General features: G+C 35.3%; 2 protein-coding genes across 2 annotated transcripts; one reads left to right on the forward strand and one right to left on the reverse strand.

Annotated features, from left to right (window-relative positions):
* The first annotated feature begins 1,816 nt into the window (after window positions 1-1,816).
* On the forward strand, window positions 1,817-20,746 carry LOC110451225 (COP9 signalosome complex subunit 6-like). Its single transcript, XM_021499176.1, has 10 exons — window positions 1,817-2,060; window positions 5,092-5,223; window positions 7,274-7,362; window positions 12,183-12,245; window positions 13,063-13,110; window positions 13,866-13,980; window positions 15,089-15,181; window positions 17,062-17,162; window positions 18,747-18,815; window positions 19,367-20,746. The coding sequence occupies exons 1-10, from the start codon at window positions 1,904-1,906 to the stop codon at window positions 19,436-19,438; spliced, it is 939 nt and encodes a 312-aa protein (XP_021354851.1). The 5' UTR covers window positions 1,817-1,903; the 3' UTR covers window positions 19,439-20,746.
* Window positions 20,747-42,849: 22,103 nt separating this feature from the next.
* LOC110450978 lies at window positions 42,850-48,587 on the reverse strand. Its single transcript, XM_021498834.1, has 3 exons — window positions 48,361-48,587; window positions 45,500-45,649; window positions 42,850-44,294 (listed from the first exon to the last, which is right to left on the reverse strand). Exons 1-3 carry the CDS (start codon window positions 48,422-48,424, stop codon window positions 43,600-43,602), a joined length of 909 nt encoding a protein of 302 aa, XP_021354509.1. The 5' UTR covers window positions 48,425-48,587; the 3' UTR covers window positions 42,850-43,599.
* Between the last annotated feature and the right edge of the window lie 23,139 nt (window positions 48,588-71,726).

The following is a 71,726-nucleotide window of genomic DNA, read 5'->3' on the forward strand; positions in this document are numbered from 1 at the left end:
TCACTAACATCTAACAGCGCACACACCACCACTCATACATTTCAAACTTGCTCAAATTTCTCACCTTCCCATACCTACATCCTGAATTTTCACATAAACCATTCCGTCAATTCATTATGAAGTTCATAAATTCTGATAAAGAAGGTATACATTTCTCAATTAAAAACAAAAACCATGTGTACTGTCGGTGCGACTATCGCGACAGTCACGCATACCACACACCCAGCACGTGCGATACCTGACTTCAATGCCCTCTATCAGAAGGTATGACACTGAAGGGAAAACAATTTTCGGCTTATTCTGTTCCATCAAACTCCGAAAATTATATTCCTCGACACCCAAGGGGTTATATGCTCACTTTCACTCTCTGCATCCCTGGATTATGCCATGCCGGCAAAATCGAAGGTTCAGTGTGCACAGCCTTGTGGATGAGACGAGTAGACTAGTTTTATCCTCTAATATAGGCCTACATGAAAAGAATATCTCGGTCGTGAAACGGTAAACTTTGACTGACTTTGAAATCGGGTGTCGTTCCTCTGTAATCTTCAAAGGGCATATGTCTCATCCTCGTGATTGGTCAGGTTTTGTAAACCGGCCGAGACCAATCAAATACTTTGCCACGTGCCTTCAATTTTGCTATTTATCATATTATGGATCTCTGTCCCAATATGGCATATTCCAGGGCAATTCATCTCTACCCAGAGTTGTCGTTCCTTTTCAATCATTAAAGGGAGTGCAAGGACCGTAACTCTGCGTGGAGATTAATTCCAGGGGTGCAGAGAGCGAAAGTGAACGCAACCCCTAATCGTAACTCTTCGGTCTTTTCTACGTAAAAAACTTTTCGGTTACGGAAATGGCCGAGTGGTTACGATTGTGCAACCCCTAGGCCTGGGTTATCAATGATGGCGTTTTGCAAATAGACAGACCAGCAAAGTTACCCCCACTATCATCTTTTCACACACCATAACTTGTCTCTTTTGATAAATATCACAATGTTCAATTTAGAGCACTACCGCTTCAATCAATGCCTCCTACTTTATGTTGATCGAGTTTGACTATTTCGGGTTTCCAAGTGAGACCCTAACCCTGAACGTTCATTACCAGAATAGCCTCCAGATTCAGCTCTCTATTTCTGACACGTGTATACGGTGTCATATATCTTGAAAATGATCAGCTACTTCCAGTGGTTTACCTACGATCTTTAAATAGTTTCAGACTAATGCGTAAATAAGTATTTCCCTTCTGATGATCTCCTCATTTCTGTTGATGTCATAACCATACACAATGCAAAATTGTGTTGTAAAAGATAAGTCACCAATTGGTTTAATATCTAAAAAAGTGAATAAATTATAAATGTTTCCAATACAACCACTGCAGAATATAACTATCTAGCTGTGTGTCAATTTTCATCAATATATAACGAGAAATGAATTAAAGTAATTTAAGGTAAATTTATTTAAAGACTATATGAAAGAGAAGTAAATAAGTTAAAACAAAACGATAAAACTGCATAATATTCAATGAGAAAAAAAAAATTTGATAGAAAAATGATAGAATGTATGGCACGTCAACATATATATATATATATATATATATAGGTTTGTTTAAGATTTTATAATTGAACATCAAATAAAATCAGTAAGCACATTTTGCATAATTGGTTTAAAGAGCGCAGAAGCATAATAATTACAAATTAAGTTGTGAAAAAAGTTATTACAATTTTTTTATTCATTCAGAACGCCAAAGTTCTGAACGAAAGAAGCTCATAAAGTTACCTAGCTGTTGGTTGAGAAATGGTGGAATGACACCTGCTTTTCATCACTCTCGGAGTTATTGCCCTTTGACTTCCTGTTTAAGTTGGTTTTCCGATTCCCAAACTTATATTATCACACTTACCGGCGCGATGGCAACAAAAATGGATGTGGATACGCCTGGCTCAAGTGTCATAGCGTCCGCTGGAACGACAGGAAGCGTATCAGTATCCCTTCATCCTTTGGTGATCATGAATATATCTGAACACTGGACTAGAGTTCGGGCACAGGAGGGCAAACCAACACAAGGTCTATACAAACTGCTGGCTTAATTAAATTCCAATTTGTACTTCGAGTTTCATCGCGAACGTAATAATGTTTGTTTAATATTCTAGGAATGCGTTATATGATTTTAAGTGTATGCATTAACTCATTTAAAGATTATACATGTGATGACACAAGACGACGAAAGAGGATTTCGTTGTAAAGTGTACAATTGCAAGAACGACCCACAGGGGCACGTTACAAATGTCTGAAATACACACATATGCTATACTGATATGGGTCACAACACACATAAACATACACAAGGGAAGAAGCTTCGTCAGAGCACTACCGGTACCGCCAAATTTCAAATGAAGATTTTCAACACTTACTTTTGTTATTTTTTCCAGCGATCTGCGGCGATAGCTTCGGTTTGAATTGTAATAAAGTAATCCATCATGATCAATTGTGTAATCATTCGTCTAATACATCCAATCAAGCACTTTTTCGGGGAATTTGCAGTTTTACCGCCATGATTAACTTGAACCTGACCCGGAAATGACGAGGGCTTTTCGACATGTCTTTATAGCATACTGCCAAATACTACGGAAAGTCCCAAGGCCCCCCGAGTAGAGTCTAGTCCCGCAGCAAATAATTTTTGGCGCAATGTTTAAAACATCATGTCTCGCATCGTGTCCTGGTATGTATTTCACATTTACATAGTCCAATATTTTTGATACGGTAACTTTTAAACGTAAAATGCAAAATAAGTACCAGGAAACGATGCGAGACATGATGTTTTATACATTGCGCCAAAAAGTATTTGCTGCGGGACTAGACTCTACTCGGGGGGCCTTGGGACTTTCCGTAGTATTTGGCAGTATGCTATAAAGACATGTCGAAAAGCCCTCGTCATTTCCGGGTCAGGTTCAAGTTAATCATGGCGGTAAAACTGCAAATTCCCCGAAAAAGTGCTTGATTGGATGTATTAGACGAATGATTACACAATTGATCATGATGGATTACTTTATTACAATTCAAACCGAAGCTATCGCCGCAGATCGCTGGAAAAAATAACAAAAGTAAGTGTTGAAAATCTTCATTTGAAATTTGGCGGTACCGGTAGTGCTCTGACGAAGCTTCTTCCCTTGTGTATGTTTATGTGTGTTGTGACCCATATCAGTATAGCATATGTGTGTATTTCAGACATTTGTAACGTGCCCCTGTGAACGACCTAAAGAACACAATTTTACTCTATTGTGAGTACCTATGCACTAGCAACTAGTATACGTATTAACTAGACAGAACATGTATCTGGTTAATATCATTAAAATACTATCCATGATAGACTGTAAAACAGACAGCCAAATAATTTGATTATCGTGGCAGATTTTAATTATTATTTCAACCTAGGATTACGATCGCCTTCTTACTAGAGGGAATTTTCATTTAATTAGTTCAGTGATACAGAAGAGCAACTGACTAGGAAGTCTGGGATTGCAGGTTAGATCCCCGGTGGAATGTATTATATTAATCACACTATTCGAATTATCTTTCCTGCTACAAATGCATGGTTTCTGTGCTCGTGGCCCTCCCTGTGGTGGTAGGGAGTTAGAACCTGGGTTTTTGTGTTGTTTGAGGGCAAATACATTTTAAAAAAAAAAGGGGGGGGAATTTTAATTGTACATAGGAATACGGTCGTCTTCTAGCTTTGACCTAGAGGAAATTTCTCTTAATTTGATCCTTTGATATACATGAAAAAAATATATCACGGTCACGTAAGGGTAAACAAGTGACTGGCTTTAAAGTCTGGTATTGCTCCTCTGTAATCTTCAAGGGACAGGTCTCAGCCTAGCAATTTTCCAGGTTTGTTTACCTGAGACGAATCAAACAGTTATCTTCATGCCTTCAATTTTATATTCCAAGGGTGGAGGGAGCAAAAAGTGAGCCTAACCACTGGAATATCGAGGATGTCCTTCAACTGTATTAGTCTTGTGCTTTAAATTTGTAATCCTGATATTGCTAGTATTAAACTCTACCTCACAGTGACACTTAGGGCCGAGTACTATGAATAACTATACATTGAATATATAAAAGAATTCAAAATGACTGTCTGAAATCAAGATATTCAAAAGCATTTGCAATAGCTTTAGTAGTTCTCAGAAAAGATGTCCTTGCATAAATTTGAGTTTACTTACTATTATAATTGCAATTTAATGCAAATCAGGCTAGCTTTGAAGAACTGAGACCCAAATGAGATTTGCACCCATTCATTGATGTGTGAATCATGATCATAGTTATGGTATAGTGATGTTTGTTCAATACAAAGGCTATTTATTATGATCTCATCATGAGTTATTTTGTTTTTTAGATTGAACTGTATTTTGATTGTGAAAGACCATGGTAATACCACTAACCGGAATTGTACTTCAATTAAATATGATCATGAGCAGCGTATATACATATTCTTCATTAACTCATTCACCCCTGAAATTTTATAATGAACTATTCCAACCTGTGAATTGGAAGAGTTCAAATGAGTCTTCAGGGTGACATGCTTTTGAGTGAGGTTGTAACCTAACCCTCCTCCTAATAATCCAAGGACTCTTGCAATTGAAACACATATTTTATGTTCCATGCACCCCTGGGATACATCATGACAATACTGAAGGCTTGGGGCAAAGTATTTAATTAATTTCAAGTATAAAAAACCCTCATAAATTGCTAGGCTAATGTACATAATCCTCTGAAGATTACATAATATAAGCAAACCCCAACTTTGGAGCCTGTTTGATTTTACCGTTAGCTGCCGTGTGAATCCTATGATCTTCAATTTGATTTTGGCAAGACCTATTCCAGCGATGCATAAAAGATTACATACATGTATATATATATGTAAACAGGAGAAAATCCTTGGATTTTTATATGGCCGTAACCAAAAGACAGTTCAATAGCATTTGTGCACTATCTGTACACCTGCTATAAAGTTTAAAGTATTTTCATGCATGTCTACTCTTGTACTGAAAGATAGTATGTATTTGCTGATTACAAGTTTTCTTCTTCTTTATATTTACAGTTATAGGGGCGTTGATTGGTAAACAGAAAGGCAGGAATATTGAGGTGATGAATTCCTTTGAACTTGTGTTTGACTTAATTGAAGATTCTATCATAATTAACATGGATTACTACAACACCAAAGAAGAGCAATGTAAGTGTGAACTTTTATTTGACCACAATTACATACCTTCAATCATAGCATTCAATTTACTCTTGGTTAAGTTTCTTGGTTTGCAGTCAGGGACAAATTTGTTGGGATTGAATTTCGAGGGAATCATCATTTTTGAAATAGAATTTCTACACATTGATAATCTGCATGGTCAGTAAAAATCTTTAACTGACAGACATAAGGCAAAATGCATGGAAATATGTAAAGGTAAGTTCAGGTGGGATGTACATGTGTTCACTTGATAGCTATTCCGTCTTTGCATATTGCAGAGTTATCTTCTCTTGTGAGCAGGTATTGATTGTTACGTCATTGGTTTGTGTGAGAAAATTTCGTTGTTTTCTCAAACATTGATGACATTACTCTCACAAACAAATGACGTAACAATCAATACCTGCTCAAAAGAGCAGATAACTCTGCAATATGCAAATAAGAAATAGAGATCCATCAAATCCATATAATGCTTGAATGGTTAGATACAACTATACCACTTACACCAAATGTAGACTCGCAGACACTTACCGGTATGTACATGTACCCTGGCAGTAATTCTGACGATAGCAGATGAGAAAGATGTCTTTACTGAAATGATGAAAATCACCCAAAGTGACCATCTAAGTTTTATTGATGGCTTCAAATTCAGATCTAGACTATAGCCAGGATTGCCGAGGTCTGTAAACATTAGGGTTTATTGACAATTGCGACCAATGTCCTGTAAATGAATGACAGGTATATAAATACCTACTGCCGCACAATTAACTGTCTCCTTTATCATAGTAACTTACCTTTATTTGTTCAAATGCTTGGATTGCCCTGAACAGAAGTATTTTTATATGAACGTGTACATACATGTGCAACAAATTCCAAATACATATATATTTTCGTAACAAATTGATTAGATTTTTTTTCAAATATTCATGTGGTCTTTATTTCGTGTAGTTAATTTAGTTTGGGATTATATTTTGTGGTTTCTCTAAAACAACAAAATGAACAAAATCAAATCCTCAATGAAATTTTATGCCAAAACAGTATGTTAACTTTATAAATTGAAGTGAATTTTTACTTAGTTTTAATGATTTTTACTGTTAGATGGGAAAAAAACAAGATTAAATATTTTTCATAAAGAATTTTGAAAAAGTATATATACTTAAATAAATGTTTTGATTATGAAATTTCCCAAACCTTTATGCTAACTAGTTAATAACTTTTGAGGCACAGTTAGCTATGAATTGCCAATAATCAACATTATTAGACCATTCAATAAGCACACTGTGATTAACTATGTCAGCTTATATATTTAACTGTACATAGGAATGTGTTTACATGTATCAAAAATGGGATAAATCCCACATAAGTCTGGATCATTATGAAAGTATGTTTGTAGGATACAAGATGCATGAAATAGGTATTATACTATATAGGTTGGGGACGTTATTGCATCGGTATAGACAATACACGGTTGTCAAATTTTTAGTCAATTTGCTCCTTCATCAGAACACATTAATGGGAGAACACATCACATTACATTAAACAAAAACAAAATTGAAATATAATGCACATATATTAACCTCGGTATGCATGTAGATTATTTTTGATAATTATGTAGCTGCATATAGATAAATCAATGAGAAACATCTTTTGAGGAAAAAAAATGATATTTACATACATGTACCTGAAGCTTATAGTTTGAATTCTCACCTATGTTCCCTAATTTTGAATGTCAAAAGCATTGTAAATCAACTTTGAGAAATAAAAAACAATATATTATTTAACTTAAATACAATGGGAGAAAATTTATAATTTTATCCAATAAAAGTCCAACTTCTGGTCAATGCGCTCAAGCAAATTATATTATGATAAGCTGATTATAGATTGAATATGTTAAAGTGAATTCATTACCACATGAAATGTTATATATATTATTTTAGAAGTTAATGGATTTCTGGAATTTTTACTTTCAAATATCTATATCTTAGGCCATACATATACCCATACAGTTTAATAGTTTCTTAAACATGGATATTTTTCTTTGCAGTTAAACAAGTATTTAGTGACATGGACTTCCTGGGATGGTACACAACTGGAGATGGCCCCACTCAATCTGATATCAGCGTTCATAAACAGGTAATTATTGATTGGTTAGGGATAACTTGTGACACAGACGGGAGGTGACGAACCATTGATCAGTTACAATGTATGGAATGAGAACAGTCTCTCACAACGACTGTCTGCATAGGGAAAGACCATCCACATGATTATCATAGAGTATATTCTACATCAGCATTATATAATGCAGTTTATTTATGTACAATCTTAATTACTTATATACATTATATACTTTTCTTGAAAAGTCTCTAAATCATTCTTCAGCCATAAAGTGTACTAATGATGACGCAACAGAAGGAATTGTCTTGACCACAATGTATGGAATTTCTGAATATAACATATTTTGAAGATATACCATATTTTGTAAATGTACCATATTTTACACTGCATTTCCCCAACTCTCTACTAACTTCCCCTGTAAGTTATCCCTATATTCACGTCACTATCCCTAAGCTATAGTTGTTTATGTTGGTTACGATGAAAGGTAACAGATTTATATAAGTGTATTAGCACTTATTTCTGTCTCCAATTCATTTATGTTCAATCGTTTATGTTTGTTATATGTATTACATATGTTATGTGAATTAAACGAAGTTTAAACTAGACTTTTGCATTTGGTACGTCTATCACAAATTGGCCCTTGCTTGGGTTAAAACGACCTCTGCTGTATTATTACATTTTTCTGAATTCAGGTTAGTGCTAGATTAAATTTGAACTGCTTACAGAGCAAATAATAATAATTTCACAAGGTTCTTATAAATTATACATTTACTATGAGCCTTCAAATTTTATATTACTCTCAGTAAATTGATTGCAATAAAACCAAATTAGAAATTTTCAGAACCCTTAGAACTTGCATGTACTGTACAAACGGTCAGATTCAGGTATAAGCTTGACCCGCATTTTACCCCTGTCTCAGGACTGAGAACCCCTTGCTTATGAGTGCTAATTACATAAAATGTTGTATTAAGTGTCACAATACATGTAGCTATATGCCTTTTTAGCTAGATAATTCATATAATACTGTGTCTTTTCTTTCTGGTCTTGCTTGTGGACACCATATTGGAGTGGAATTGAGACAATGAGTATCCATAGCAAGTTCCTTTATTCTTCCCAGAATAACAGATTATATAACAAAATGATGCCATCCAAAAACATAATCTATGATTATTGCTTACTTTTAACATTATTTCTTGAAATGAAAAGTGTATCTATTTCTTCGTAATCTCCCAGCTTCCTGCGCAGGCGACACATCCACTTCCGTGGAATTCTTGTCTTGTTTTGTGTTGCATTTTTAGCTCACCTAGCATAAAGTGCCAGTTGAGCATCTGGTATGGTATGTTGTCCGCTGTCCATCCGTCATGAATTGTATAGAGTGTACACAAATAAATAACCTTGACCTACTTTCAAGATCACATGGGTCAAATGTGTTCAAAACTGTTAAACATCTTCTGAATAACCAATTGCAAGAGGCCTAAAGCAATGAAATTTGGCCAGTAGCTATAGGTAACTGGGACAGAGTGCAATGAAGTTTATTGAAATAGATGACCTTGACCCACTTTCAATGTCACAGGGGTGAAATATGTAAAAAAAAAAAAAACACACATTCTTCAGAATATCCAAAAAGCCCAGAGTAATACAATTTGGCCAGTAGGTACCAGCTGGGATAGAATGTTTTAGACTTCCCTCAAATAAACAACCTTGACCTACAATGTACCTTGTAGGTCACAGGGGTCAAAAATGTAAAAACATATTAACAACTTCTTCTGAATGACCAAGAGGTACAGAGTAATGTTACTTGACCAGTAAGTACCTGGCATGAAGTGCTATAAGCTTTCCTAAAAATAAATTACCTTGATCTACTTTCAAGATCACAAGGGTCAAATTAAAAAAAAAAACTTTAAAAAAATTCTTCAGAATAACTAGGAGGCCCAGAGTAAGGATATTTGACCAGCAGGTATGTATACCTGGGACAGTGTGCTATACATTTCCTCAAATAAGTTACCTCTATCTACTTTCAAGATTGCAAGGTCAACTGTGTTAAAAACCTTCAACCAACCTCTTTTGAATAACCAGGAGTCCAAGGGCAATGATATTTGGCCAGTAGGTACATGTACCTACTTTCTAGGTCACAGGGGTCAAATATGTATATATCCTTAACCAACTTCTTCTGCAATACAAGGAGGCCCTGGGTGATGATATTTGACCAGTAGCATGTTTGGATACTATAAAGTTTCAATTAGTCAGGACATTCTTAAGCCAATTAAGGAGACTCAATATATTGAAATATTTGCAAAACACTTTTATTGAGAATATTTCCCCATGATTGCTCAAATATATAGGTGAGCGATTCCTGCCCTCTGGGCCTCTTGTTAAAAGTTTGATCCCAAGCAGGCAGCAATGTTGATGTCAACTTCGATTTCTAAACAGAATAAATAGAATTGACCCACTTTCAAGATTTGGAGATTCATATATGTATTTGTGATAAAATTTTGAAATGACTTCCTCTGCAGAACTAGGATGAGTTTAATGGCATAAGGGTCAAGTGTGTTGATATCTGAAAACAAATTACTGAATCAACAGGATATGTAAAAGATAATGGTGTTTTGCCTGTACAGCTTGCTGGGTGAAAGGCTGTCAAAGTAGGCCTAGGCTAGCTAGGTATCATGACCCGCATCCAAGGTCTATAGGGTTCAAATTATATGTGATGAAATGTAAAACAGCTTCTGAAGAATTGAACTTTCTATAACATTTATCAATATTTGCCCTCTTGGTTAAAATTATGATAAAAATCCATTATTACCTCAGTCTATAATCTCTTGATTAGTCAGGTTTACATGTAGTTTTTTCACTCAAACAACATTAATGTTATTTTTCCATTTAACAATTATAAATATCAGATATGTGATACAAGCCTTTTAGACCTCTTGTTTAGTAAATATCTTGCTTTGGTTGACTGTGTATTGCCACATGTCTACTTATAGCTGACTAAAGTGTTTTTTTTAAATCAATAGTTCCAAAGGTGTAAAATTTTGTATTAGGAATACTAGCCTCCAGGTAGATTTGAACAATTTAATAGCTCTACCTAAATATTCATGTAAAATAAATATTAGCCTGACATGAAATCAGTTTGTAAAATCCTGTGACATCTGCTAAGAGAATGAAAAATTAAATATGTTTTGCTTCACTGGCTGATTTCGATATGGAACTGTTAGCAATCAATGTTCCAGTCGATGCAACATGACACACAAGTACTGTGTACTAACTAATGGATTATAACCTTGAATGGTTAGAAGTGTGACTGAATGGATAAAGAACATGATTACCAAAGCATGGAGCTAAGGAATTTTAACATGCGGTCATGCTAGAATCAACTTGAGGATTATCTGATTCTTTTAATTATCATACCATACCTGCTAATCTCTGAATCTTCCATCAAGGTCATGACACACAATGTACTGTATATACATAATACATAAATAATGGAGCCTTCGGGTGATTTTCTACGAAAATAAATGTCCAGCAAAGTAATTGTATATTCTTTTGATATCTGTTAGAAACTTGTGTGAAATCTATAAATGAATACGGTATATATATAAATATATATATATCATCACTCCTGTGTGATGCAGACAGAGAAATGTCAGCCAGATCTGGGTAAGATTTTGAAGTTATGCACAAGACTTTGTAGAGTGCTAAACTTAAAAATCTTATCCCAAGGGTTGCACTAGCCTTCCCGGTTCCCCCACTGGGTTATGGGTTTGAGGCTTACATGGGGCAGTTGCCAGGTACTGGCCATTTAGCTATAGGTAGATGGGTTTTCTCCAGATGCTTCGGTTTTCCTCGTACCACCAAAACCTGGCTCATCTTTAAATGGCAATAGCTGTTAATAGGGCATAAATGATAAACAGACCAAAGGGTTAAGATTTCTCTGTCTGCATCACTCAGGGGTATTTGTAACATGTTCTTACCATAAAAAAACAATTATGAACCAAATAACCTGCATCATCATCAAGGGTGCATGAAGTGTGGTACAAAATTGAAGATGCTACCCTGGTTATACTCTTAAGGGATGACACGATATGATGACATTTAATTTGGTGTAGTTGTGTGTGTAAAATGTCTTTTCCTTGGTAAGGTAAAGATGGGCTCTCATTTTTGTCTAGCAAAAAAAGGGAATGCATGCACACCAGCTGTGAAGTTTGGGAGAAATACAATGTACATTGTAACTGTAACTTGTCATAAATGTATGAAGCCAATCCCCTTCCTTGAGTCAGAGATTACATGATGTGGAGATGTAATTATATAATTGATAAAATCTTCATTTGAATATTGTAGACCTGTAGTGGTGTAAGTTGGTAGAATTTTTTATAATCAGTTCAATCATTGGTTACTGTAACCTTATATTACCAATTAATCAATTAGTAATTGTTTTAAAGATATACGTCATGAAATCCTTGCAAATAAATAATGATACCAATAGCATGTAAGAAATTCCTTCCTTCAAATACTGAATCTGTAATTTGCGGTGCTAAGCGACCATGCACAGATCAAGACTACAGGGAAAATACTGGAATTTGAGAGCAGTGTGCCATTTTCAGCCATTTTTAGTCAATATCAAAATTAAGACGGGCCATTCTATGTAAAATTAAAAGAATTTCAGTTTTGAGGGGTCGATGGCCCCATGCCCCCCCTAAGTCTGGTGTCAGGGCCAGAGGAAACTCGGGCCATGAGCAGACTTGAAAGAAAAAGCAAGTTATCAGTGATTGTGCCTGCGAATTTTGCAGAATAACTATAGTATTATAATCTGTAACCATTGTCTATGTTTTATGTTTCAGGTGTGTCAGATCAATGAGAGTCCTATATTAATGAAGATGAATCCTCTCTCCAGACAAACTGATGTAAGTTATAAACCACTAAAGTTTCTACATATCTTCCAACAGAGCTTGTGCAGGTTGATTTAGGAAAATATCACCCTCAAAAACACAAGATTTTGGAAAAATGAAGTTGTTTTTGCAATTATTTTTTGGAAAAAAAACCAGCAGAAATTATTCAGGAAAAGGGGCCTTTTTAAGGTCCCAAACTGTCCTTAGAAAATCAATGTAGACATATATACAACTAACGTACGGAGAATTTAAACATTGTTGTACATGTATTTCACAAATTAACTTAAGCTTGCAAAGGTTGCTAATAATGATTGGTTTGGTTTAATTATTTTTAACGTCCTATTAACAGCTAAGGTCATTTAAGGACGTGCCTCTATGTGTTTAAGTGTATGCATGCTTGTGTGTACGTATGCAGGAGACAGGGTATGTTGGTGTTCTTGCCTCCTTGTGATAGTGCAGATTTGATGCCGACTTTAAAGTGCTATCTCACTGAAATACCGTTATGAAACAATACATATACTGGTACAGTAAAATCATGATATAATTGTTTCATTTGACATCTCTTTTACTGCCGACTTATTTAAAGGTCTCTTTAACCTTTTTCTTAACAATTTCTTTATACATATGTATGTCTCCTTGGTATATTGTCAAACATCTGTATAATGTGAAATGTTTGCAAGAAAAATTATGGCAAAAAACATGATTGGCCTGTACATGAACTAACAATTAACCATGAAATGTGCCCTGCAATCGATAATATACATGTACAATACAAAAAATGCATTATTATATGTTACTTACACAAACAACTTTTTTTTCTTTTTTTTTCTAGCTGCCTGTCTGCATTTATGAATCTGTGATAGATCTTATCAACAATGAGGTAAGTAAAAACCTTCTGAAAGATCTTGGCAGGTTGAAACGTCAAGGTTGAAATATATATGATTCCGATCAACCCTCATGAAATATTCATATGAAAAAGCAATACTCATGACTGAAACACCTGGCCAGGATATATATAAATATTTATATACAGTTTTTGACACCCAGTTGTAAAAGTTATGTAGAAAGGTCTTCCTTATATTAATTTGATTGAATCATTTGTGCTCGGAGTTCAGGTAGAGAGATGACATATTTCTGATTTTGATTACCAACAGTTGCGAGCACATAACCTATAGTTCTATACAAAACATTTAACAATGCTATAGTCATGTTGATAAAATCTGTTTCCAGTGTTTTAGTTTTGCAGTATTATATGTTCTTGAATATTTTTTGAAATACTGGTTTGTATTTCTGTGTTCATTTTGTATTATCATGATAAAAATAGGATGCCATGATTTTAAAAAAAATTGGGATAGCAAAATAAATTTAGATTAGATGATATCCAAGGGAAATTTCTTATAAGGCAAAGAAATGCACAAAGTTTTGGTTATAGGATGGTAATTCATTTGTGTTTCATATTTTTGAAACTTGTCACAGTTTTCATTGCAGTTAGCTAAAAGTTTGCTTAATTAATATAAAACTGTGTTAAATTGATCATGTAATGAAAAATCATTTAATATCTTCTATTATAGAGCATGCTGTAAAAATCTGTACAATACCTCAGTACCCTATTATCTTATTTCTCTTTCATTTCAGGCAACAATGCTCCTCGTTGAATTACAGTACACACTTGCTACAGAGGAAGCTGAGAGAATAGGTGTTGATCACGTTGCCAGGGTAACAGCAATGGATGCTGGCGACAGCTCAAATGGTATTTAAAATTAATAATGTATTCTGCTTTATGTAAGTCAGGGAGCTTAATCATTGGAAAGGAGGTAGGCTGAGTTAAGAGCTTCACAGTTAACTGGAGGGAGAAATAGATTTGCAACTGTCTGCCAGTCTGTCAGTTGCTGTCATTTTACAATTTCTAATGAAGATTATTTGGGTACAAGTTTGTGAAAAATTGCAAATACTTGAAATATAAAAAATCACAGTTGAAAGTAATTAATTTGAAACTGTCTGGTCATAGAATATTTAAATAAAATTCAAACAGACAGAAAAGCGAAAAATAAAAAATAATCTGACTTACCTCCCTTTACAGTTTTAACTCTTTGAACGAAACTTGACTTTTAGATATATTTTATTCTGGATAAAAGATCTTTTGCTCTTTTCCGAGATAAACATTTTCAAGTTATCCAAATTAATCAATTTTTACTGAGCTTTCGGTTCAGCTGGTTGTTGGAAACATCAGTTTGTGGCACAGATTTTTCTACTTTTATTTTACAAGTTTCGCTTATTTTTACAAAATGTGGAAAAAAAATGGCCAAAATCCTTTCAGCATTGGTTAGGAGGTATGCTGAGTTAAGTATTTCTCAGTTTACTGGAAGGCACTATAGATTTGCAACTGTCTGTCAGTCTGTCAGTCGCTGTAATTGTGCATGTTTGCTAAGGCAGATTATTTGAGGACAAGTTTGTGAAAATTGCAAATATTTGCAATATTGGAGATATCAGTCTAAAGTAAGTAAGTAATTTGAAACTGTCTTGCCATAAAATATTTAAAATAAATTCAAACAGAACAACAGAAATTAAAAAAACCCTGACTTAATCTGACGATTGACTGTGTGAATAGTATGAACCAATAAGAGTATTTTGAATCAAAATCTTCTGATTTGGCAAAAATAAACTTATATGTAAGTGTGTGTGTGTGTGTGTCATCTCTAATTGCAAGCTGTTGCTAGGACATGCTGTTATAGCCTTATATAGAATTGGCTTTTTACATGAGTAAAATAAACTCTTAGTAGAACTGTTCTCCACAAGTAGAACTGATGGAGTGGTATCCTTTATGAAAACTGATTGTGTAAATGTTTCTACATCAACAGTGGCAGAATACCTGGTAGCCCAGCACAGTTCCATTAAGATGTTGCACAGTCGTGTTAAGCTGATCCTTGAGTACATTAAAGCTGTACAGGCAGGTGAGTCGCACAGGATGGTACAACACAGCTTGAGTACATTAAAGCTGTACAGGCAGGTGAGTCTCACAAAATAGTACAACAATCCTTGAGTACATTAAAGCTGTACAGGCAGGTGAGTCTCACAGGATATAGTACAACAGTGTTTTATCCTTGGTATCAGGTGAGTCTCACAGGATAGTACAAAAGTGTTTTATCCTTGGTATCAGGTGTGTATAATTCCCATTGCCTGCTGCTCAAGGCTAAAAGATTTTGCGTTAGAGCCAGTGGAAATTTTTAAGGATTCGTGTACCACTGCCAAAAATAGTAACAGTGCATTGGAAATTTCCGCCATGATTATATAATAATAATAATTTGAGGTTCTTATATACCGCTTTATCACAAACTAGTTTTTAGGGGGTCTCAAAGCGGTTCACAAATTATTATCCGTAGTTGTAGGGCCTTTGCAACCAGCCAATATCTTTCTTAACTCCCTGGGGAGCATACAGCCAGTGCTGCTTTTTCAGCGCTCACAGCTAGCATTCTAAAATTCAAACACTGCCCAACCACATACTCATTTACAGCTAAGTAGACTGGAACAAGCAGAGTAAAGTATCTTGCTCAAAGATGCAACAACAGTGCAGGCCGTGACGCAAACCCACAACCCTTCAGTCACGAGCGCGGTGTCCTACCACTAGACCACCGTGTCTCCTGGGTTATAACCTTATAGGGTTGATATATCATTTTGAAAGAAAATATACCTGGCATAGCTTTAAGAAAATAAAATATTGAAAATCAATGAGCAACAAAAATCACCAACAGTGCTTTGAGTGGGACATTCTAAATATTTACAAAGTGAAAAGTTTGATAAAATACTTCAAGGATCCCCATATCACTACCAAAATCTGTAAGTATTGGAACTGCTTTTTCCAGCATGTCTATAGCTTTCATATATCATTTCGGGAAAAAACCCCATATCGTGCAAGACTTTTATGAAAAATAATAAAGATGAAATAAACAAAATATAATCAAGAAGAGTGTTTCGAGTGTAAAAAATTCCAACGGGACTAGACTTGGGGTAAAAGGACACAATTTGTATAAACTGAGGTTATGCCCCCCCCCCCCCCCCCCCCCCCCCCTCTCCCTTTTGGCAGAAGGGTGTATATGAGGCCAAATAGGGGGAAAAGAGGAACAAATTTAAAATCTTTCTCCTTTTTACCAGTGAAGGGATAAGAGGATTCAATTTTGTATAAAGTTTTATACAGAGTGTGTGCTCCCCCTTGGGTTGGGACCAGAGGGATGGGGCCCGATAGGAGAAATAAAGAGAAATCTTTTAAAAACTTTACGTTTCTGTGTGAATAGAGGGATTAACACCAAATTTGTTACAGATCATCTATAGGCAAATGGACTAAATTTTGTATAAATGGAGGGTGTGACCCCGTTGGGGCTGAGGCCTACGACCCAATAGGGGAAATAGATTTACATGTAGTTCTTTTTGCTACTTGTACTTCTTGTACTCCTTTGATAAACCTGTATGGTACTCAGCAGGTTTTAAATTGAAAAAAATATTCCAGGTGAGCTATTAAGGCTCCTGGGCCTCTTGTTCATTAATCTTACAATGTCCAGGGTTCACTTCTTTACGTTGATGAAGGGAGTTACAAGAAAGTTTTGTTTAGGCACAGAGTACATGCTTGAGCATGACAATGATATTTCACCCTCCCACATGAATAATCATGTAACAATATGTAAACGATAAAAATAAAGAAATTGAAATTATTTAATTATTTAGAATGTAGTAAATTGGACACCAACAACAAATAGGGTCTGACAATACATGTATTATGCAATTCTTCTTGTTTCTTATAATTGATGTTTTTAAACATTGGATATTTCAAACTTTTCAGGAGAAGTTCCAAAGAACCATGACATACTGAGAGATGCGTACAGTTTGTGTTATAGACTTCCTGTACTTAACACTGATCGATTCAAGGCAGACTTCTACAATGTAAGTAAGACTTGGAAGAATCTTAGCTATGAATCGCTAACAGATTTATGTTCGAAAGGTCTGTCAGTTCTGAAATAGATTAATAGAATCTCTAAACTCCTTTGGGGTAGGATAGGGGAATTACATACATAGGACGAAGATTCTTAATTTTCCAAAACACAAGGCTTTGAAAAGAAAACAGTTTAACAACTAGTTCCTGTCCACAATATCTGTATGCACTGATTCCTGTCCATAATCTTGATTGAATGAATTAGGTTTTACCTTCTCTTAGAAAATGCTGAATTCCTCTTCATGCTTCTTGGTAAGGACAGTTTGGCTGCTGGCAATCAGAAATTTCGCTTGTTCTTTCTTTTTTACATAATAATATTTCAGTAATTAGGTAAATTGTCAACCTAACTTTGAATGTACATGTCAAACACAGCAGTATGAAGTGTTTGTCTTGCCTGCAACGGATGTTGCTGAGGCGAGACATAGGTGGCACTTTACTGGTGGCGACGTCAGTGTAAAGTTTTTTGCGTTTAGCTCTGTTTCGACTAAAGTGTAATAGCTACACGATACAAACCTGGACCATAGTTTCTTTACAACTTCTTCATTGTATTCCATTCAACATTTAGTGTATCCCAATATTTCCTGGCCCATTGGTTGTAAGTCAAAATGGCGGCTTTTTACATTTCAAGGTTGCGTGAAAGTTGTCGATTTACACGAATAAATGCCACAAATCTTCATTGTGTAATAAAAAGGATCTTACACTCGTTTTCATTTCATATGAAATTCATGAAACTCGTCACAAATTTTTCATTTTAGTTCGCAAGAGGCTTGTTAAATTGAAAAATTCTTATACTTGTTTCATAAATCTCATATGAAATGGAAACTCATGTAAGATCCTATAGAACTAAAAAGTTAATAAATAAGTCCTATACCTGTCCAACTGACACCATAGATATTCTTTTAGGTTGTTTGCTTGGGATTTCTTGGTTTAGTTTCTTTTTCACCAACCTCATCTTTTTAAGTTGTTCTTTATTTATGGTTTAGCTAAGTTTTTCAAAAACTGCAAGTTTTACACCAACTACCCTGTAGTGCTCCTCAGTACCTGCTTCGAATCGAAGCTGCATATGATCTGAGAATTTTTGTCTAAAGTCTAAATCAAAACCAAATCATTTAAACTTTCCAATATTTTAACCCAGTCTTATCAACTATGAACTAATTCCAATTTCAATTTGATTTGAGTTTGATCATAAGGAAACACTAGTAATGTTAGGTCATCACAAATGTTAAGTTTCTGTATTTTGCTCTCATTCCAAAACTAATTACTGTTAATTATAATGGTCAATGCGCGGGCAGGCAAGAAATATAATTCTGTGGAATTCTTGTCATGAAAAATTACCACTTGGTGCATGTATAACTGTTGACAATTCAACAGATCAGAGTAAAGAAGACAAAAAAAATTCAAACTTAAGTTGAACTAATAATCTAACTATGGTAGTCCCTAGGCTCCCTCTGGGAATTCCCCTTGTGATTATATACCGGCATTAGGTAGTTGTGATAGCTACATAGATATTAAATTATGTCTATTATACCTTTCAGCAATGTAACGATGTTTGTCTGATGGCCTACCTTGGGACAATTACAAAAGGATGCAATACCATCAACCAGGTAATTAGGAGGACCTCTACTGCACACTATTGATAATATCATATTCCGTCTTTGCGTATTGCAGAGTTATCTTCCCTTCAGAGAAGGTATTATGTCATTTGTTTGTGAGAGTAACGCCATCAATTTTTGGGAAACGACGTAATTTTCTCACACAAAACCAATGACGTAACAATCAATACCTGCTCTCAAGAGAAGATACCTCTGCAATACGCAAAGACGTAATAAAAGTGTAACACAGATTATTGCAGTAATGTTATTTAGTACTTTTCACACTCTAAGCCATGGAAAAAATTATGATTGTGATAATTAAAGTTTTTGTATATTGTCAATGGGCCTTAGTGCTGCATTAACTGTATATACATTAAATGTAATTTTACCCTTTCAACACTGTAGACCGTAATGGACTAGTCCAGATCAATTTATGGTAGAGGGTATTTTAGTTATATAGGGGTGAAAGAGTTTAAGCAGACAGTATTTATTCATAGTTAAATGTATGATCACGGATCATAGATCGAGTGAATTATTTCATATTTTGATATCTCTATTTTCAGTTTGTGAACAAATTCAACGTGATGTATGACCGACAAGGAATGGGTCGCAGAATGAGAGGACTCTTCTTCTGATTCTGAGAACAGCAAGCATCTGATAGTAACATCATGTGTCTGGAAATCTAAGACTGATGTTTTGCTATACTCTGTGCCGTGTGTGATATAATGACATTATAGAGGGATCAGAATATTTGAAAATTGTGGAAAGGTTTCCCGATCGCGTAAGCCACAGGAATGCTGAATTGAATGGCGAAATTCCTGACGTGCATTTCAACGTCAATAATGTCATAGCTCATTCAGCGTCATATAACAGTGTGATGACAACGACGTGTGCATGGATGATGAAGAGTTTTTTTCAATCCAACCAACCGTTCACCTTTAACCCATTCACCCCTAAAGTCACATTTGAACCTTACCAAATCAAAGACAGGGCAAGTCCAGTTTAAATATGTAGGGGGTGAATGAGTTAAAGGAAAAAGGTCTTGGACAAGAGATGAAAATAAAACATTTATACACACACTTTCAAATACTTGTGTACACAGAGCTTAAGCTAAACTTATAGACTTAATGCAAGATAGTGCTATTAAAAGATTTCATTATCTGTTAAGATCATGTCGGTTTCAAGATTTTTTAACCTTTCCACCACTGTAGACCATGATGGACTCATCCAGATCAATGCATGGTAGAGTCTACTAAAGTTGCATAGGGGTTAAGATAAAAACTGAAACATACGCGTACTAGAATTTACTTAAGTTATGTTCTTTTCATGATTGTAGATATATATTTAATGTAATGTAACTTAGCAGAAACAAAATGTGTTGTTTAACGGGAGTCTACCGCTGTAAGATGTTATTTCAAAGACTGCAGACATCTTGAAATTTAATATTTGAAACAGATGCTAGATAACATATTAATACATTATTTGTTTCATGTGATATTATGCCGTTAACATATCTACATCTACAGACGCCCACGGAAAATTTCTCTTCGCAAGCACCTCATTCATTATACATGTAGCGTGCAAAAAAACCAGTCATGTGTTTCTTGAGGTTTGCCCTGCTTAAATACATAAATTGGATCAAAGAGTTAACTTGTTTCTACAACCTCTGTGTATGCAAGATATGTGGAACACCAATATGGGGGTGAGATAGTGGAATCTCAATCTAAGGGGGAAGATTTTTAAGTTGCCAAACACATTGCTTTGCCGAGTGTACTCAATGATCTCAATTTAATATGGAACTTTATCTTTCTCTAAACCTTTTTGTAGGGAGTGCACAAGAATATACAGAGGCATTTTTGTTCAAAAGGTTCAATATGATATAACGCGTATCTGCTGACCTTCTGAAACGTGACATATTTTAAGATGATAGTGAGATAATTAAATTGACACGGAAGTTGGTCAATGACAGAATATCTACCACCAAAACTCAGTTAGCATCTGACATCCTTCATGGAATTCAAAAAATAAAAAATATTTTTTTCAAAACCCTTTTAGTTTTAAAGTAATCATACCATACTTTTTCCTGCTCTTTCCAAATTTGTTGTTGATAAATTTGTATGGTATCTAGAAAATTAACTCTATCAATTGTTGCATTTACAATGTCATTGAAATACTGAATTCATGAGTAGGAGAACGGAGAATAGGGATAAGGAAATTCAAACCCTCAGATGTGGAATTTAGGTTTTGGAACTATTTAAAAGCTGTGACCTAAATTCAACATCCAGGGATAGACAGGTAGGGTCCCAATAGGTCCTCCATTATTTTTCTCAATCAAGTTTGGTCCGACTGTTGCATTACTAATTACACGGAACGCTTGTATTTAGTGATAGTATCACAGACTAGCCTAAGACAAATTGGAACATTTCATTGTTAAATCAGTATGTTGCACCTATATTTGTAGGTTTGTGATAAACTTGACTTTATGTTTTGATATTTGTAACGTTGTAAAATAAATACAACACAAATACAAGGAATGTTTGAATTGGTGTTTTTTTTAAATTTTAAATATTAATATGGCCCAACTTAAATGAAATATGGCTGACCAGGGTTTAGAATGACAATTAGGAAGTTTAATGATATTGGAGGAGGAGGAATGGTTCCGTACGTATGGCATTAATTAATCGTCATCTCACCACCAAAATATAAGAAATATATACATATGAAACAGAAATTTGCAAAGAGTCAACACACAAGGAAAAGACATCAAGCTCGGCTTCACAACTCTCTGCTGTTATTATTTTCTTTAATTCCTAATTAAAATGTACTATAGCTATTTTTAAATACAGTCATTCCAAACACATAATATTAAAACATGTAAATACCAAGATTGTTAGCAAAGAAATACAAAAATACACCAGTTATTTCTTTCATTTATTTTAAACATTTCCATCACAAGCAAATGATACAAAATTTGAATTAAGATGACCTTCGAATAACTGTTCATTCGGGTTGTTCCGTTTCTTTTCATAGGTAGGGTCAAGCGGGACATGTGGTAACTGGCGATCAAAATATTATCAATAATGTACATGTAACTAGCTACGAGCGTTTTTCATGAAGGGTCCAAAGGAACAAGATATTCTACTATCGAATATAATTTGAATTTCAAGACCTTGAAGGATTCCTTCGAAGACCACGGCATGCAATGGACAAAACGTAGAGAATGCTGAATTGGATTTCAGAGTGCTTAAAATATATTTGGTCCATCATAATGATGGAATTAGTAGCTTGAAATCGAAAACAAATAGAAACAAGTCCGTATTCATTGACCTAATTCATAAACTAAACACACGTAACTTATCTGGAGGATAAATACTAGTTTTGTATTTATGCGTTCCTTGTATTTGAGCACTTAACTACATGACATTTGCATTTCTACTTGATTACAAACATAGCTCTACTGATATATTATCCGTTTTTTCTCAATGCTAACTACTAGCTAGCCATGCCAAATGTTATGAATACTAATTAATAATACGATGAGAATGCGAATCAGACTCGCTTGTATTGGTTTTCAAAACAGGAAACCTTGCAAACAAGTTTTGTCGCTGGCTATGCTGGTAGCTCATCCAAGCCATTTTCCACACCACCATTCTCTGTATCCTGACACCGTATACATAAAAAACGGCATTAATTGAATGTGGATTTTAAAGGACTCAAACGATCTTTGATCAACCTTTTCCACACAGCCTTTCTTACCGCTTTTGATATGTTGTTCGATAAACACAGCCTTATATGAAAACAAGTCGGTCAAGAGAGATGAACAGTTGGTCCTAATATGTCTGCTCCGAACTCAATAAAGACAGTAGTCGACCACAAATTTAGTCATGCTTATGATTCCATCCACAGTGTCTTTTGTCCTTGCCGTTGTCGAACTGTTCGCGATTGATTTTCGTAAGAAGTTCACAACTATTCTATAACATCGATCGCCTTTTTTTGTTTTGGAAAAGAACCCTATATAATAAGAGAGCAGAGGCGTTTGTTAATTTCTGAGATGTGATAGTATGCAGACTCGAAAAGTAAACTATTATGATATGAGGCAATTTTTTCAGCAAAAGATGTTCAAAATTAAAGGAAAATGCGTCTGAGTTATCAAAGACCCACATTCAACTAACACCATATCTGAAGTAAGCATGTAATACTTTGTTAGCAGGTAGATTACGGTTGTACCACCAGGTCGATTTTATTTTAACTGCTCTGACCACATTTCGCTTCTTCTTTTATTTCCTGTCTAATTTAGATAATGAACATTTGTCTGTTGTTCTTTTCTGTTTACTCTTATTGCGGTTGTTATTTACTCAAAGGTAACTTAAGGTAAAAGGGCACTACTGCATCAGTTAAATCGAAAACTAATGTTCAACTTAGTTTGTGTTGACATGGAATAATCTCCCTTCTATACAGAGAATGAAGCCGCCAAAAGGAGTTTTCATTGGGTATCTTTCATTTTTATTGTTTTTCATAGGCCTATAGTCTGTACAGCCAATAAATGAAACACCATTATGATGCTGTGCATTGATATTCCTGGATGGCAATATCGGTAAACGTCCTTTAGTTTATATAAATCTGTAATTATTAAGAAACCCCGTACTAAAGACTAGTGTTTCGTGGATTGAATGCATCTAGGTCTTACTGGGTTTCGAACCCTGAACCCCCGATAGCATTAGGATCGTTTTAACAAAATTTACTACCTAATCACCAAACATATTTGACCAAATCCCTTAGATCCCTCCCCCAACCCGGCGATGACTGGTGTGTGTGTGTGAAAAGCACCTGCACTGCGACAGAATCATTAATTATGAAACACTAATACTTAGATAGCACATAGTGATAATCCGCCTGTATATTGATTAATCTGTACATATCTATCAAAGAGTTGTGTTCTCCATAATCGCGTTAGTACGGTGCACATAATAAATAAATAAATAACGGAATAAAGATTATTGGATGCTACTCATAACTCTAGCTTCATTTTGTATTCCAAGCTTTAAGCTGGGATGTTGTCCTGTTTTGTACTTTGTTCTGTTTAGAACTTTTAGAATGTGCAAATCACATGAGTGGCAATCCTCGATACTCCAGGGTTTAAGCTCACTAATGCTCTCTGCACCCTTGTAATATGTCGCAGCGAAATCGAAGGCACGCGACTAGGTATTTTATTGGTCTCGGGTAAAACAATCTGACCAATATCTAGGCTGATACATGTCCTTTGAGGACTACAGATAAGCGACACCCAACTTCAAAGAAGGTCAATTTTAGGTTAACACGACCGACCGCGAGATTCTTTTGATGTACATTGAAAGGGTCAAAATAGTCTTCTTGTCTAATAAACAAGGTGGCGCACTCCGCGCCTTCGATTTTGCCATGGTATATTCCAGGATGCCGAGAGCGTAAGTGAACTTAACCCATGGAGTACCAATGATGATGATAGGCTTGCGTTAGTAATTGCACAGTTGTCACTCTGACCTGATTATCTATTTTGGTCGGATTTGTGTCCCCATTAAGAGGGTACTAAAGCAAATCCCCAATTCTACAGGGGTTTCCTACATTAGTTGACTCTTACTACAAGAAAAATTTATTAGGAAAGGTTGTTAGAAGGTAGAGAGAAAATATAAAGATCTCAAATCTTGCAGGCGGTGCAACAGAGTTGTTCGGTCGGATGTGTGTCCCCAAGAAGAGAATACTAAAGCAAATCCCCAATTCTACAGGGGTTTCCTACATTAGTTGACTCTTACTACAAGAAAAATGTATTAGGAAAGGTTGTTAGAAGGTAGAGAGAAAATATAAAGATCTCAAATCTTGCAGGCGGTGCAGCAGAGTTGTTCGGTCGGATGTGTGTCCCCAAGAAGAAAATACTAACGCAAATCCAAAATTGTGTTATATATATATATAGAGAGAGAGAGAGAGAGAGAGAGAGAGAGAGAGAGAGAGAGAGAGAGAGAGAGAGAGAGAGAGTGTATAAATATCTCAAATCTTGCAGTGGTTGCAGCAGAGTTGTTTGGTCGCGTTTGTAGTGGTTGCAGCAGAGTTGTTTGGTCGCGTTTGTGTCCCCTAGTAGCAAATACTTTAGCAAATCTCAAAAATCTCCAGGGGTTCCCACACTAGTTGACACTTACAACACAATACATGTAAAAGATGGTTTATTTGTTTTCTCAATCCCCGAGCAGCTGAGACTGGTCATTTATTTGTACAAGTTTTCTCTTACGAACTACCTTATACTGCCTTCGGTTTGCTCTTGATTTTTTGTCATGTCTTACTTTTTTATTTCGATAGTTTTTTTGTTTTTCTTTCGTTGTCTTTTCATACCAACCGATATTTAAAGTTTTATCCTTATGCATATTTTTGTAATCTTACTTTATTTAGATCATATTTATAACGTATTATTCTGTCGAAAGAGCAATAAATAATGGCAAAAACAACAAAAATTATATGTCACAGCTTTACGTTAATACCATTGAAAATTGAAAAATCTTTTATTCATAACTCGGGTTAGATATTATGGAAAATCGGCTTGACGACTGAGAAAAAAATGCAGTGGCTACTTGACACTCGGGGCATTTAAGTAGAAAGAAAATGGTATGTAGGGTACCTAAATCCAGAAAGATTGTATGTGCCGATAGTGAGTCTGAGTAGGTGGTTTTGCATATCCAGATTATTTTTTTATCCAATATCCAAAACTCTGAATAATTTATATATCGCATTTGTGGCAACGGTGTCAAAATGAGTAATTCATTAATATTTAATAGTTCGGCTTTTAAGATAATGGATTTGAATTGCCTTTTGCAAGTACCGTGAATAAATGGGCATTCATTTTTAATAAGTAAAATGTTCGACAATAAATGATAGTCAACCATCTATCTTTTCAGAATGCAAATAACAAACAAATAAATCATCAGACACTTTGGCGATAAAATTATCGTCATCACTTAAATCATTATTGTTACAGGAATGAACATAGATTTAGGGCAAAATTAACATATATTTCTAGTTTGCCTGGAAATCTAATAAATATTCATCGTACGTACGAGCAATTTATTAAACAAACATAACAATTTTAAAACATGTTTTCGTTAAAAATACCTGTCGTTTGATAATTTGAGGCAGATAAGAAGAGGTTAATATTCAGAATAATGTTAAGTATCCTTATCGCGCTGCTGGCAAAACACTAGAAATTCCCACGTTAGCCTTTTTTTCCCTTAGTACAATAACTGCTGCTCAATTTTTCTTTTGGATATAAATGTACATATATTTAGCGCGAACGGGCCAGAGATTCTAGCATCGACAAAGTAGCTCGGGTTGTTAGAGCGATGTTATAAGGATCATAGGTCTAGGATTTAAATCCTGGTCTGTTTTTGTTTTGTTTTGCAATTTCACACTCAGAACACTGGGTGAAATTTTTGTTCTGTTTATTTATTATTTTTCCATATAAAACCACAAGACATGACGTTTTGTTTGTATGTGCTTTACGTCTTATTAACAGCTATGATCATTTAAGAACGTGCCAGGTTTTGGTTGTGGTGGAAAACCTGAGAGCCCGAAGAAAACCCAACTACTTGCGGACAGTACCTGGCGACTGCCGCACACAGGGCTCGGACCTGCGACCAAGCGGTGGAGGGCTAGTGATCGTATACGGTTATACGGCTTAACCACTGGGCTACCGAAGCAAGGTGTTCTTTTCAGAAATAATTTATTATGGATGTAATCATGACAGAAATACTCTCCGTCTGCATCCTCATGTCAACAACGTCTGAACTAAAGTTCAAGATCCCTGTCACATTAAAAGCAAATTATTTTAAAGATCCCACTTTGGTTTGTCGTAGATACAGTATGCTTCACTTAAGTTTGATTTGGATATAACTGTATGTACATGTAGCTTTACTGGAACACATTTCTGCCGTTGACTAAAATGCATGTACATAACCCAGTAGGTTAGAGTAACATTTAATAGTTTGAATCTAGGGATCGAATACTGGTCTGGCCCTGTCTACACTCAGAGTACTGCTATCGATTGGATTATATCTTTATTTCATGCTTATTATTTATTCCTTTAAGGCATGTTTTTTTCTTCTTTTCAGAACGGATTTATCAAATGTATAGTCATGCCGACGAAATAATACGTTTCCAATGCACAATTTGAAGATTTAGGCAGTGGTGCGGTGATCTTTAAGGGTTTCGTCCGGGTTAATATCTAGAACACGGACCTTAATCATCCAAATCAATCAATGTATCAATGTCTTTTCTTAAAATAAACGATGTCCTCGACTTGGCGGTTGTTGTACTATTGTCTTTGATCTGGTCCCAATTATTCTGTTCATCGAACCATAAACGTTAAGGAGTGTTGTAAAGGGAACAGATGACGTGGTATACAACTATTTTACGTTTGGATAAACCTTGCCTGGTGTTCTATTTAAAGGGAAAGGTTAAATAAAAGATAAGAACATGTTAAAGAAATATATTGGATTTTTTCTCTGAACCGAACAAAGGTGTAGAATTTATATACCTTTTTTTGTGATTAAAACAGTATGGAGTTTTTTTTAAAGCGCCTCATTACAACATGCATGCTTTTGCCTTTAAACATTTAATTATGACTTCGTCTTTATTTTTTTCTGTCGTTGTCTACAACATAAAGGATACGAATAATGATGTTGAAGAAAAACAAAACAAACACGAAATAACACTAGGTCGACTTTACTCACCTTTCCCTGAGCATACATTTTTTGAATGTAAGGTAAAGGGTACTGACACGTTAAACTATAGTAATACCATTGTTACCTATGTGAACTATTTGTTTTAGCTGGAATTTTTAAATTGATGATTAAGGGTTTTTATGCACCTGCCATTCTGTTCAAACAGTAGTTAAGACCAGTTGGATTTTCAACATTTTGGCTTTTAGCATCTCCGATGGGTGCTAGAGGGACAAAACAGCTGTAGGACGCGGTATAATTAATGTTTGGGTTGCTATTTCTATTACCAAATTTTAAAGGCGCAATTACCTGTGTATTTGTGTGTGTGTGGGTGTGTTCGGTTTTGAATGTTTGGACTCAAATTATTGATATTGCAAAGCCTGCGCTTTATTGATGTTGCTATTCAGCATCAAAATGAGAGTTCTTTGTTTGTGCCTCAAAAATTGAAAGAATACATTATTTGACACCATAAATTACTCTTAGCACGGACTTAGATAACAATCTAATTCCGTGCTCTAAGCTAGGAAAATTCCTTTAGTTGCTTCATATTAAGGGAGAATACTCCAAGCCAATATGCTCCAAGCTGAACTCTTCTTTGCGATAATAAATGTTGCAATGGTACCCTTAACTTTAAACATAATATGCAAAAGTATGCTCAAACATTAAAGGACGTAGGCAAATTAATTAGTTTGTGTTGCATTGACTGGGAATGAGATTCATCAATTTGGTATGAATACATGTCATTAGCATTCTTTGACTGACAAAGGAAGATCTAGAGCCGTTTCCGAAAGCTCGCAAAGTAAATTTTCAATTACTGTTGGCGTTCAAAGAAACTTATCATATATATGTAAAAGAATATTTTACGTGATTACTTTGTCTCTATGATACATTATAATCATGTGCGTAATCCGCGATCTGCAATGAATATCAAATTTTCTGCATCATGACTACATTATTTCCTATCGTTTGAAATCAATATCTGCAATCAATCAACGTTTGTTTGATCTGATATAAATCAATGTTGAGACATTTGCCTTATTGCATACTACATCATAATTGCATGGGTGCTGTGAATAAACCGTTACGCTAAGTTGAAAGCTCAAAGATTCTTGCAAAGTTCTAGATTTATTGAGTGATTTATTTAGAAGTGATGAATTAACTAAATACTGATATATCATTTCATTAGAAAATTATGTGAACCACATAGATCAGAATACATCGCAATGCAGATTTTCGTTAAAAGAAAATCTACATGTAGATTTCAGTACTGGTGGCTGTCTGCTATTGTATTTTAGTGATTATGCATTTATATTCAAGTATGAAATCGTACCCCTGTTGATGAAGAGGTAAACATTCAAAATAACCTAACAGGCTATATTGCCGGGAAAATGTCATTATAACCCGTGGATGTATGAAAACTTGGTTGTGATTTTCGGGTGAGCCTGGTTTCATCAGCCACCTGTTTTAAGCGACTAATTTCTGCCGGTCCGTTGGGTGGCCTCTTAATACAGGGTTGACTGTATATGTGTATAAATTTACAGTCTGAATATACATACAAACGAAGAGTCAACAAATTGTGTTATTTTTAAACACGAAATGTACAATACAAAACTAGTCTAGTGGTCCGCTAGGGTTCCTATATAAATGTCAGTAAATGAGGACACCAACACAACCAAGAGGATAAGTGTTGATAAAACTGTTATCCGCCATGCTAACTGTTTAGTATCACGAAATATCACGTCCTCACATCAGGATTGCGGGTAGTGACAACAACATCACAATGAACACTTTATCCTATGAGATGAAGATGGTGACCATCAGAACTCAATGTTGATTCGACAATACAATAACATGAATCGAAGAGACATCAAAACTAAAAAAGAAGTCAGCATAAACCGCCATTAAAATACTCACTGAGCGAATGCTTCGGTATGGTAAAGGCTTCTGAACCAAATTTATAACCATTCACGGTGTGTCGAATCAAATTTAGGACAAACATATGAAACAAACTCTCAAAGGCATCATGTACACGCCTTAAGTCTAGATAGACACTTGCATCTCATAGTTGGAAATCGGGAAATAATTACGACGATACAGTGTAGATTAAAACCTTTCCGGTAGTAAGCCCTGGATAGGACTGCATACTGTTTTATATTTCCGGCAGTGTTAAGTTTATGCCTATTGCAGAAGGGTTCAGTCGCTAATTCAACAATGCACAACATTTTCAGTACTATGCGTAAGTTTAAAATCTAGTTAATATTTGATTGAATTAGACAAATCACTTGACGTCATGATAAAACATCTTGTTTCCCTGATGTGCTCAAATGTCTCCTGTTGTGTTGTTCCCAATCTGAAATTAACAAAACATCAAGGTTGTTCTGATCAAATCGTCTGTGAAACAAGATACGTGTCCGGATCGTGTTCGGCTTTGTTTGTTTATAGCTGTATCTCGGATATATTCTCGGTAAATTTAAGTTGTTTTGATTTATTAGTTTTGTTCACCAAAGGCAAATTATGGCATAGGAAAAGTCTTGGTTCAAGGAGAACAAATGCTTGTACGGTGGTAAAGTCTTCAAAACATTGAAGAACAAATCAATATGTGTTTACCTCTCGTTTAATCCGCTGGCAAGTATACTATTCAATTATAGCCTTTGGCTGAGGTCGGTACCTGGATTTATCAACCCGAGTAAAGATATATTGACCGAGGCCGCAGTCCGAGGTCAATATTTCTTTTCTCGGGTCGATAAATCCAGGAATTGACCGAAGTTAAAGGCTACAATTGTTTTATTATTTTACAAAACAGTAATGTAAGCAATCTGAAAAAATACCATAACAAAAAAGCTTCGAAAGTGGGACGGTGCATTGTTTGGAGACACGTCATAATTCTATTTTTAGAAACACCCAGTCCTTCAACAAAAAGCACGCGCTCCAAGTCATTATCGGTTTTTATCGGTGGACACGTGATGCACTCCTGGCCAATCTCTTGTCGGGAATAATATAAACATATAATAATGATCAATATACACAATCTATAATATATAATATCAATGCAATACGCATTGATGTTTTTTTAATTACAATTGAACGTTTTCCGTTATTATTGATTAATGACTTATACGTGTTGTTTTCCGAACAAAATAGAAAAAAAAACTAGTATCATATCTGGTTCATTTGTTTTCAATTTGTTAAGAAAATAAATAATATTTGAAATTGATTAAACAGTGCTAGATTACGTTTTCAATTATGATTTTTAAAGAACTATTTTTCGAGCGCGTAGTCGTGCAATCGTACATTAGTAGTAGTGCTAAGACTATGTTTTCATACACTGCAGATGTCAGTTGCAGTTTGTCCCTTTGTATAACTGATTCTGCAGAGGATATTGAACCTGTTGACTCTGAGAAATAAATTCTCCGGTTCATGTTACACGGTTTTGCAGCTAATAACGATTCAATTTACACTCCATTTGTACACCAGACGTCCCTGAATGATCTTTCATACATAATTTATTTTAGTGAATTAGTCTCTGCAAAAAATGTGTACAACGCTAAATTGTTAAAAATCGAGAGTAGAATGGCTGGATAATCAAGAATTGAAACACGTGGGCTGTCCTGATAACAAATAATGTGTAGTATTCCCGTTTCACAGCATGTACCACAGAGCGTGCTTAGCACCCGTCATATATGTGCTGCCCTTTTATGAAAGAAAACATCTAAAGTATATATCGCTTAATCATTTAAGGTTATCTCTACGGTATCTTGTATAACTATCTTTGAATTTCGTGCACGATCGACTGTGATAATTGTTTAAGGGTTTGATGTCACCGATATTGCCAATTCATTATTAAGCTCCCTGTGGCAGGGAATAATCGGCTGGTTGAGTACTTAATTACTCGCAGGAATATATTATACTTGGGAACAGCGTTTATAGTTTGACGATTAATTATGTATGTATTTTCATCGATGCCGTTCCAAGATAATCTCTACTCATGATTTGTTATCAATAAAGCTGTATGGTTTGTATTAAAGTATTTTATGGACATTACTCTACACAATATTTCATATGGTGCTTGTGTCGTTTTGTTGGAAGATTGCTAGACGGAATAGGTGTTTGACTCTGCTGGAAGTATATCAGTCTGTGAGATTCGTAAAAACTTTGTAGTTTGATATGATTCTGGTAGTTAACATGGGTACGCGTAAAAAATAAGCAGTTGTAGCACACTGCTGTGAAGGACGTGGGGCATTATGGGTAATTTTTGGCCTCATCAAAAATGAAAATACTTACTTGAATGTATTACCAATTTCTGCTATAAACATCATGTCGGTAAATTTAGGCTATCTCTCTTGGTGCAGATTTTGTTCAACGCGCATGCGTAGATGCTCTGTCATAGCAACAAGATGGTGTTGCTATGCAGACATAGCCAAAATGTGGTGTTTTCGGAAATTCCTTTCTACGAATGAACACTTGTATGACAATGTTTAAGCTTGTCAAACATTTATTTGGTTGGTGCATGCGGAGGCTTTTCATTTTAGTATGAAAATGCGGGTTTAAGTCTCTCTTTGTAATGCCATATGTCCTAAACCAGTTGTTGAATAATCTAAAATTCCATAATTATGTACTTTATTTATTCCAGATTAAAACTATTTTTAAATCCCCGATGAGGCCGTAAATGACCCTTAATGCTTCTAGTCCTTTTCACCATTTAAAAGGGCTTTATAATCCCCCTTTTCCGCTTAACTGAATTTCTTTCTTGTTTTATTACTGGCCCCTCTAGTTGTCATATCAGTTCATAGAGTCTTACTACCCTTCTTATTTTCATTAAATCATGTCGTATTTAGGTCGTATTGTGACGCTCTATACTCATGAGGTTGAACTACTGGAATGAGGAATTTTAAGTATTCAAAAGATCTTTTGATCAATCTTGAACATCTTTTCCTCCAAAAGGTTTCTTTTATCAGACGTTTTTTGTTCTTTGTTATGGCAGCTTTCTTTCCCACGAAAGGCGAGCGGCGATAAAATATGGTTATTAATAATTTTGGAACATACTTTATGAAAAACACATCAAAAACCAAAAGAAAATATAATGAGAATGGAATTGTGAGAATGAGTGAGTCCCGGGTAAACAACTGCTTGGTTTAGTTATCTGGCAAGATTTTCCAACAGACAGTAGGTATTACATATTACAAAAACTGTAATTATCATTGTGGTATTTTTTTTATTTATTTTTTAAATCAAAAAAATCTGGGCTTGGATAGACGCCATCTTTGTTTTACCGTCAATTTTTGCCCCATATATCTAAACCATCTCGGTATCCTCTCTCGGCTTTTGTTCATTCTTGCTTATATAAACGCGATCTACTGCTCGTAAAACATGATTGTTTTTCTTCTGGAAAGTTAATATATCAAAAAAAAATAATTAAGGACAAATTTTGTGCACAGTCATATTTTGATTTGTAAGAGACATCTCGTCACAAATGTGTCATCTCCCGTTAATTTAAGAGGCACAAATTAAAAGTGGGACCACCAGCAGGCCTGCAGCATAAATGCAAATAATTTATAGTACTTAAGATCAATATCAGTATTATATTTTGAATTAATGATTCTTGATAACAGTTCAGAATAGTAACGTTATTACTCTAAGATCTGACTAAAATTTTCTGATGCCGTTTGTAGTAATTTTCTGATGCCATTTGCAATTTGAGTAAGTCCTCTTTCAGTATCGGCAACAGAATCAGAAATTTGGTAGATATGTTCTTGACATTTTGTACTGTTGTACTACAATTTGTGTTTGTTCTTGTTTTCGTTTATGTTGTAAATACTAGAGACTGTACATTCATGTATGTTTAAATATAGTAGATCTGTTCTCCTAACACTTAGACCAGTGAGTCATAATATTACAACACATCTTTTAGAGGATTTCAAGGACTCAAATTGGGAGAAAAACTTGCGCACTAGACGTGGGACACGGGCAGGAAAGGGTGCTGTTAGGCGAATACCAAGTGTTCTCGGTGTTAAATCAAACGGAACCAGTGGTTTTACCCACTCGGGCTTGAACACTGATAACCTCATCCATTTGGTCACTACACATTTTCTGTCTGTCTCGCACTCTTTCTTGCAGGGCCACACTGCACCTACAGAAGTATCGGGCATCGACACTATTGTGCATTCTCGTAACGATACTTCCACATGGATTCCGACATCATCAGTATCGTTCGAGAATTTACATGTCATCAAGCCAACAACAGCTGGTCACTGTAAGTCAGTTATTCCTCTTAATTTAGTGTCCTTAAACTGTCGCTCAGTGAAGAATAAGTCATTGTCCATCGGGGATTTTGTAACATCTCAGGACATTGACATTCTTGCATTGACAGAAACCTGGTTAGGTTCAGATATCGATGACCAGATCCTAGCTGAGCTAATACCAACAGGCTATGAATTCCACCACAATGCTAGACTCGGCAAACGTGGTAGTAGGGTGGCTTTTCTGTTTAAGAAAGGCCCAAGTGTGAGACATCTCTCTTCCAGCCATGATGATGTATACATAACACTTTTAACACATGACTTGTTCTGTCATTGCTGGTGATAAACAATTTAGATTGTGTATCATTTACAGGCCTCCTCCATCTAAACAGAATGCTTTCCGAAATACAGTGTTTGTTGATGAATGGTCTACCTTTTTAGACCACCAAGTTGTTGTACCACAAGAGATTATTATCACGGGTGATCTAAATTTCCACTTAGACGATCTATCTAATGTTGATGCTCGCCAGTTCTCTGGTCTACTAGATCCCAGGGGTCTGATTCAGCATGTGCACACACCCATGGCCACACACTGGATGTGGTCATAACGAGGGAAGTTAACTCAGTCATTCATGGAGCTATTTTAGTGATTGATCCATGTCTAAGTGATGTAAAGGGGAACCAATCCGGTGATCATCTTGCTGTCCACACAACACTGAATTGTAGTAAGCCAGCTCGTGCAAGGAAAGAGGTGAACTTCCGGAAATTCCGCGAAATTTCAATACCAGATTTCAGCAATGACATTCACCCTTTTCCGCCCTTCAATCTACTGAAGGCGAGGTTGATGATCTTGTTGAAGCATACACATCTGGTATAGAAGCCCTTATAGAGAAACACGCACCTCTGCAAACTAAGGTGATAACTGTGAGACCAAATGCCCGTGGTATAATGAAAATCTACGCGTAGAAAAACAGAACCGTAGAAAAGCAGAGAGACAGTGGCAACGGACCAAATTAACCGTTCACCAACAGATGTATAGAGCAATGTCGGCTAGTTGGTTCACTACTCTTTCAGTCAAAGAAGGCTTATTATTCGGAAAGAATCAAAGAATGGGGCAAGGATAATAGACAGCTTTATAGACTCACCAAAAACCTAATGGGACAGAAAGATGAAATTATCCTACCAAGCTGTAATTCTGAAAAAGACTTAGCAAGCAAGTTCAGTGATTACTTTCTGAATAACACCAGCTAAATCAGGAAAAATATTACCGAAGTTAACACCTCTGCTGACATTGACATCTCTGTCATGACTGCTGACATTGCATTTGATGGGGAACCATTGGCAAAGCTCTCACCAACAACCCAGGACGAGTTGCGCAACATTATCATGACCTCGCAATCAAAGTCCTGTGAGCTTGATCCACTGCCTACAGACCTATTAAAGCAATGTATTAGCACTGCTTCCTTTGATTACCTCAATCATGAACAAATCATTGGCTGAGTCAAAGGTTCTATCATGTTTCAAGAAGGCACATGTCAGACCATTGTTAAAGAAGCCTAGAATGGACAAGGAGGAGTTGAAAAACTACCGCTCAGTTTAAAATCTGCCTTTTCTGTCTAAGATCTTGGAGAAGGCTGTGTCCCGGCGTTTAGAGGTTCATCTCCATGCAAATAGTCTCCATGACTGTCGGCTTCACCTCCTTGATAGTAACATCCCTACTTCCCCTAGCTTCGGTGTTTATGTGTTGCGGTTGATTCAGAATGTAAGAGCTTGCTCAGAATATTTTATTTCCATGATAGGTATCGACTGTTGGATAAACTTAAAACAGAGGGTTTTAAAGATGCAGAATGGAATTTGTGTTTGATTTAGATATATTTTGACTTGTCACAATATTCATATACTAGTACTTGTTCAGCGAGGTTACTAGTTCAAAATGTTTATTAATCAGGAGATCAAGCAAACCGTTTATGCATAAATAGGAGTATATTTGCTTTGACTATCTCTTTGCCCTATGTTTCTTAGAATGTCAACGTTCTCAGGATAAGAAGTTAGAAAATCCAATTATACATTCGATTGGTTATTTTAAAGAATATATTTTCAATTTTACTCCTTGCTGTCATAAAAGAGTAAACGTTTTCGCCAAACTATATCAAATGCAATATCAAAATATACAAAGCAAGCAAACTCTTTTCATTTCTAATATATAAATGCTTTGTACGGGAGAGCCTTCGAGAGAAATTTTGGCTGAATAGTTTGTTCTCCATGCGATTGGTTTAATGGAGTTTAATATCCTATCAACCAATGACGTCGACCAGAAGATTAAAAAGAATATTCCGCAGTTGTTGTCACTATATTTACAGAACACATATTCGTACACAGTATAAATAAAACTGTGTTGCTCCTTTGCGAAAAAAAAACGTGAAGTTGAGACAAGGCCACACCAATGGGATAGTCACTGCATTGTCCTACGTGCAGCGTGTTAAATAACAGGGATTTGAAATTTTGTCTGCGATCGTGTGTCATCATTTGTTTGTAGAAAATTGCAGTCATACCGAACAAAACATAATTCTAATTTCTGTGTTATAAAAGCTATGACTTGAACGTCATATATAGGAATATATTTCATTAGGGAGCGATCCATTTCTTTGTACTGGTGATTACCTATTAATCATTTATGTACATTTATTAATATCGCTCGTAGTCGTTGGTAACTATTGATATGTTACTAGTATTGTGAAGGGTTCAATCAAATTAATTTCGCTCTTGGATGACCCAAAATGTACATTAAGCGTATATACAATGAATAAAATTGATTAAAAAAAGAATTCATCGCTTGTTCCAGCAGAATACCAGGTACCAATATTAATTTTGTTCTGGTTCCCCTGGGATGCAACTCACACAATTATATCTACAAATTATCAGAGATAAGTACCAAACTGATCTGGTTTGTACATAATTCATGTCAGGTTGGTACACGACATGGTTTACAGTCAATACTGGACACAACAAACGGACACGCAAAGATAAAAAAAAAAATAGAGCTGAAAAAAGACGAAACAATGTGTTCTTGAAACCCACATGAGTCCTACACCACAGACGGTATCTAACACGATATGACGTCATCCATCCAATTCAGGAGTTAATACAGATCACCAAAGAAATGAAGGAATATTAAAGCGCTATGAAACGTAAAGATAATAAAAGTTGTGTAAGTTTGGAATGTTTGGCATGTGGAAATGTTCGCGTTTTGACTCTTTAGATTTGTCTCAATGTAGAAATGTTCACGTTTTGACTCTTTAGATTTGTCTCAGTGTAGAAATGTTCACGTTTTGACTCTTTAGATTTGTCTCAGTGTAGAAAAGTTCACGTTTTGACTCTTTAGATTTGTCTCAGTGTAGAAATGTTCACGTTTTGACTCTTTAGATTTGTCTCAGTGTAGAAATGTTCACGTTTTGACTCTTTAGATTTGTCTCAGTGTAGAAATGTTCACGTTTTGACTCTTTAGATTTGTCTCAGTGTAGAAATGTTCACGTTTTGACTCTTTAGATTTGTCTCAGTGTAGAAATGTTCACGTTTTGACTCTTTAGATTTGTCTCAGTGTAGAAATGTTCACGTTTTGACTCTTTAGATTTGTCTCAGTGTAGAAATGTTCACGTTTTGACTCTTTAGATTTGTCTCAGTGTAGAAATGTTCACGTTTTGACTCTTTAGATTTGTCTCAGTGTAGAAATGTTCACGTTTTGACTCTTTAGATTTGTCTCAGTGTAGAAATGTTCACGTTTTGACTCTTTAGATTTGTCTCAGTGTAGAAATGTTCACGTTTTGACTCTTTAGATTTGTCTCAGTGTAGAAATGTTCACGTTTTGACTCTTTAGATTTGTCTCAGTGTAGAAATGTTCACGTTTTGACTCTTTAGATTTGTCTCAGTGTAGAAATGTTCACGTTTTGACTCTTTAGATTTGTCTCAGTGTAGAAATGTTCACGTTTTGACTCTTTAGATTTGTCTCAGTGTAGAAATGTTCACGTTTTGACTCTTTAGATTTGTCTCAGTGTAGAAATGTTCACGTTTTGACTCTTTAGATTTGTCTCAGTGTAGAAATGTTCACGTTTTGACTCTTTAGATTTGTCTCAGTGTAGAAATGTTCACGTTTTGACTCTTTAGATTTGTCTCAGTGTAGAAATGTTCACGTTTTGACTCTTTAGATTTGTCTCAGTGTAGAAATGTTCACGTTTTGACTCTTTAGATTTGTCTCAGTGTAGAAATGTTCACGTTTTGACTCTTTAGATTTGTCTCAGTGTAGAAATGTTCACGTTTTGACTCTTTGGATTTGTCTCAGTGTAGAAATGTTCGCGTTTTGACTCTTTGATTTGTCTCAGTGTAGAATGTTCGCGTTTTGACTCTTTGGATTTGTCTCAGTGTAGAAATGTTCGCGTTTTGTCTCTTTGATTTGTCTCAGTGTAGAATGTTCGCGTTTTGACTCTTTAGATTTGTCTCAGTGTAGAAATGTTCGCGTTTTTGACTCTTTAGATTTTTCGCAGTGTAGCAATGTTCACGTTGGGAATGATTCTAAAACTATACATTGTATATATCTATATAAAATATAATTAATAAGTACTCATGGGTGGATATGTTCGCTCTGATTGACTCAATGTGATAAAATAAGTGCATTTCCACACCGCGAAGAGTTGGACTGTTAAAGTATTGTAGCCCAACCTGCTCCAATAACAGACAGTACCAGCTTTGCATAAAATGCTCCGAGAACTCTAACAGACAAATATAGCATTAATGATTATCGATCAGTTATTTAATTATATTTACATTTGCATGACATTGTCACTATATAGCCTCTTTGAAAGCTGTGTCGTTGATGGGATTTTAATTACCATGCATCACGAGACATAATTCTTAGCGTATTAATACAAAACTGACCGGAACTACAATATCCAATATAAATAAACATGACGGCTGCTGAAATATCGCTGGGCATTGTGAGATTTGACAATGTCATTGTAAATTTATGTGCGAAAAAAAATAAAATAAAAAACACTTTTGTTACAACGAAAACAAGACCAAGGTCTGCAATATCGTACAAAATGGACATCGGTTGAAATCACCAATGCTGGGAATGGAAACAATTTTAACGCTCATGCAATTTATCAGAAATATCGTCTGTTACACTGCACTGATCAACAGGGGTTCGTTACAAATGTCTGAAATACACATATTCTATAGACCTACTGACACATATGATACAGACCTACCGATATGAGTCACAGCACACATACACATTTCAGACATTTGTAACGAACCTGTGCTCCGTCGCAAGATCACTCACGCTATCAGTTTCACGCGTCTCGCATCCACTGTTTCCTCAGTTTCTGACGACATGTCAAAAAACGAGTCTGTTATAGAATCTACCGACTGTTGTCAGGTCCCCATATAATCAACAAATAAATTCACGCATGGTTTCTTCACAAAATGAGCAAAGAGAAAAGTTCGAAATAACTTCCAAAAATAACTCCATCGTGGAGGGCAAGGTCGGATTTACGGTGTTCACTGTATTTATTAATGCTCGAAATTTGTTCCGGGGGAAAATTGAAACAATTTCAAATCTAAATTTCAGCTCAGAGTTCTATTGCTAAACTTAAATCACCCTATAGACATATCATACGCAATTGTATTGATACTGAATTGTGGGCGCATTATGTTCTTTGCTTGCAAAGTTGTGTCATTCAAATCGATCATACATACCATACAAAATCAGTTCAATGCTTAAGTAATAGCAAACTGAACACCACATCATGTCGATTATGTGTTAAATGTCACTTGTCATGATATATGGCTGTCTGAAATATCTTTGTTTTAATATTGAAGTGGAATACTGTTCTGCCTGTGATAGTTAAAACTGTTTGTACGTTGAACCGTGTATTTTTTGTTCGTTTTTGTTTTATTACTTGTTACCGATTGTTGAATTCATATTTAATAACCATGCCTAAATGTACAATCAATATCATAAATTAGGAGACAAGTATTGATTACATCGAGGAAATGATCATAGTAGCACTGTTGTAACAAAATAATTGTCATTGGCAGTCTGGAGCTTATCTAATTTAATTTCCTATACATCCAATATCACAGCCGGATGCATATATATTCATATGATCGATGGAGCCACTCTAAGTGCTAAACAATCTGTTATAAATAGAGATCTGTTAATAGGAGAGGTTCATTTATGTTTCCCGTTTTTTATGATTTATTTAAAGCAGAATGTCTGCTACAATTGCTAATGAAATAAAATGTGATCCATTGTAAATAAAAGATGATACTTTTCCGAAAAACGATATCTGATACAATACGATATCAATACAATGACGAACAACATATACATCCCTACGTCATGGCAAACACATTGACAATAATTAAGTGTCAAAGGCAACGGTGGAAAACAATGCAAAGGGAAATTACATAGTAAAGCATCAATAAGCAAATACATAATACACTAGTGTCAATATAAACTGATAAATATGTGTTGTACCAGAAGCTAAAAAAACACAAGGACAAAATGAAATAAAGCGTCAATACGAAAATTAATGAAATATATATTCAGAAGCGACAATATGAAAGGACAAAATACATTTGTGCCGATGTAGAGGGGTAAAATGTGAATTGTACCAAAGTTAAACCGACAGGGACAAATATAACAGAGTCAATACACAAATGAACGAAAAATATGTGAGTCAATACAAAAATGAACAAACCATATGTGAGTCAATACACAAATAAACAAATCATATGTGAGTCAATACACGAATGATCAAACCATATGTGACTCAATACACAAATAAACAAACCATATATGACTCAATACACATATGAACAAAGCATATGTGAGTCAATACACAAATAAACGAACCATATGTGACTCAATACACAAATGAACAAAACCATATGTGACTCAATACACAAATGAACAAAACCATATGTGAGTCAATTCACTCATGAACAAAACCATATGTGAGTCAATACACAAATAAACAAACCCTTTATACAACAGCGTCAATATGAAGGACAAAATACACTAGTGCCAATATATTTAGGTGTATATGAATTGCACCAGAGCTAAAACGACAAGAAATAAATATTATATAGATTCAATACAATACACAAACGGTACAACAGTGTTGATACTGAAGTACAAGTAAACTAGTGTCAGCATAGAAGGATAGAAATTAAATGTACCAAATACAATACGCAAGGACAAAATATGCAACTGTGTCAATATGCGGGGAAAAAATTTGACACAGCGTTTATGCACATGGACAAAACATACCACAGCATCAACGCTCAGTCCAACCTTTATGCCAATGCGAAAAGACAATAACAAGAAATTTATGAAAGTTTAAAAATGTATTATCAGAATAATAGAAAAAGACCAGTTTCATACATAGTTCAGGCCAATAATAAATAGACGATACAAATATTACTGTCATGCTAAAATTGGACTAAATCATCTAAACGGAATAAATGTTTTGGTTTGTATATAAAAACACGTGAAAAAAAGCAATGCAAAATCTAATTATTCTTGATTTGATAGAAGACACTTTCTATAGCACATATAGAAAACAAATGAGTTCCAGCCAAATACAACATCTTGCGTAAGCACCATATGAAATACAAGTATAATGAGTATAATGTTGAGACAACAATACTTTATTCATGAAATACATGAAATGGAAATATGAAGACCAATTGAATTGATATTTTGGTAAAGCTTTATATTCAATTAACAAAATGATGTTTTCTGTACGTACACAGTAAACACAAACACAATAAATATTGACGGTATTGGTTTTTTCTCTCACGTATGTGGTGTCGTAAGATGATTTCCATTAACCTAATATGCCCTTTTTCGCCTTGAATAAAAGAGAAATGTTTCGTTAATACCGGTATATTTTGGCGAATTGAATTCCTGACTTGGTTAATTCCCTATCTAGAAAAACAAGGTGGCAAAAATATTCGAATCATAGTATGCAGGTTTTATCAACACGTAGTGACTGGATGACATAGCCTATGTGTGCTAATTATTCAGTAACGCAACGGTCAAATTGTTGATATTCAGCTTTAGAACAACCTGTTGCAACGTGGTAACGGTCCCTCTACAATACATTGTTCATCACTAACTTGACTGCATCAAAAGGCACTAACAGTTAGCAATAATGTTAGCTTATATACATTTTACATACATAATACCATTTAGAGCTTCATATCCAAACTAAAGTGTTGCTGTAAATATGCTTATTTTAGCGTACTAAAATTAAGCGTATTTTCTAGATTTAACAATTCGGCGCATTCAGGAATCGGCGCGTCCACAATGCATTCAATATAGAATATTCTAAAACTTCCATTAGCGCAGTTATAAAAGTGTTGCAATGAAAAAAGCGAAAAATATGTTTATTTAATGTATCAAAATGCAAATAAAAAGCATAAACTACTATTGATGTATCAACTCATTCACTATTTGCCAATACTAGAATCTATTCGACATGTGTTCCACCATTCATCCAAATAGTAGCTCATTCGTGTACTTGTTATAAAGTTATACCCCATTACAATGCGTTCGGATCTCAATCGTTCAATGCGTAGTAATGCGTGACCTACCAATCAATAATAAACAATAATTACTGTATATTGGGGAATTTTCCTCTTGACAAATATTCGCATCAAGTGACTCAGATAAAAACTATTTCAGCCAGGTATTTATTTAATTTTTGAAAATTTCCTGGTATTCATTATGTAAAATATGTTAGCCCTCACAAGTGCATTCTTGTTTTTGCTAGTGAAAGGATAAACAGATTATCTTACCCTGGACAGGAGTATCCGCACTTTTACCGGTGTGAGATTAATAGAATCCATCCCTGATGTGAGGTATGGATATGGTCATTCAAACCCAAGGGATAAAATATTGAGCAGAATACCCGAGGCTTTGACGAGGGTCTTCTACTCAATATTTTATCCCGAGGGTTTGAATGAACTTATCCATACCTCACATCAGGGATGGAATCTATTTCTTGCTTATTACCTAAAACCCGTAAAAAAAACTTAAGTCATTCAAGTTTATCTCATTATGTTCAAGAAACCGTCTATTTCATAATAAACATGTTTTGTATTATCAACACAACACAAAATTATTCATAACTATATCTTCCTTTTCATACTGGTTTCATTTTGCGTGACAAAACTAAGAAATAAACAATTGACGAATTCGCTACCTCGTGGTGTGTTATATTCAAATCTATGGTAATAAATAAAATGATATCACTTTTCGGACGACGATTATGATGGCGACAGTAACATGATTATCAAATCCAAATGGTATAATCATAATATTTTCTCTCACAACGATGAACGATGTCTTTACTCCGAACTTATTGGATAAATCGGCCGGGAATTGGTGAACAGTTTGGTAACCTCTAGTGTGTTATGCCCTATGACCGATCTTGTAATCATATGACGTCATGTACAATGTTTACACCGGGGATTTCTATTGTGACGTCATAATTCATTGTAATTGCTTTTTCTATTGGGAACAAGAAGTAGGAATTCCTCAGAGAAAAATATAGTTTTCTAGATATAGTATAAAAGCTTTGGGAGAAAAAGGTCCCTTACTTCGTGATTGCTTTTTATCCTGTCTTATTCTTATTTTTGAATTTTTAAATGGTGTAAAGAAACTTGGTAAACCTTGCGTCTTGATACAATTACAAAATATTAACTGGCAGAAGATAAACCTAAAAAACTTTGTTTTGCAACCTGCTATAGTAACAATGGCTACATCCTCAGCCCATCAATAAGGACAGTAAGATCACAGCCGACGATAACTACCACTACCGTCGCCAACACTACCGTGCCGACGTACCCCATGGCAGCCGATGACACGCGGTTATCTGTTGCACTTATTTTCTTCCTGATTGTGGAGGACAAGGTTGAAACATTCACGGCTAACTGTTGTCTTAATTCAGCTATTAGCTGCTTTGCCTCCTCGTTCGTTAGGTTAAGTCCACCGACTGACCACGTTACTGCATTTTTACACTCACATGAACAGTTTGTGTTTTGATTCGTAGAGTTATAAAGGGTTGTTGTGTTAATCGCAGTTGTTGAACTTTCTATTGTAGAGGTGGTGCTAAAACCTGGCACATTTTCTGTTGTGCTAGAGGTATCGACAGTAAGTACATTTCTGGTCGTTGTTTCGACAACTGGTTCGTTTCCCGTTGTAGTAATTGTGTCGACAGCTGGCAAACTGTCGGTTGTAGTCGTGATTTCGACAACTGGTAAAGTTTCTGTTGTAGTGGTATCGGTGACAAATAGTAAATTGTCTGATGTTGTGGTATCGGTGACAACTGGTAAATTTTCTGATGTTGTGGTATCGGTGACAACTGGTAAATTTTCAGTCGTTGTTATGTCGTAGTGTGGTACAGTGTCTGTTGTGGTAGTTGGTGCGTCAACAGGAGCATTTGGGTCGATCTCTGTTTGTAAAACCAAGAGTAAACTCTATATTAAGTTTGTAAGAGTTTGTAACATATGACATATTTACACTGCATGTTCTATTCCATTACATTCGAGGATCTTATTAAAAGTTCCTGTATTGATAAATAAATGATCATCATTTCCATTTTAATTGAAGATACATATAAACGTTATCATCATTTTCTTCCTTAATACGTACGAATAATAAAAGTATTATCAATGGAAACGTATCGCAATGATATAGGTCCCGTTTTTAACGGGAGTACTTTTTTAAAATGCTATGAAAGTCACAATTAAACAGTAATTGAAACTTTAAAAGCAGAATGTATAATATCCAATTTTATTCTTGGCATTTTCAATAAAAACTTCCAAGATGGTGATGTTACGAAACGTTTCCTTCGTTAAATACTAATAATTAATTGACAAAAAGCCATGTCAACGCATGAATTATTTCCAACAAAAAATAAACAAACATTGCTGAAATAGTCTAGGAACCTTCGCATCATGGGAACAAAAGTCGACACGAATACACATACATTTAATTTTTAATATTGAAGTCTAGAAACAGTTAACTGATATTTGAAGCATTGTGAAATATCTAACGATGGATAAGATAATGCCGGAAAAGTAATTAGCGCAGTTATAATTTCCAGTGGTTTCCTTTTCTTACACTTGTTATATATGACACGATAATACAAGGATATCTATAAATTGATTCTTTCTTAAATCATTGTATTATATGGGATAGTCTCTGCGAGATATATCTTAAGGGGAGATGCATTGATAATATATCTCCAGTTAGGCTCGAAACCCAATTGGTTCCGCAGGCGGTAAAAATTACAGAAGTATGTTAACGCGAAAAAATTTACAGGAGTATGTCATCAAACAAGTCGAAGGCTCTGGGATCGTGCGGCAGCGTAAAAGTAAAATTGGATAGCTTTGAAGTCTGGTGTCGCTTCTCTGTCATCTTCAGAGGTCAAGTATAAACCTTGTAATTTGAAAGTTTGTTTCCCCTGAAACCAAGCAAATAGCTAATAGCGTACATGCGACTTTGTCTTCACATATTGCCTTTAGAGGATGTTTCTTTTCTATGCTCGAGGGGAGCTGCTATTAAACATAGTTGCATTGTATACACTGCAAACATCATCAATCGAGAGAATGTTAGATATCTGCCAATTAACATGTCAATCATGTTCTGGTTTACCTGACACGACGTCGCCAGGGGTACACTGTGAAACCCCGTTATTGTTTTGATATTCACAGATCCGGAATCGCATGTTAGGACCGGCACAGTTCGAGGTACATGCTTGCCACTCACTCCATCGATAACCTCTTGGATCAGATGGTGGACCTCCTGTACAATAAACAAACTTCACGCATTGATTATACAAATTATATTTATTTTACAATTGTTATGAAACAAGTGAGTTCAACTTATAATAATCACTCTTGTTGACCCGAATGTTACCACGTGGGGGTCTTAGTGTGGGAGGAAACCGGAGTACCCGGAGAAAACCCACGTGGTCGGGCAGGTAACCTCAACCTTTTCACGTCCGATCGGGGAATCAAACCCCGGCCGCCTTGGTGAAAGGCAAGTGCGCTATCCACTGCACCAGACGACAATCTGATCTATACATGGATTGATTGGAACAGTCATGACGCTTTATCAACACATTTATATTATTAGTCATGATATCATGTTTTCAATATTTCTTCTTGATTTTATAATCAATATTACAATATGTCCATATTTCTCAAATTGTAAACAAAGGAAACATTTCAATTTACAAAGGGAGAGAAAAAGAGAATTTGAAAATCTATGAAGTAAAAATATGAAGAAAGGCTAGCTTTAAATGGATATCCATGAAGAAGGTTTTCCTCACTTCGAGCACTAAATAATCCTTCTTGGCTTGTATATGGTAAACAACATTTTGGCAAATATAGCATTGTTCACAAAACCATTAACACAAAAGATTTTTTTAGAAACATATATATTTCTTTAGTACTTTTTATATTATAATTACACAATAATTATCTTGGAACAATTAAGAAAATGTTTAATCCATTTTGACTCTTGGTATCATCAAGTCATTATCTATCATTGCAACGTATTGCTAGTTAGCATGTTATATCAAAATATGATGCATTCTGCCGATGGTAATCGGTCCAAGATTTTGGTTATAAACTTGTTCATGTATATATATTTTGTTTCTTCTATGTCTACTGATCACAGAATAAATTAGGTAGAAAATAGACAACAAACTTATCAATCAACAAACATTTTCGGTCATATCCCCAAATTTTGACGGGAGTAGAGAAAAGCAAATGAAATTGTTTGAACTGATTAAAGTTATGTTGTTGGACAAAATCCTACGTTTATACTATGACAGTTGAGTATTTTGATCCATGAAAACACTGTGATCGCTTTTTTTCTCAGACAATTGAATTAAAAAAGAAATTATTCATAGATTGGGTATAATGGATTACACATGTAAAACAGAACAAGGACGACGTTGGGGAAACATATTTCTCCAATAACCACTATAGGTTTCTGATGTAGTGGTATCGGTGACGGTATCGGTGACAACTTGTAAATTGTCTATTGTAGTGGTATCGTAGACAACTGGTAAATTGTCTGTTGTAGTGGTATCGTAGACAACTGGTAAATTGTCTGTTGTAGTCGTGATGTCTACTATACGATAAAACTGCGAGGAGTTTGTTAACATTTTTGGTTACCCACTAGTGAGTAACATCCTGGAAGTCATTTTATTGGTCATTTTTTTTTACTTATGACGTCACGTAACAATGCTTTGCGACGTCATCTTCCATTGTGACGTCAATTGTTTACCCCCATCGGAAGCCTACATAGTGTTTTACCAAGGGAAACATATGGCTTTCCTGATAAAATATGAACGTTATGGAAGAGAAAGGATCCCAAGTTAATTTTAATATTATAAAAGACACTCGGTAAACCTCATGTCTTTATGCAATTTGAAAATTAACTAACTCGAGTTAGATAAACATGATAACCAACCATCACTCGTTGTGGAACCTCTATGATCTTAATGAAACCATCTAGAGTAATATTTAGTAATGAAACGAGTTATATTGAAATAGCAAGCATGTTGACCAATTTCAGCATGTTTTGTCGTTTGTTTGCTTCAAAAGCATTCATTAAAGTAATTAGAATTTAACGAAAAGAATTTATAAAATAAAAAAAATGTGAAACGACTACATTGGCTCTACAATTACGTTCTTTTTATGGCAATATGTATTAACTAAAATGGAGTTGAACAAATTATATAGTTCCTTCTCTGTTTCATTGGATTTATAGCTTCAAAGAGGTATGAGTACATGTTAGATTATAATACAAACTAACCTATTGTACTCCTCAAATTGAATTGTATGGACCAATTAGACTTGATCGATTTGTTATGAAACATATAAACAAACAATATTAAATGATCTTTGAGATCCCCACCCTTTTATGCAAATAGTGATTACAAAATTCTGTTTGCCTGAAAGGCAGATAATTGCAATCTATTGACAACCAATACTTTAAGGAGTCACTTCAAATTGAACGGATTGGATGGATTTAATTCATTTTCGAAAAAAAAGTCATTAGAAGAACAAAGAAAAGAATTAACGTAAAATGTTCCACTATATATCCAATTTACAAGGTTCGTGTAACGTCAATAAATGGGGATTGAACGTTCATTAGCAGAGCCGTTCATCTTGTGGCATGAAATAATCATTAGAAATAAGCAGTACATAGGCAATAGTTCATCATGGAAATAGTCAATATAGAAATCCAAAGTTAACATTTGACCGGCACCATATGACCATCGTTTATTCAGAGTTCATTTGTGGTATTAACGTTACACTAATCTAAATAACAACATGTTAAAAAAGGCAATTTCATTTTTCGAATTTGTAACGCGATCTGCTTTAGAACAATAAACTCATTTTTCGTAATCTGCAGTGAAAATTACTCATTTAATCAACACAGGATATCATTGCGCAACTACCTCACAACAGATTCATCTAAACTGAAGTGTTTCTTACCTTGAATCTTCGCCACCATCATTATCCACAAAATAAAATATCCCGTCACTTTTGATAAATCCATTTTTGTGTAACACTGTTAGTTTTTCAAGATATTTGTCAAAAAGTGGTTACGTCTTTAATGGTCTCACAAACACCTGTCATCATTACCAAACAATTTCTGTATGAAACCACATATATCATTATCCAGACCACGAACCTGTTCAAAATAGACTTCCTTTCATTTGAAATCACATTTCCGTACGTCCGCGGTTAATAGTCCAAATATATCTAATAGAATTAACCAAAGGCTGTGAATGTATTAAAGATAGGGCAACTTAATTCATTGTTTCCATGAACAATTGCACGGGCTAATGTTTAGAAAACATGCTACATAGATACTTGTCAGTATCACATCCAATCATTATTCAGGATTACGATTCACACACTTCACTGTAACTTAAATAAACTAAACACGACCTACTGACTGTCTGAAGCTTCTCCGTTGAACTGTGAAATAGTGAGCTACACAGCTTAAACTCAGTGATCCTGGTTTATATCAAACCTATTAACAATTCGTAGTAAGCCATGTTATGACTGCCACGTGTCCAAGAAGGCAAATTACGTTTTGAAGCGAAAATTTTAATATTAATGAGTTAATCCGAGAATTAAAAAGCAGTTAAAATCAGATGAATACATTCTGCACATGCATGTGTTGTCATATCAAATTTGCCGTCATAGGTGAATTCATTCATTTGATAAATAAACACAAATTCATTACTGACCACGCTGGAACATTCAAGTAACACTTTATAGGAGTTTCACACATTTTCCATGAACGTATAAATCAAGTTATATTGTGCAATGAGAATATCAATAGAAGTGACAGTGAATACATTAAGCTTATAATGCATTATCTCTGTTTTGCATATGGCACCAATTCCAGTTAAAAATTACACAAATTACACAAATGACATAATGCATGTCTTACACGCATGACTACTATTAGGAACCAGGTAAAGCAGCGTTACGTGTTGACTGCGAGTACACTTTGTATCAGGAGCTCCATATCCATCCGAATGACGTCAAATAAAACGTGCTGAGAATATGAATGTACAGCTACATATGTACCATAGTGGATCCTCCTATGAAACACGTTTCGGAATAATAAGTTTTAAACTGACACAATACGGGACAGCAATCTGAACTAGTAAATATTCATCAAGTTCGTATGCGCCTGGGGATAACGTCAGGTAAACCGTACGTATTGACTTGTATTATCAACTTGGATTCGGTGGAGTGTATTAAAGGAGTTCTATCGATCTTAGCTGTCTCGGTGTGGGCAATTGTGCGTAGCATTGAACGTGCGATTGCTCTGTCCAAATACGGGAACTGTTTTGAGAATATCTAATGTAAATTTGTAGGTTTACAATCTTGGATCACATTTATGTTTTAACACTGTTGTGTTACGTTAATCTTTCAAAATACAAGGTGGTAGATACTGCAAGCTTAGATTGTTTAGTCTTCGAGGTTTTGACGTAACCTTAATCGCCACAATTATCTCTTTTGTGTAGTGGCATTGTTCATGATGGAATACACACTTTTCTCATTATTTATTTTGGCATAACCAAACCTACTCTATTTTTTTTTTTTAATCATAAGTTGAGGGGTTTTCGTTCCTTACTTTCTGAGTAGTTTAATCCAATTATGATTTACAACGAAATAGCTGTATCATGTAGTGTAATTCAGTTTTGGTATACTGTATCTATTACCAAAGTTTGAAGGTGCAGGTACCTGTGTATTACGGTCATCTGCTATTGACATCCCTTTTTCTTTGCGTTGGGGTTTGTAGTAAAAAAAAAGATTTTTTGCCAGAAACATAATGAACATTTCTTGACCCGTTTTCATGAAAACGTTCTCATCCTAAAGCATGGGTTCTGTGCCCAAACCAACTTTCTTGTTACTGAATTAAATCATTCTTAAAGCCAAATTTAAGACAAAGAGTTTAGGTTTTATTACAAAATCGATGCTTGAGCATGAGAACGATTTCATGGATACGGGCCATGGCCTTGAAAAGTCAGAATGTTTGTAGGTAAAAGTGAAATATTTGTATATTTAGAGAAACCATAAATTAATACAGTAACTGTAATATCACTAGTCACCTGGCGAATAGTTCAAGAACTATGTTTGAGGACATTGTCAATGTATTTTACAGCACTACAGTTGTTCAGAATTTAATAATAAAACAAGGATCGAACACGGAACCGATCCAATGCCGAATTTGCAATTTACCACTGTAATATGACGTTGATTTTTGCTGGCCGAAACCAAATACAACGATCTGTACACAATACGACGGTGGCCTACAACTCTCGAACAACAGCGCAAGAAGTGAACAACAACAACAACAACAACAACAACAACAACAACGACAATCTAGATGACTCCCAACAACAGACCCTAATTGAAAAGATTTACAATATGCTTAATATGCAGAGAGAGTACACACACCAGAATTGGACTTTGTTTTAAAAGCATACCTGTAAATTGTGAAAACAATTTTACATGTAATGTGACAATAGTTGACTTTTTACGTTGTATGATTTGAAGTTGTGCATAGAAAGATTATATTCCCTGAAGCCACAAAGCGCTAAAAGGACAGAATTATATTATGTTCGGCGGACCCCACACATCCTCCACTTGGTGATATTCAACAATAAGGGATATCATATCACAATAATGATATACAGCATTTGATACAGCGCCCTATCTAGCTAACATAAGCCATTCTAAAGCGCTTTACAGTACATAGATATACAATTGATTACACATTAATTAATACAATTTTTGAGGAATTCGCAGGAGCTGCCTTATCAGGCACTAACAACTAGTCCTACGCCACCTGGCTAATATCGTTTTATGTGTGTCTGCCTGCGTGTGTGCTGGAGATGTATTGTGTTCTGGTTGTAGTGGGACCTTACTTCCAACGGCATCATTTATAGTGCCACCGCACTTGAATGCTACAGCACAGATACCGCAATATGCACTCCAGACCAATTTATACTCCACCTGGGTTGTTTGGTTTGTGTGGTCAGGAGAAAAACACTTTCTCTGAATATCCGTGCGTACGACGACTTCGGGGGATCAAACCCAGCCGTCTGCGTGAAAGGCCGGAGTCTTAACCACTCGACCAATCCGCCCATATAGTTTATGCTAAAGCTAAATGCCCTTTATCAATCACAAGTTCATTTAACGTTAAGAGAACTGGTTTATATTTTATTCGATGATTTTCTACGTTACCTTCCTTTATTTATCAATCCAATGAAAGCCATCGTTAGGTTACCCTTATCTTATTTCTTAAATTCATTAGTTATAATTTTAAGTGACCCATTATTTATCATTAATTCAAAGGTTATTAACGATAAGTGGATCTTATCTATTATCAATTAAACAATAATCAGATTCTGAGGGAATGACATATCTGCGACTTAATTATAAGAACCTCTAATTGAATTATTTATCACCAACAGTTCATCAACTATTATTAGACCAGATATAGTATCAACTCATCATTTATTGGCATCAATCGAACATAATAACATTTTCAACGTTTACACTCATCTCTTAACAATTTAACGCTTAATTGACCCATGTATCATGAACGCAATCAAAACACACACACATCTGACATAATCATATCTTTGATCAAAGATAAATGAATTATTTCAACCTCTAATTACTCTAAAATAATATTTTTTCGAGGGTTTCAAATTTCGTAATTTTCAGATGAAAAAATATTGGGTTTATGAATTTGTGGGTCATGAGTACACACTGATAGGGAGGAATAGCTTAATATGAAACATGTAATTACTTCACTGACCTTTGAATTTAGTGGTGAAGAAAAACTCGAAATCAGCGAAAATAAACCCCGCAAATGCCCTTTTTCGCCTTGAATAAAAGAGAAATGTTTCGTTAATACCGGTATTTTGGCGAATTGAATTCCAGACTTGGTTAATTCCCTATCTAGAAAAACAAGGTGGCAAAAATATTCGAATCATAGTATGCAGGTTTTATCAACACATAGTGACTGGATGACATAGCCCATGTGTGCTAATTATTCAGTAACGCAACGGTCAAATTGTTGATATTCAGCTTTAGAACAACCTGTAGCAACGTGGTAACGGTCCCTGTACAATACATTGCTCATCCCTGACTTGACTGCATCAAAAGGCACTAACAGTTAGCAATAATGTTAGCTTATATACATTTTACTTGTCCGAATTATTCTGACGTTTTATCGACTTTTTTCATATCGGTCTGTCGTCGATTAACGTCAGAACTCCGGCCCTCTATAATATGCGGGAAATATGCGACCCGCGCCCGGAGCGCACTTCAAACTGATATTTTAGAAACAAGTCGTCACTTTCACACACATGTCACACTATTTTACATACATAATACCATTTAGCGCTTCGTATCCAAACTAAAATTAAGCGTATTTTCTAGATTTAACAATTCGCCGCATTCAGGAATCGGCGCGTCCACAATGCATTCAATAAAGAATATTCTAAAATTTCCATTAGCGCAGTCATAATTTAGCACAATATTTTTCCACTAAAAGTGTTGCAATGAAAAAAGCGAAAAATATGTTAATTTAATGTATCAAAATGCAAATAAAAAGCATAAACTAATATTGATGTATCAACTCATTCACTATTTGCCAATACTAGAATCTATTCGACATGTGTTCCACCATTCATCCAAGTAGTAGCTCATTCGTGTACTTGTTATAAAGTTATAAGCCATTACAATGACTTCGGATCTCAACCGTTCAATGTGTAGTAATGTGTGAGCTACAAATCAATAATAAACAATAATTACTGTATATTGGGTAATTTTCTTCTTGACAAATATTCGATAAAAACTATTTCAGCCCAGTGTTTATTTCGCTCTTCATATGTCACCGATATTCGTGCTCATTACGGAGGCGAAATTTGCGAAAATTTCCTGGTATTCATTATGTAAAATATTTTATCCCTCACAAGTGCATTCTCGTTTTTGCAGATTATCTTACCCTGGACAGGAGTATCCGCACTTTTACCGGTGTGAGATTAATAGAATCCATCCCTGATGTGAGGTATGATCATTCAAATTCAAGGGATACAATATTGAGCAGAATACCCGAGGCTTTGACGAGGTTCTACTCAATATTTAATCTCGAGGGTTTGAATGAGCTTATCCATACATCACATCAGGGATGGAATCTATTTCTTGCTTATTACCTAAAACCCGTAAAAACAGCTGCACATGAAGCCTGGAGCCAATTGCTAATGACGTCAGTGACCCTGACTGACCCCCAACGTCATGAAATGACGTCACAGACAATAGCGTGACCCCAAAAGGTCACTGCAATTCCCCCGCCAGTCTGTGAGTGTAAGCGATCCAGACTATGGGTCGGATAGAATTGTCTAGCACCGCCGGATATAGAGATATCTCAATCCGAGGGGAAATATTAGAGATTTCCCTATCTCACCCCCTTGGGAATTCCTCTATAAAAATATAATTATTCAGAGATATTGTTTTTAAAACATCACCTTCGCGTCATCAAATTAAGCAGCGTAACCAGGATGACGTCACACATTTCATGTTCTCTTGATAATGGCGCGGTTTCTCGGGTTTCAATTCATTTTGTGCAGTAGGAAAATGTTGAGAATATTTTGAATCGTCTTAAACTTCAACAATCCTACACTCAGGTTGAGAGTTTTCTGTCAACATCACATTGTAATGATCAGTTCTATTATTTCACGCGTTCATACAAGTATCTCACAATGTCTCAATAACAATAGCGCGCACTTGACAGATATTTACTCAACCCAAATATTCACACATACAAATTATGGTAGCTACTGACGTTCAACATAGGACTTTGAATTCCCAAACTATGACACATAAATTATCACACATTTTACTAATAAAGAACAACATTCAACCTTAAACTATATAGTGACACACATGCTTAAGCAGCTGTTTGTTAAAGTCTAGCAAACTGTATTGTATGTTACTTCACGTAATGTTAGAACTACCAGCGTGCCTCAATCAACAAGTGGTATGATGTTTTCACAGTTAAAGCATTGTGTAGTTCATATATCTTTCATTCAAATTGGAGAAAGCTTAACATATCTTGAAGATACACAGTATTTTCTTACAAAATGTTTAACATGACTTTTTGTAAATATTAATCTTTAAATTAATTTGGGGTAATTTTGATTAAAAAAAATGTTATCTTCCAGAAATGAAATAGTCGATATCTAGGTGTCATGACGTTAAATTGAAAACAAAGTTTTGTCCATTTGCATTTATCTTTTGTTTTATACAGAAAAATATCTCCCCACAAATGTTTTTCTAATGAAATGTACATGTAATAAAAAGAACAAAAAGTTCAAAGATATCTAGAAATGAATTTTAATTTAATGACGATCTCAAGTATTGACAAATAAAACTTAAGTCATTCAAGTTTATCTCATTATGTTTAAGAAACCGACTTTTTCATAATAAACATGTTTGAAATATTAACACAAAACAAAATGATTCGCAACTATTTCTTCCTTTTCATACTGCTTTCATTTTGCATGCCAAAACTAAGAAATAAACAATTGACGAATTCGCTACCTGGCGATGTGTTATATTCAAATTTATGGTAATAAATAAAATGATATCACTTTTCGGACGACGATTATGATGGCGACAGTAACATGATTATCAAATCCAAATGGGATAATCATAATATTTTCTCTCACAATGATTATAGGTGTCTTCACTCCGAACTTATTGGATAAATCGGCTGGGAATTGGTTAACAGTTTGGTACCCTCTAGTGTGTTATGCCCTAAACGTTATTTCATTGACCAATCTTGTAATTATATAACGTCACGTACAATGTTTACGCCGGGGATTTCTATTGTGACGTCATAATTCATTGTAATTGCTTTTTTTCTATTGGGAACAAGAAGTAGGAATTCCTCAGAGAAAAATATAGTTTTCTAGATATAGTATAAAAGCTATGGGAGAAAAAGGTCCCTTACTTCGTGATTGCTGGTTATCCTGTTTTTCTTATACTTATTTTTGAATTTTTAAATTGTGTAAAGACACTTGGCAAACCTTGCGTCTTGATACAATTACATAATATTAACTGGAAGAAGATAAACATGATAACCAATCAGCATTGTTTTGGAACCTGCTATATTTAACAATGGCTACATCCTCAGTCCAGCAATAAGGACAGTAAGATCACAGCCGACGATAACTACGACTACCGTCGCCAACACTACCGTGCCGACGTACCCCATGGCAGCTGATGACACGCGGTTGTCCGTTGCACTTATTTTCTTCCTGATTGTGGAGGACAGGGTTGAAACATTCACGGCTAACTGTTGTCTTAATTCAGCAATTAACTGCTTTGCCTCCTCGTTCGTTAGGTTAAGTCCACCGACTGACCACGTTACTGCATTTTTACACTCACATGAACAGTTTGTGTTTTGATTCGTAGAGTTATAAAGGGTTGTTGTGTTAATCGCAGTTGTTGAACTTTCTATTGTAGAGGTGGTGCTAAAACCTGGCACATTTTCTGTTGTGCTAGAGGTATCGACAGTAAGTACATTTCTGGTAGTTGTTTTGACAACTGGTTCGTTTCCCGTTGTAGTAATTGTGTCGACAGCTGGCAAACTGTCGGTTGTAGTCGTGCTTTCGACAACTGGTAAAGTTTCTGTTGTAGTGGTATCGGTGACAACTGGTAAATTGTCTGTTGTAGTCGTGATGTTGACAACAGGTGAAATTTCTGTTGTAGTAGTATCGATGACAACTGGTAAATTGTCTGTTGTAGTCGTGATGTCGACAACTGGTAAAATTTCTGTTGTAGTGGTGTCGATGACAACTGGTAGATTTTCTGTTGTAGTTGAGATGTCGACAACTGGTAAATTTTCTGTCGTAGTTATGTCGATGATTACCGGTACAATTTCTGTTGTGGTAGTTGGTGCGTCAACAGGAGCATTTGGGTCGATCTCTGTTTGTAAAACCAAGAGTAAACTCTACATTAAGTTTGTAAAAGTTTGTAACATATGACACATTTACACTGCATGTTATACTCCATTACATTCGAGGATCTTATTAAAAATTCCGGTATTGATAATTAGAATATTACCCTACCTTGAGGGTATGACAGAGAAATCTCCAACCCTCAGGGTGATATATTTTGGTTGTCTAACCCGAGGCTCTGCCGAGTGTTAGACAATTTGATGATTATTTTTCTCCCATCCTATTATTTCAGTCACAGCTCCCCCGACAGTAGTCTGCCATGTTTGTAAACAAAAACACATGTTGGATATGCATATCGTCATTCACTTTTGATGACGTTACAATTACCGATGACGCATTTTAATGACGTCACACTCGGAACGAGGCTATCTCCCCCTAGGGGATGATAGGCTGATCTTTCCCGGCTAAAACGGGAGACACACATGTGAAAGGTGGGAGAAAAATAAATGATCATCATTTCCATTTTAATTGAAGATACATATACACGTTATCATTATTTTCTTCCTTAATACGTACATGTACAAATAATAATAATATTTTCAATGGAAACGTATCACAATGATACAGGTCCCGTTTCTTTAAGGGGGTCCTTTTTTAACATGCAATGTAAGTCACAATTAAAAAGTAGTTGAAACTTGAAAAGCAGAATGTATAACATCCAATTGTATTCGTCGCATATTCAATAAATTCTTCCAAAATGGTGATGTTACGAAACGTTTCATTCGTTAATTACTACTTGTTATTTGACAAAAAGTCATGCGAACGCATGTCGTATTTCCAACAAACAATAAACATACATTGGTAACATGTAAGGGTACACGCGTGCATTTTAAAATAATCAACGTTTAACTGGCACAACAATAAAAACTGGCTCCGTGATAGCAACATTGGAAAAGTAAGGCTTAAGAAGAAGATCCTATTGTTGGTGAAATGAAAACGGGTAAAAGCAAGGTAAACGCTTGTACATGTAGAACAAAAGTCTTTTAAAGATGCTGGGATAATCTAGGAACCTTACATCATGGGAACTAAAGTCGACTCGGAAACACATACAATTAGTTTTTGATCTTTAAGTCTAGAAAAAGTGAACATATATTTGTAACATTGTGTAACGCTGGATAAGGAAATGCCGGAAAAATAATTAACGCAGGTCGTATAATAGCGACCTTCGTCAGTTATATTTTCCAGAGGTTTTTTTTTCTCACCCTAGTTATATATTATACGATAAGACAAGGATATCTACAAATTGATTCTGTATTAAAACATTGTATTACATGGGATATTCTCTGCGATATATATATATGTTAAGGGGAGATGCAATGGTAATATATCTTCAGTCAATCTCTATATCCAAAGGTTCCGCACACGATACAAATTTCTTCTTTGTATCCCTGGAGTATGTTATCAAACAAGTCGAGAGAGCTGCTATTAAACATAGTTTCAGTATATACACTACCAAAATCATCAATCGAGGGAATGTTAGATATCTGCCAATTAACATGTCAATCATGATCAGATTTACCTGACTCTTGGTCGGCAGGGGTACACTTTGAGACCCCGTTATTGTTTTGATATTCACAGATCCGGAATCGCATGTTGGGACCGGCACAATTAGAGGTACATGCTTGCCACTCACTCCATCGATAACCTCTTGGATCAGATGGTGGACCTCCTGTACAATAAACAAACTTTACACATTGATTATACTAACTTTATTTATTTTACAACAATTATGAAACAAGAGATTTCAACTTATAATAATCACACTTGTTGGCCCTGATGTTACCAAGTGGGGGTCTTAGTTTGGGAGGAAACCGGAGAACCCGGAGAAAACCCACGTGGTCGGGCAGGTAGCCCCAACCTTTTCACGTCCGATCGGTGAATCGAACCCCGGCCGCCTTGGTGAAAGGAGAGTGCGCTATCCACTGCACCACCCGACCACCTGATCTATACATGGTTTGATTGGAACAGTCATGACGCTTTATCAACACATTTATATTATTAGTCATGCTATGATGTTTGCAATATTTATTCTTGATTTTATAATCAATATTACAATCTTTCCTATTTCTCAAATTGTAAACAATGGAAACATTTCAATTTACAAAGGGAGAGAAAAAGAGAATTGGAAAATCTATGGCAAAAATATGAAGAAAGGCTAGCTTTAAATGGAAATCCATGAAGAAGGTTTTCCTCACTTCGAGCACTAAATATTCCTTCTTGGCTTGTATATGGTAAACAGCATTTTGGCAAATATAGCATTATTCACATAACCATTGACACAAAAGATTGTTTTAGAAATATATATACTTCTTTAGTACTTTTTGTATTATAATTACACAATAATTATCTTGGAACAATTAAGAAAATGTTTAGTCCATTTTGACTCTTGGTATCATCAAGTCATTATCTATCATTGCAACGTATTTCTAGTTAGCATGTTATATCAAAATATGATGCATTCTGCCGATGGTTATCGGTCTAAGAGTTTGGTTATAAACCTGTACATGTATACAGATTTTGTTTCTGCTATGTCTAGTGATCACAGAATAAATTAGGTAGAAAATAGACAACAAACTTATCAATCAACAAATCAGCAACAGTAGAGAAAAGCAAGTGGTAGTGTAGTGGTATCGGTGACAACTGGTAAATTGTCTGTTGTAGTGGTATCGGTGACAACTGGTAAATTGTCTGTTGTAGTGGTATCGGTGACAACTGGTAAATTGTCTGTTGTAGTGGTATCGGTGACAACTGGTAAATTGTCTGTTGTAGTGGTATCGGTGACAACTGGTAAATTGTCTGTTGTAGTGGTATCGGTGACAACTGGTAAATTGTCTGTTGTAGTGGTATCGGTGACAACTGGTAAATTGTCTGTTGTAGTGGTATCGGTGACAACTGGTAAATTGTCTGTTGTAGTGGTATCGGTGACAACTGGTAAATTGTCTGTTGTAGTGGTATTGGTGACAACTGGTAAATTGTCTGTTGTAGTGGTATCGGTGACAACTGGTAAATTGTCTGTTGTAGTGGTATCGGTGACAACTGGTAAATTGTCTGTTGTAGTGGTATCGGTGACAACTGGTAAATTGTCTGTTGTAGTGGTATCGGTGACAACTGGTAAATTGTCTGTTGTAGTGGTATCGGTGACAACTGGTAAATTGTCTGTTGTAGTGGTATCGGTGACAACTGGTAAATTGTCTGTTGTAGTGGTATCGGTGACAACTGGTAACTTGTCTGTTGTAGTGGTATCGGTGACAACTGGTAAATTGTCTGTTGTAGTGGTATCGGTGACAACTGGTAAATTGTCTGTTGTAGTCGTAATGTCTAATAAAGGATAAACATGCGAGGAATTGGTAAACATGTTTTGGTTACCCACTAGTGGGTAACACCCTGGAAGTGATTTAATTGGTCAATTATTTACTTATGACGTCACGTAACAATGCTTTGCGACGTCATATTCAATTGTTTACCCCCATCGGAAGCCTACCTAGTGTTTTATCAAGGGAAACATATGGCTTTCCTGATAAAATATGAACGTTATGGGAGAGAAAGGATCCCAAACTCGTGATAGTAGGTTATCATGTTAATCTAACTCTCGTTAGTTAATTTCAATATTGTAAAAGACACTCGGTAAACCTCGTGTCTTTATAAAATTTGAAAATGAACTAACTCGAGTTAGATAAACATGATAACCAACCATTACTCGTTGGGGAACCTCTATGTTCTTAATGAAACCATGTAGTGTAATATTTAGTAATGAAACAAGTTATATTGAAATAGCAAGCATGTTGACCAATTTCAGCATGTTTTATCGTTTGTTTGCTTCAAAAGCATTCATTAAAATAATTGGAATTTGACGAAAAAAAAATATAAAATTAAAAAAGGTGAAAAAAGTACCTCGGCTCTACAATTACGTTCTTTTTATGGCAATATGTGTAAACAAAAATAGAGTTGAACACATTATATTGTTCCTTCTTTGTTTCATTTGATTAATAGCTTCAAAGAGGTATGAGTACATGTTTGATTATAATGTAAACTAACCTATTGTACTCCTCAAATTGAATTGTATGGACCAATTAGAACTTGATCGATTTTTGTTATGAAACATATCAACAAACAATTTTAAATGATCTTTGAGATCACCACTGTTTTATGCAAATAGTGATTACAAAATTCCGTTTGACTGAAAGGTAGATAATTGCAGTTTATTGACAATCAATACTTGAAGGAGTCACTTAAAATTGAACGGATTGGATGGATTTAATTAATTTTCGAAAAATAAAGTCATTAGAAGAACAAAGAAAAGAATTAACGTAAAATGTTCCACTATATATCCAATTTACAAGGTTCATGTACCGTCAATAAATGGGGATTGAACGTTCATTAGCACAGCCGTTCATCTTGTGGTATGAAATAATCATTAGAAATAAGCAGTACATAGGCAATAGTCCATCATGGAAATAGTCAATACCGAAATCCAAAGTTAACATTTGGCCGGCACCATATGGCACTCGTTCATTCAGAGGTCATTTGTGGTATTAAAATTAGACTGATCTAAAGAATAACATGTTAAAGAAGGCAATTTCATTTTTCGAATTTGTAACGCGATCTGCTTTAGAACAATAAACTCATTTTTGGTAATCTGCAGTGAAAATTACTCATTTAATCAACACAGTATATCATTGCGCAACTACCTCACAACAGATTCATCTAAACTAAAGTGTTTCTTACCTTGAATCTTCGCCACCATCATTATCCACAAAATTAAATATCCCGAAACTTTCAATAAATCCATTTTTGTGTAACACTGTTAGTTTTTCAAGATATTTGTCAAAAAGTGGTTACGTCTTTAATGGTCTCACAAACACCTGTCATCATTACCAAACAATTTCTGTATGAAACCACATATATCATTATCCAGACCACGAACCTGTTCAAAATAGACTTCCTTTCATTTGAAATCACATTTCCGTACGTCCGCGGTTAATAGTCCAAATATATCTAATAGAATTAACCAAAGGCTGTGAATGTATTAAAGATAGGGCAACTTAATTCATTGTTTCCATGAACAATTGCACGGGCTAATGTTTAGAAAACATGCTACATAGATACTTGTCAGTATCACATCCAATCATTATTCAGGATTACGATTCACACACTTCACTGTAACTTAAATAAACTAAACACGACCTACTGACTGTCTGAAGCTTCTCCGTTGAACTGTGAAATAGTGAGCTACACAGCTTAAACTCAGTGATCCTGGTTTATATCAAACCTATTAACAATTCGTAGTAAGCCATGTTATGACTGCCACGTGTCCAAGAAGGCAAATTACGTTTTGAAGCGAAAATTTTAATATTAATGAGTTAATCCGAGAATTAAAAAGCAGTTAAAATCAGATGAATACATTCTGCACATGCATGTGTTGTCATAGCAAACTTGCCGTCATAGGTGAATTAATTCATTTGATAAATAAACACAAATTCATTACTGACCACGCTGGAACATTCAAGTAACACTTTATAGGAGTTTCACACATTTTCCATGAACGTATAAATCAAGTTATATTGTGCAACGAGAATATCAATAGAAGTGACAGTGAATACATTAAGCTTATAATGCACTATCTCTGTTTAGCACATGGCAACAATTCAAATTTTCAAATTACACAAATGCCATAATGCATGGCTTTCAAGCGTGACTACTATTAGGAACCAGGTAAAGTAGCGTTACGTGTTGACTGCGAGTACACTGTGTATCAGGAGCTCCATATCCATCCGAATGACGTCAAATAAAACGTTCTGAGAATATGAATGTACAGCTACATATGTACCATAGTGGATCCTCCCCTGAAACACGTGTCGGAATAATAAGTTTAAATTGACACAATACGGGACAGCAATCTGAGCTAGTACATATTCATCAAGTTCGTATGCGCCTGGGGATAACGTCAGGTAAACTGTGCGTTTGATTCGTAATATCAACTTCCCACTACTTGGATTCGGCGGAGTGTATTAAAGGAGTTCTATCGATCTTAGCTGTCTCAGTGTGGGCAATTGTGCGTAGCATTGAACGTGTGATTGCTGTGTACAACTACGGGAACTGTTTTGAGTATGTCTTATGTAAATTTGTAGGTTTACAATCTTGGATCACACTCAGGCTTTAATACGTTTGTGTTACGTCAATCTTTCAAAATGCAAGGTGGTAGATACTGCAAGTTTAGATTGTTAAGGCTTCGAGGTTTTGACGCAACCTTAATCGCCACAATTATCTCTTTTGTATAGTGGCATTGTTCATGATGGAATACAAACTTTACTCATTATTTATTTTGGCATAACCAAACCTACTCTACATTTTAAAAAGAAATCATAAGTTGAGGTGTTTTCGTTCCTGACTTTCTGAGTAGTTTAATCCAATTAAGATTTACAACGAAATAGCTGTATCATGTAGTGTAATTCAGTGTTGACAAACTGTATCTATTACCAAATTTTGAAGGTGCATGTACCTGTGTGTTACGGTCATCCCTTTTTCTTTGCATTGTTTTTTTCAGTAAAAGTAAGATTTTTTGCCAAAAACACATGGAAACGTTCTCATCCTCAAGCATGGCTCTTTGCCCAAACCAGCTATCTTGTTACTTAATCAAATCATGTTAAAAAAACAACAGATGTAAGTAACGGAGTAAAGATTTTATCACAAAATCCATGCTTGAGCATGGATATCATGTAGTCCGATTTATTCTGACGTTTTATCGACTTTTTTCATATCGGTCTGTCGTCGATTAACGTCAGAACTCCGGCCCTCTATAATATGCGGGAAATATGCGACCCGCGCCCGGAGCGCACTTCAAACTGATATTTTAGAAACAAATCGTCACTTTCACACACATGTCGCACATGGATCGAAAGATATATTCTTTATGCACAAGATGAACATACATAACATGCCTCAAACAACTAATACAATCACTTCAAACTTACTCTGTTTTACTCTAGTTTTTTGATAGCCCCGCCTTCCAATGCCACGTGACTAAAATCTCGCCGGCCTACGTCATAACGTTGGGAAATACCTTCGGTTACGCGAGATCTCGTCAAGTCATGTGACATTTCTCTTTCCATAAAAAACATGGGTTGGTATAGAAAACGTTGGAAAAACTTTTCGTAATGATTTTTGAAACATGTTATTGATAGCAACTAGTGCATAAAGAATAGATCTTTCGATCCATGTGCGACATTTGTGTGAAAGTGACGATTTGTTTCTAAAATATCAGTTTGAAGTGCGCTCCGGGCGCGGGTCGCATATTTCCCGCATATTATAGAGGGCCGGAGTTCTGACGTTAATCGACGACACACCGATATGAAAAAAGTCGATAAAACGTCAGAATAATTCGGACTAGGATATCATGAATACAGGCCATGGCCTTGACAAATCAGAATGTTTATAGGTAAAAGTGAAATATTTGCATATTTAGAGAAACCATAAATGTATACAGTAACTGGACCATCACTAGTCACCTGGCGAATAGTTTAAGAACTATGTTTTAGGACATTGTCAATGCATTTTACAGCACTACAGTTGTTCAGAATTTCATTTCCATATATTTGAAAAAATAATAATAAAACACGGATCGAACTCGGAATCGATCCAATGCCGAATTTGCAATTTCCCACTGTTATATGACATTGTTTTTTTGCTGGCCGAAACCAACGTTAGGTTTACCTTATTTTTGTTTAAATTCATTATTAATAATAATAAGCGACCCATTATTTATCATCAATTCTCCGGTTACTAAGGATATGTGGATCTTATCTATTATCAATTAAACAACATTCAGATTTTGTGGGAATTATATATATCTGCGACTTAATTATAAGCACATCTAATTGATTTATATATCACCAACAGTTCATCAACGTTTATTAGACAAGATATAGTATCAACTCATTACTTATTGACATTAATCGAACATAATAACGCTTAATTGACACATGTATCATGAACGCAATCAAAACACACACACACCAGACATAACCATATCTTTGATCAAAGATAAATGAATTATTTCAACCTCTTATTACTGTAAAACAATATTTTTTCGAGGGTTTCAAATTTCGTAATTTTCAGAAAAAAATAATTTCCTATGGGTTCATGAATTTGTGAGAATAGCTTAGTGTTAAACATGTAATTACTTCACTGACCTTTGGATTAAGTGGTGAAAAAACCTCGAAATCAACGAAAATAAACCCCGCGAAAAAAGAGATTTCATTGTTGGTGAAATTGTCATTGTTGATTGTTTTGTTCATTTCATCCTTATCATTTATCATAAAAGTTCCGCAAAAGTTCTGCTTTCTGTTCAAAAACGATTTATTAAAGCTTTTTATATGTTGGGTAAATGTTTCCAGTCAATAGTTAGAGTAATAGGCAGTGGTCATGGGATCCTTTAGGACAAATATAGTTTTCACTTCATAACCTCACTACAACATATCACGCAATAACACATTCCTGATATAAACACTGATACAGAAAAATGTTTAAAGATGATATATTTTGGTTACAAAAACAAAAAGAAGGACAAGTGAGTAATTGTATGAGTGAATTTATTTCTTGCTCAAAGGAAATTACGATGTCAAATTACATTGTTGCGGTGTTGAAGATCTTAACATTAACTTGGTAAATATATCTGTGCATTTACTACAAACGAGAAAACACCAGTCAAGCATGGCGATGATGACTATCCCTGTATCCCTGCATAGAAACATCAAGGCCCCGGTACAGATTTTAACACATTGAGAAAAGATTCGTAAAATTGCCTGTAACATGTCTGTTGGAACATCTTTTTCGTTTTTTTACCTAAGCTTTTTATAATAATAATAACAAATAACAAAGGGCTATAACTCTACGTAAAGTTGGGTATTATACCATAACTTTGAATGAGACACTTCACCTTCCTAAGATACATGAATATAACAAGTTTGACGATTGTACATTGTAGGCAGAATAACGAGTAAGATCCAAAGCTTTTTATCAAAAATGAAAAAGACGTCATAATTGCTAAAAATACACTTATCTAAATGCAAACTCGTTCGTACTCTATTTGCATCTGTAATTGCATTACGTTTCATCAAGATGTGAAAATGATTAATGCGAGAAAAAACTATTATTACATGGAAAAGCTAAAGGACGGACGGTTAGACATGGAAGGGTAGATTATAATACGACCCATCGTCAAAGGACATATAAAATAATCATTATATTGTATCAACGCATTGATTTTGTTGTTCCTGTCTGAATTCTAAAAGGACTTGCCAAAAACAGCATAAACTATTAAAAATTTCTATAGTTAAAAGCAATATATATATAAGCAAAAATGTTTATGATAAAAAAAAGATGTGTCTTAATATTAATAATTACGGTGAAAACAATATATCTTGAAAGATTTCAAAATAAATATTTCTAAGTAATAATGACAACACACATATATATATGTATCATATGAATACCGTGTTATGCAGCGTCATAAATTAAAGCCATAAGATAAAATCACTCAGGAAATGACGTCACAATCGAAAAGAAACAATCAATGTGACGTTACGTCATTGTGAAACGGACGCAATTTTCATCGTTTCAGAGGCGGCCAAGTGCAAAAAAATAGTTTCAGATCACAATAATACATTTTACTTTGTATTATATGATAAAAGAATCTGACATTTGTTTCCCTTCATATTATATTTATGATACTCGTTAGGGATATTTCATATTTGATCGCCAGAGGCTCGCAAACATGAAAATCCAAACCTTTATATAATAAATCTAATATAAAGGGAAACTTACGACAGATCCTTTATATATTGTATCATAGTTATAATAAACATGATGAAAAACATAGCTCACATGTAATGGCTATGGTTAACAACAGTATATAATATGAGAAAAAAAAAATCATAATAAGAAATAAAATATATTATTAATAATGATTATAAAAAAATACATATCTTAATTTAAAACAATCACAAGAAAAGAAAAAAAATATCTCAGTAATGATGACAATGATAAAAAACATCTCCTTATAATAATTACGGTAAAAACAATACGTCTTAGTAATTATGATCAAGGTGAATAACAACACCTTTAAGTAATAATAGTCATGTCAAAACAACACATCTTGGTTAAATTAATCACGAAAAAATAGCATCTCTTAGTAATAATAACCACGGTACAAACAGCATCTCTTAGTAACAATGATCACAGAGAAAAACAGCATCTATACGTTATAATGATGGCGGTGAAAAATATCATTTGTGAACAATAATGATGAAACACAAAATATATCAGGAATTATGATCGTGGTTTGATAACATATTATACAGGTCTTTATGACCAAAACATATATTACAAGGTTAGGTTTAGTTTTGTTTTATTTTGTTTAACGTCCTATTAACTGCAAAGGTCACTTTAATAAGGACGTGCCTCCATTTCTCATCTCATCACTGTTTGCGTAGACCTTTTCTCAAAACTGTCTCAGGTTTCATCATATTGCAAGCAAGTGCGACGTTAGCCAGCCAAAAACAGCGACGATGTCACCGCCTATTAAGATGACTGCTACCAACCCCAACACTACTGCACCGACGTAGCCAATGGCTGCTGACGACACGCGGTTGTCGGATGCGCTTATCTTCTTTCTGATTCGGGAAGACAGAGTTGAGACATTTACCGCCAGTTGTTCGCGTAATTGAGTGATCATTTGTTCGGTCAGCTTCATTCGGTCATTGGTCGACCATTTAATTGTTGCTTTACACTCACAAAAACAGTTTGAATGCCCCCGAGTTGACGTAGTAGATGTGTTAATGAAAACAGTAGTGACAGGACCATTGGTTTCTTTAGTCTGTTCTGCTGAAAGTAGACAATATCATAAGTACATAAAGTGTTTGAATTTAATATTTCACTGGGTAGTCTTATCAAAAACGCATGCTGTGGGGAAAAACAAAAAGAATGCATGACATTTAATTATTATCTTTACCAGCATTGCTTCTATATTAGTAGTTAAGGCTTGTACCTAACCAAACCTCTCTTAACCTGTCTAAAATAACTCTTTAGCTAGAACAATATTATCATCGTTCAACAATAGTTTTGATGTAGGCATGAATGATTTATTATATATTTGGCACTTGCTTATCTTGGGTATCGACTGTCTGCTGCGATAGTCCAGTCAATGGGTTAAAAGACACATAAAGACGTTTGACTCGTATTGGTTCTTAACTCATAATATTACGAACGTTATGGTTAGAAAAACATATCAATCATGGCAAAAGTCTTCAGTTGTCAAAAAAACTAAAAGAAAAAAATGAGTTTTAACTGGAAATCAATGACCAATGTTTATTCCTAAATACTAGTATTTGCTTCTGATAAAAAAAATGTTTTAAGAAAAATGCAAACATAGAGGAAGGTCAAAATCAATAATCAATATTCATCCGGGCTTCAAAACGAGGTTTTATATTGAAAAAAGCGTCATAATTTGTTAACGACATTGTTTACAATGGACATTTCCTTAATTAGTTACATATTGTTATATAGCCAATATGGGCGCATAAAAACTTTTTAGATGATTTGAAATACCTTACGAAACAACATGTAAAACGTAATTGCCTTACAAAGCTTATTTCATAGTTGTTGGTATTGTCGCCTGTAAAGTAGTGTGTTACCTGTATCATGTACTTGTAATATTGTCACCTGTGTAAGTTGCAATTATATCCCTTTCAGCTGTTTCAGTGTCAATTGTACCAGTATCACCTATATTAATCTTACCTGTATAGATTTTACCTGAAATTGCGTTCATTTATCAATGTTACCTGAACCAATGTGACAAGTGTCACCTATAAAGATGTAAGCTGTATTACCTGTGTTTGTGCCAGTAACGGTGCCATCCAAGAAATCATTTTTTCCACCAATGCTACTATTTTTTCCATTACTGTTACCGTTTGTGCTACTATTGTCCGCAAAGTTACTAGTATAGTTTCCTCTAATGCTATTAATGTTGCCATCACTGCTACAGTTATTTGCACTACTGTCCCCATCGTTGCCACTAATACCACCACTGTTTCCCACATTGTTGCTATAACTGTTGCCGCCACTTTGACTATCATTTGTGCTATCACCTTGATCACTATTGCCACCACTGTTCCCACTAATCCCTCCACTGTTACCACTAATCCCTCCATTGTTACCACTATTTCCATCACTGCTACCACTATCCCCTCCACTGTTACCACTAATCCCTCCACTGTTACCACTATTCCCATCACTGCCACCACTATTCCCTCCACTGCTACCACTATTCCCTCCACTGTTACCACTATTCCCATCAATGTTACCAATATTCTCTCCACTGTTACCGCTATTCCCTCCACTGTTACCACTATTCCCACCACTGCTACCACTATTTCCACCACTGTTACCACTAATCCCTCCACTGTTACCACTATTCCTATCACTGCTGCCAATATTTTCTCCACTGTTATCACTAATCCCTCCACTGTTATCACTATTCCCACCACTGCTACCACTAATTCCTCCACTGTTACCACTTTTCCCATCACTGCTACCACTATTCCCTCCACTGTTACCACTATTCCCACCACTGCTACCACTAATCCTTCCACTGTTACCACTATTCCCATCACTGCTACCTCTATTCCCTCCACTGTTACCACTATTCCCATCAATGTTACCAATATTATCTCCACTGTTACCGCTATTCCCTCCACTGTTACCACTATTCCTATCACTGTTACCACTATTCCCTCCACTGCTATCACTAATCCTTCCACTGTTACCACTATTCCCTCCACTGTTACCACTATTCCCATCACTGCTACCACTATTCATTCCCTCCACTGCTATCTTCCCATCACTGCTACCACTATTCCCTCCACTGTTACCACTATTCCCACCACTGCTACCACTATTTCCACCACTGTTACCACTAATCCCTCCACTGTTACCACTATTCCTATCACTGTTACCACTATTCCCTCCACTGCTATCACTAATCCTTCCACTGTTACCACTATTCCCATCACTGCTACCACTATTCCCTCCACTGTTATCGCTATTTCCTCCATTGCTACCACTATTCCCTCCACTGTTACCACTATTCCCTTCACTGTTATCACTATTCCCACCACTGCTACCACTATTCTCCCCACTGTTATCACTAATCCCCCCACTGTAACCACTATTTCCACCACTGTTACCACTTTTCCCACCACTGTTACCACTATTCCCTCCACTGCTACCACTATTCCCTCCACTGCTACCACGATTCCCTCCACTGCTACCACTATTCCCACCACTGTTACCACTATTCCCACCGCTGTTGCCGCTATTCCCACCACTGTTACCACTATTCCCTCCACTGCTACCACTATTCCCTCCACTGTTATCACTATTCCCACCACTGTTACCACTATTCCCTCCACTGTTATCACTATTCCCACCATTGTTTCCGCTATTCTCTCCATTACTACCACTATTCCCACCACTGTTACCACTTAGTTCACTGCTGCTACTGCTGCCACTACTGCTTCCACTATTTGGGCCGCATAATGTGCTTTGCTGGCTGTTTGTTTCGCAGATGAGCGCTCTCGAAAGTCTGCCCGGTCAAAAAAAAGGAAAAATGACATGAATATTTCCACAACAGAGTGCGAGGCAGACACATTTACCAAGACCAATGGATCTATAATAAATGAAAACTGTCAATTATGCAGAAATATAAATATTGTAGAACTCATAATATTGTATTACTGCTAATATTCTAGAAATGCAGAGCTGTAAAATTGAAAAAACTTTAGAAATTGCAGAATTGTAAATATTTAGAACTGTTGAACTGTGAACACAACATACATGTTGATACTGGATACCTCAAGGGTACTTGTCGGAAAATTCTATAAAAACTGTCGAATACTGTTAATTATATTGAGTTATAAATATATGTTGTAACTGTTGAAAAAAAAGGTAAAACGGTAGAAATGGTAATACTTTTTTACTTTTAAACGGTGTATAATTGTAATAGTGTAGAACTATAATTTTTGTAAAGCATTGTAAATACTGTCGTACTATGAATAGTGCCCTACAAGTTTAATGAAAAGGTGACCTCACCAACAAGAGGTATCCATAATCGGTCAATAAAGCCACAGTCACGTTTTCCCTTTGATATATCGAATTGACATTCATTACACACTTGAGCTACATTGTGATGTACAGCTAACATGATCTTGATTGATTTTTTTAACACATGCATGAGAAAATTACATGCACAGCCTATATATTTTCGTGCCTTTTTCAAAAATATTAAGCACATGGAACAGGGTGTTGTTCGCTTTAGCCGTCGTCGTCGCTTCGATTGAAATGTTAACAAACATCTGTTTTCTTATTTTGATGTTTTTCAATGGGAGATGTTCCATTGTTAATAACATGAATGGTAAGTGTCTTGAAACAAATATTTCATTTGGGCATAGAATAAAGGGACCGGTGTTGACTTGCCTAGCTATTAATAAAAAAAAAACCGGTATGTTTCGACACACCATATAGGCTCCACACATACCTTACGTCATGAGGGAGACATGAAAAACAACAACACATGGAGTTGTTCGGTTTTTGTTTTGTTATGATATGCTCAACAAAAATGAAGGTGTTCATGATTCTTTGCAGTATACCAAAATATCGTTGATTATAAGAATATGTCTGTGTTGCTAGTGTGTTGTGACATTGTAAACAGCATTGTTAACATTGGAAACGGCGTTTGTTTTGAAGTCACTCTAATGTTTTCTTAACTTTTGACAAAATGTGAAGTTTCATTTATTTACACTAGAACATGAAACTAGGTCTGAGCACAGAATGTGACTTTGAGCATGAGCACGACTTCCTGACTATGGACCCGAGAGTCTGAGGGAGGACCCAAAAGACGAAAACTTCAACATTGGCTCACTGTGTTGTTACACGTGTGCTATATTTTTGAAAACGATTATACCTATCGACTGCCTGAACAGTCGATTATGTATAACGTTCCTGGGTTTTAAAAAATCCTGGGTTTTACATGCGTGAACTAAATACATATACAGCATTTGATATAGCGCCCTATCTAGCTAACATAAGGCACTCCAAAGCGCTTTACAGTACATAGATATACAATTCACATATACATTAATCAGTGCAATTTTGAGGAATCAACAGGAGCTCCCTTATCAGGCACTACTAGTCATTTGCCATCTGGCTAATATGTCCCAATATGAGTATGCCTGCGAGTGTGCT

The sequence above is a fragment of the Mizuhopecten yessoensis genome, unplaced genomic scaffold (genome assembly GCF_002113885.1).
Source record: "Mizuhopecten yessoensis strain PY_sf001 unplaced genomic scaffold, ASM211388v2 scaffold81, whole genome shotgun sequence".
Classification (NCBI taxonomy): domain Eukaryota; kingdom Metazoa; phylum Mollusca; class Bivalvia; order Pectinida; family Pectinidae; genus Mizuhopecten; species Mizuhopecten yessoensis.

What these genes read in the sequence shown, in the direction of transcription:
- LOC110451225 (XM_021499176.1), top strand. Translation starts at nt 1,904, where the DNA reads ATGGCAACAAAAATGGATGTGGATACGCCTGGCTCAAGTGTCATAGCG. An exon ending in CAACACCAAAGAAGAGCAAT is followed by an intron (nt 5,224 to 7,273) that starts GTAAGTGTGAAC and finishes TTTTCTTTGCAG; the next exon opens with TTAAACAAGTATTTAGTGAC. An exon ending in CTCTCTCCAGACAAACTGAT is followed by an intron (nt 12,246 to 13,062) that starts GTAAGTTATAAA and finishes TTTTTTTTCTAG; the next exon opens with CTGCCTGTCTGCATTTATGA.
- LOC110450978 (XM_021498834.1), bottom strand. Translation starts at nt 48,424, where the DNA reads ATGGATTTATCAAAAGTGACGGGATATTTTATTTTGTGGATAATGATG. An exon ending in GATGGTGGCGAAGATTCAAG is followed by an intron (nt 45,650 to 48,360) that starts GTAAGAAACACT and finishes TTTATTGTACAG; the next exon opens with GAGGTCCACCATCTGATCCA. An exon ending in CCCTGGCGACGTCGTGTCAG is followed by an intron (nt 44,295 to 45,499) that starts GTAAACCAGAAC and finishes TTTTACAAACAG; the next exon opens with AGATCGACCCAAATGCTCCT.